The following is a 62138-nucleotide window of genomic DNA, read 5'->3' as shown; positions in this document are numbered from 1 at the left end:
TGGCAGCTGGTGAAAGGTGCGAACCACTCCCCCACGTATGCTGCTCTTCTCGGGAACATCTTTCGCCTTTCAATGTTCCTGGAGCCAGTGGCGTAGCAACAGGGGGGGCCGGGGGGCCGTGGGACCCGGGTGCAGGGGCCAGAGGGAGGGGGGGGGGTGTCATAAGCCTGAAGACACCCCTCTTTACGCCGGCTTGACTGGGCGAAAATGGCAAAGAATGCTCCGGTATCCAGTAGCCCGAGCTCATGTACCCGATGCGTTGCGCCGCAGAATTGTCGGCTGCAGCTCTATCAGCACCCCATGAAATAATTGCACGATTGTGCGGGCTAAGAAATTTAATTCCCAAAATGGTCGCTAAACTATTCGCCTTAGCGGAATGTTTCATGTGGGGTGTGGCGTGCGTTCATGCTGGGAGCAGGAGTCGCTAAACATACAGTAAGGCGTTGAGGCTCTTGGGTCGCTCTTCCGTTCAGAACGTACAGCGAAGACGAACAAAGACAGCAGTAAGAGGGCGTTCAACGAGCGCGCCCGGCACTCTCGTTTACGGCGAAGCGTTCTTTCTGTTCGGCAAGTCGGTGCGAAACCTGCCGTTATGTTTCGCGCTTTCCTTCTTACCCTCGAAAGTTTCAGAAAACTGTTGTTATTGTGTGACTTCATGTCAAGTACAGTGTCTGTGTCAGCTGCACAGAATTAAAAAAAAAATTGATCCCTCAACCCTCTCCATTGCGAGTGCAGACCAACAGGTTTCGCTGGCGCGGGCTTCATCAAGGTCCTTTTTAGAGCGCAGCTCTTTGGCGTCCGTTCCTGGGTTTCGCGTCGTCGTCTTCGTCGGCGTTGTCGTCGTCGTCGGCGTTGTCGTCGGCCTCGTAACCAGCTCGCCGACGAATCTGCTGCTCCGCCGCCGCGCATGCGCGCTGTCGGCTCTCCGGGCGAGGGAGGATGATGGAAGGGAGGAGGAGAGACTGTGGAGGAGGGCTGGCTACACAAATGGCTCTATGGCGTCCGTTCCTGGATTTCGCGTCGTCGTCGGCGTCGTCGTCGGCGTTGTCGTCGGCCTCGTAACCAGCTCGCCGACGAATCTGCTCCGCCGCCGCGCATGCGAGCTGTCGGATGATAGATAGTGATCTAGGGAAAGGAAGGACGCTTGGTTCTGCAACCCGTCAGGGAGCACGGCGAAGCGTCATCAGGGGAGAGGGAATGGGTAGTGAAAGATGATAGAGAAAGAGGGAGGGTGTGGCCTAATAGACTCCACTATACGCGGCAGGTAGCTGTCGGCTCTCCGGGCGAGGGAGGATGATGGAAGGGAGGAGGAGAGACTGTGGAGGAGGGCTGGCTACACAAATGGCTCTTTGGCGTCCGTTCCTGGGTTTCGCGTCGTCGTCGGCGTTATCGTCGGCCTCGTAACCAGCTCCGCCCCCCTTTCATCCCCCCAGCGCTAGCAGCGACCGACTGATACCGCTTTCGTGAGTCCGCTACCGCACTCACGAAAGACGTCGTGCACTTCCTGCAACTCGCATTAACCGTCCATCGATCCACACCGATGTTAGTAGTGGGGGACTTTAATGTTGACATAAAGACAAACAGCAATTTCCTAAGACTTATGCGGGAGAACATCCCGTTCCTCTCGCTCGTAACGCGTCCCACGGCTGTGACAACCTCGCGAGGCACTTGTATAGATCTCGTCTTTGAGAATCAAGCATTGGTGTACCAAGTCGAATATATATCAGTCTATTTCTCCGACCACAAAGCTTCCTTCATGACTGTCAAGAACTGGTAGTGGAGTCTTTGTTAAAGGAATACGTGCGAAAAATAAAAAAAAAATTCTGTGATAGCGCATACATGTGTTGCTCGATTTCTTTGCCTCAATCTATCGAAAACGTGAAACAGCTTATTTGCTGCGCTCAAATTTCGCATTAGGAAGTAACGTAATCGTCGGTAATTTTTTTTTTTTTTATGGTGACGCCAAGAATCGACGCGAAGCGTGTTCTATTCTGGTCCCAATCTTTTGGTGGTACCGCAGCTAGGATAATCACGTTTGTCCGTATAGCAGCAAATAAAAACAAGGCTTTATTGATCACAATAAAGAGAAGTCGTAATTGTCATAAAATTGGCGCCCGCGCAGCAGGGAGGCAGGTGGCGTTTTCCGTTTTTCTAATATGGTGGGGAGATCAGCGTCACTGAGACATAATTTAATTTTCGTTTTCATTCAGGGCTGCCCACAGCCAAAATACTGCGGGCCATAGTACCTACGACGATTTTTGTGAAGTTGTTGTTGGGCAAGATATGAATGTCGGCCTTCAATTTTGCAAATTACAATGTTGCCGCTGAAATTGGTAATTAAAACTTTATAATTTTTTTTTAACTTCTGACGTGAGCCGTATTTGCCACGATTCCGCATTTGGATTGGTTGCCAAGCCTTACAGTCTGACAGAAGATGTGCACATGCGCTTATCACAAGTTATCAGTGCAGCACACTGTGTTATTCTGCGCAGAAAAAAACAGCGTGTATGGGCTTCGAGCTCCACTGTGGTATAACTCTACCACTGGAAAAGCTGGTGCCACCGTAGGCGTGGCGTGCTATTAGGGATCACGTGGACATAGCGGCCGCGTCGGCTGCTTCGGGAGCGCCGAAGCGAGCTGAAAAGGAAAGTTTAAGTTCCCTCGTACGCTGCGGTCCTCATTTATTGGCGGGATTTTCCCGCTTCGAGTGTCTCCTTTACAACGATTGAAAACACTACAATAGGTAGTGGCTGCCTTTGAAGGTGCGCAACATGGTAGGCTGCTGCTCAGTGCTGCAGTGCCGAACGTACGCAACGGAGCCCGGTGTCAGCCTTATTCATACGTAGCCGCAGGACAAGAAGCTGCTTGAAGCTTGGCTCGCGAAACATAAAACCAGCAAACAGTCATCGGCTACAACTCGGGCATGCAGCAAGTACAGACGCGAGGAAGATTTCTGCTTCGGCGCCGGGTCTGCTATATTCGAAAAACGCGAACTGAGACGCTCGCCCGAGTCCGCTGCCCGACTAATGTCATGACGGTTTGGTCTGTGAACATTGTCGATGCTATAGATATTGGCAAGTTGAGTGGAGTGGAAAGGAAGCGGTAAGAAACAAATTTTAAAAAAGCATGGCATATGGTCATGTTTGTATTATGAAATAATGCACTGAATTACAAAAAAAGGAGCAGTGGGAAATTGCACGCTGAGAAAACCGATAAGCATACAGTGTGACGCAACTCGAGAAATAATATTGAAACCTCCAAGAATTTAGAAAAAAAATGGCTGTGGCTTAGCTAAGGTTAAGCCCAGGATGCGAAGCATACTAGCCTTTATTTTATTTGTTGAACCACTGTTTAGCCTGGTGAACTGCTGTTCCTTGGCTATATTTGGTTCGGCTAGACGAAGAAACAACTCATGCGTTACCCTGCTTCGCCTTCAAGAGTGGAACGCGACAGCGTTCCCGTCGATCCGCCAGCCACTACGCGCCCCGCATTGGACGCGGTGAGCGTCGAGCAACGCAGCGTTCGGCGCGGCAACGAAATGTGCGCCTGAGCAAGCGTCGCACGCCTGAGCCTTAGAAACAGCTCGTTTCTAAGGCAACACCGCATTCACTAGAGGCGCTTTTGTACCGCTTTGAAGCATCGTACTCGTGGCTCAGTGGTAGCGTCTCCGTCCCACACTCCGGAGACCCTGGTTCGATTCCCACCCAGCCCGTCTTGCAAGAGTTGAGCCAAAGCCACTTCTCCTCTGTCGTGACGTCACGGTGTCACGTGATTTCATGGTCACCGCCGCGCCTGAGGAGCTGGGTTGAGCCCTCGTAATATGCTTCGCATAAAAAGGAGATTGAATCGTCGCGACGTCCGGCACATCAGTCCCCGTAGGTGTCGAAGTCTCTACAATGAAATTATTTTTGAACAGCTCTGATAGCGCCCACGAAACATTGGTTGCTTGTATACTGTCAAATGCTCACATTCTGCCGCTCGTGGCACGGTGCGAAAACGGCGAAAGCGAAACGCTGCGCGGACAAGCATGCAGACGCGCACAGTCGGGCTCTGCGAAGTTGTGCGATCGCTGCATTGAGGCTTCATTCTATTACGCTCCATTTAGATGTACAAACACTATAAGACCATATTTCACATAGTTTGGTCTCGGCGTTTGTCTACCTTTCACGCAAGAAGCCGGCTCGGGAGACTAAATCGCGGCGACCGCGCACAGTGGCGTTCACTGTACGTATTCGGTAAAGAGATAGCGTCTGTAAACGATTCTGTGCTTTCAGTTTGCCCAAGATTATTATTTAGACAGTAAAAAACTTCTCTCGTTTCGAAAGTACTTACAAAAATTTCCGGGAGAGCTCCCGCGTAGTGTTTTCAGTGAGCGCTGACAGCAAAACCTATGAGGAGTGCCCTGCGTGATCCCTCATGCTAAGCCAACGAGGCGCTTCCTATAGATGGTGACTCCATAACTCCTCGCCGCGAATACCTGCTGCATTCGCGATCTCTGGGAAAGAAAGCGAAGGAGAGGGGGACCCGGGGGACGTGCGCGGTGTCCAAGGCGGCTGTACTGGTGCTGAAACTCGGAAATTGTCGATATCCTCGCCTTCCTCGAGTACACCCGGGGGGGGGGGGGGTGACAGAAGACCTGTGGGCCCCGGGTGCCAGACGACCTAGCTACGCCACTGCCTGGAGCGGTCCCTTTCGTCGTCGTTTCCGCTTGGTTCCTGGTGTACTCGTGGTATCCCTCTGCCATCCTCCTTGCTAGCTACGGTGCTCCGGTTCTGGTGGCTGGCGCTCCGGCCACGTTGCTTTTCTGGGCTATGCTGAGTCTTTCGAAGCGGTTTGTTGTTGGGAGATCAGGCCATTTGATTCTACTGCGGCAGCGGTGCTTGTTCTATGGGTTCCTCGATTGCTTGGCGTACTCGTGCTCTTCCTGCTCTTTCATAGCGTCTAAGTAGCGTTTCTTGCGGCCTCCTGCAGCTTCTCTCCTTGCTTCGTCCGCCTCTTGACATACTAGACAATCGGGGTAATAGCTAGCTGCCCTCCGCAATTTCGGCAGCTAGCTCGCACTCATGAGGAGTGTCTTCATTGGATCCTGAAGGTAACGTAGTTCCGCATTTCATGCAGGCCACAAATTTGTTCCTGTGGGGACAGAAGTCCGCGCCGTGTTCAATGTGAAGGCATGAATCGCACAGCATACTGCGGGGTCTATACTGGTACATTCGGACAACCAGTCGACAGTAGAGAGCATATCGTGGTAAATATGTTCCCCTCGAGAGTTAATTATCAAGATTGTTTGCGATGAACCTATGCGTTTTACTTGCAAGATTTTAGCTCCTTGCACTTCTACCTCCCTTTCAAGTTCGTCTATCACAGGACGCTGTATATCACGAATTACACCTTTGACTGTGTCCGTGCCATTCACCCGGTATATGTGAGGGTGTGAGGAGCGGGTGCTGTGTTCCCATTATCGAAACTTGCCATATGAGAAAACGTTTCTGTATTGCTGTTGGGCGGTAGCTGTCAACTGCTGTTTGGTTTTGGACAGTCCTCACCTTCACGTAGGTGTCTTTATTTTCCGCATATAGTTGCCAAGCCGGCTACGTGCACATGCAACAGTGGGTCCACCAGGGTCTTGCGGGTGGTTCCTATAATGCGGTACCGTCGGTGACTCGACGTTACGGTGACGAGCTCGTCAAGACGCTGACTAGTGTCTCTAACGGTTTGCCAGCCTTGGTCGGGGCTTGCTTCGGTCTTTTGCGTTTCCATCATGCTGGGCGCGTGCCAGCGGCGCTCTAGGCGGGTAGCGCACGTGCACGAGCGCTCGGTCTCGTGCAGCTAGGGTTAGCATGGCAAGGCCAAAGGCTAAGGCACAAAACACTTCAGCGTTCCATGGTAACGGAGAGTGAAAGTCACTTTTCACGTTCCACTCAATCTGAAGATGTGGATTGACTTCTGGTACGAAGATGACGACATTCCGGTGCTGGAAACTGTGAAATTGCTGGACGTTCTCGGGAGCTTGAAGTGAGCACGTCCCGAGGAATCGAGAGCTTCAGTAGACGAACTAAAGTTTAGATAAATAACAAAACCTACAAACGGAATGTCTGCGTGACTTTGTTTTACTACGTACCGTAGCAAGAGAGATGTACTTCCGGCTTCGTCTGCTTGTTCCAATGCCGTGCAGTCGCGCGATCGCATAGAGCGAAACTATGTCATATTCTACCGCGTTCCAGCACGCGATCATGCTCTGCGATCCGCTTGCGTCTGCCTCAGTGTTCGTGCATAGCACTGACTGACACCGCTAGTCAGGTGCCCCCGTGTACAGCGCGCAAAATCGTACGCTGCGCGAAACGAGACAAACGCAACAGCTCGCGCGAGAGGCCATCAGCAAAAGTGCGCCACGCAGCAAAAAAAAAAGCGAGAGAAAAAAAAGAGAAGGCGGGGCCCGCAACGTATGCGTCACGCGAGCCTCCAGTTCCGGTAGGAAATAATGCAGGGAAGGAATTTCGCTAGCGGAGGCAAGATGGGGGGGGGGGGGGGGCAAGTGGAGAAAGTGCTGAAACCCCTTAAACTTCGTAAAGTAGCGACACTCTCCTCCTCTGCCTTCACTCCTCCTCGTTGTTCCCCTCTTTCACGCTCTCTCAGTTTCTTTCTCTATGCTCCCTCCATCCCCTCGCACGTCGGAGTCGCGGGCAACGAGACGGCGGACCAGCTGGCCAGGCGCGCACGCGACTCGTCGACAGCGCTGACAGACCGGGTGAGCTCGCTGGATACAGCGCGACTCCATGACTCCACTTCAGACGGGAGCTCGCACTCCGCCATCCCGACGACCGAGGTGCGCAGGGTAGGGTGCCTCGATGCACGCTAGCGCAGGGTAAGCCCCTCAATCTCCCAAAGTAGCGCCATTCACTTCTCTCCTCCTCCGCTCGGCGCGGCCTCGACGGTGGCGCCGCCGGCAGTGGGCCTGCCGTAGCAGACGACGGCTAACACGCTACGGGAGGAAATCCGCGGAAAAGTTCGTTCGAGTCCTGCGGAGCAGTTTTTTCAATCTAGATCTTGCTTTGTCAGTCGGTAACTGGCCTTAAGAATGTCGTGTCGGATTTGCGGAAGAAATAGAGAAAAGCACCATTATTCAAGGCGTATTTAAGGCGTAAAGCGCGCGCACGTTGAAAGTTCGTGTTGCTGAAACACGACACAAGCACGCGGTGTGCTCAGACACGCGAGTAATTACTAGAGTTTCAGGTTTTGACAGCGCGAAAGTATGTGCACGTGGTTTCGTAGGTTAATTTACGTACCTGCAGGATGCTTTTGTTCGGCCGGCGCGTGAGAGATTCCGACTGTCTGCGGTCAGCAATGCCTGGCAGCAGGGCCGTTTCTGTTCCGCGCCTTTTACAGATGTACGTAGCTCATGCACAGGTTGTGGTGGCCATGAGCAACGTTTTCACACATAGGCGGTATAGATAATTTTAACAACTTACCAGCATATGAAATCGTTATTTATTTATTACAGTGCAAATGGTTAGAATTTGATAGAAAAGAAAGAAGGAACTTGATGGGACAACTGGAAAGAGGTTCAGAAAATAATTATCCCCCTCCCTCATTGGCACCAGCAACACTTTTGTTGAAGTGCTAATTTTATCTCTGTATACTACGTGCGTCTGTATTCTTTTGCGTTGTAAGTTTTCACAAGGAAGCAGTGTTGCGTTAACTGGAACAGTCAAGGCACACAAGACAGAAGAAAAGTTGATTCTTGGGTTTTACATCCCAACACCACGATCTCATAAGGCACGCCATAATGGGGGCTCTGGATTAATTTTTTTTGCAGCTGGGGTTCTTTAACGCACCCCCAATGCACTGGACACGGGCCCGTTTTGACACGGGCGTCAAAAGAAGAGGTTGGAGGAGCCGTGTCACTTAACAAAGCCGCGCGTTCTTTGCCACTTGCTCGAAGTCAGCCCGCCCGATCTTGTGAATCCACACTTTTCTTCGTTTTGCGTTGCGCCCGGCGGATGGTAAAACAAAAAGCTTTTTGCCGTCACTGGGTCTGTTGTGGCAACCGTAGGCGCAGCAGCACGGCATCGCAATTAAGCACTCGGCCCTAACACATTGTATAAAACTACCGCGCTCCTTCAAACCGCCTGCCGTACTTCGTCGCGGAGGCCCAAAAATGGGGGTCGCAGGCCCAAGATTGGGGGTCGCAGCGCGCTGGAAAGAAAAGATATACAAAAGCGCGGCGCCTGCTCTGCGCCGGAAAGAAAAAAATATACAAAAGCGCGGGGCCCGCTTTCACGTGACACAGATTGGCCAATGGGGGAGCGGAGGAGGCTGGGGCGACAGGAGGAGTGGAGGAGGAAGCGCCTGGGTGAGCGGGGTGGCGGAAAGATCTAAGAATGGCGCTACTTTTGGAAAATTGAGGGGCTTTAGCGCAGGGGCGCCCATCGCGCCATCTCCCGCAGACCGGATTCAATAGGCGCGAGCGCGCCTTCCTCCTCGCCCTTCGGACCGGTTCTGTGTGGCTCGCCGAGCGGCGGCATAGACTGCGTGGAGCCCCGTCTCCCCTTTGCGGCGACTGCGGCGCGATCGAGACACTCCAGCACCTGCTATGTGAGTGCCCCAACTTCTCGCTCGCGCGCGCGTCCCTTGCCCGTGTTTACCGTGGGCACGGCCTGCCGTGCGACACCGTGACTGAACTCCTGCACCGTTCGCGCTGCCCTTCACGACACAGGACACTACTACGTGCGCTCCTGACATTCGCCGAGGCTGTCGGCCTCACCGACCGCCTTCAGCTCCATCACATTTCCGCGGCGTGCTGCTGTTCCTGGTGCTCTTTCTCTCCCTCTACTTTTATTCCCTACCCCCTGTGCAGCGCGGTTGAGGTGTCCTCTGCTGAGAGACAGTTACTGCGCTGCACTTTACCCTAAAGCCCCTCAATTTTCCAAAAGTAGCGCCATTCTTAGATCTTTCCGCCACCCCGCTCACCCAGGCGCTTCCTCCTCCACTCCTCCTGTCACCCCAGCCTCCTCCGCTCCCCCATTGGCCAATCTGTGTCACGTGAAAGCGGGCCCCGCGCTTTTGTATATTTTTTTCTTTCCGGCGCAGAGCAGGCGCCGCGCTTTTGTATATCTTTTCTTTCCAGCGCGCTGCGACCCCCAATCTTGGGCCTGCGACCCCCATTGTTGGGCCTGCGCGTCGAAGTACGGCAGGCGGTTTGAAGGAGCGCGGTAGTTTTATACAATGTGTTAGGGCCGAGTGCTTAATTGCGATGCCGTGCTGCTGCGCCTACGGTTGCCACAACAGACCCAGTGACGGCAAAAAGCTTTTTGTTTTACCATCCGCCGGGCGCAACGCAAAACGAAGAAAAGTGTGGATTCACAAGATCGGGCGGGCTGACTTCGAGCAAGTGGCAAAGAACGCGCGGCTTTGTGAAGTGACACGGCTCCTCCAACCTCTTCTTTTGACGCCCGTGTCAAAACGGGCCCGTGTCCAGTGCATTGGGGGTGCGTTAAAGAACCCCAGCTGCAAAAAAAAATTAATCCAGAGCCCCCATTATGGCGTGCCTTATGAGATCGTGGTGTTGGGATGTAAAACCCAAGAATCAACTTTTCTTCTGTCTTGTGTGCCTTGACTGTTCCAGTTAACGCAACACTGCTTCCTTGTGAAAACTTACAACGCAAAAGAATACAGACGCACGTAGTATACAGAGATAAAATTAGCACTTCAACAAAAGTGTTGCTGGTGCCAATGAGTGAGGGGGATAATTATTTTCTGAACCTCTTTCCAGTTGTCCCATCAAGTTCCTTCTTTCTTTTCTATCAAATTCTAACCATTTGCACTGTAATAAATAAATAACGATTTCATATGCTGGTACGTTGTTAAAATTATCTATACCGCCTATGTGTGAAAACGTTGCTCATGGCCACCACAACCTGTGCATGAGCTACGTACATCTGTAAAAGGCGCGGAACAGAAACGGCCCTGCTGCCAGGCATTGCTGACCGCAGACAGTCGGAATCTCTCACGCGCCGGCCGAACAAAAGCATCCTGCAGGTACGTAAATTAACCTACGAAACCACGTGCACATACTTTCGCGCTGTCAAAACCTGAAACTCTGGTAATTACTCGCGTGTCTGAGCACACCGCGTGCTTGTGTCGTGTTTCAGCAACACGAACTTTCAACGTGCGCGCGCTTTACGCCTTAAATACGCCTTGAATAATGGTGCTTTTCTCTATTTCTTCCGCAAATCCGACACGACATTCTTAAGGCCAGTTACCGACTGACAAAGCAAGATCTAGATTGAAAAAACTGCTCCGCAGGACTCGAAAGAACTTTTCCGCGGATTTCCTCCCGTAGCGTGTTAGCCGTCGTCTGCTACGGCAGGCCCACCACCAGCGGCGCCACCGTCGAGGCCGCGCCGAGCGGAGGAGGAGGGAAGTGAATGGCGCTACTTTGGGAGATTGAGGGGTTTTACTTTACCCCACCCAACCTTTCCTACCCATCATCAAGAATCTGCTTCTCTCGACCGTGGCGCCGCCTACACTGTTAGGCGCCAACAACGGCGCCAACATGCGCTCCTCGCTCCTAGCAACGGTGCCAACATGCGCTCCTCGCCACTTCGTAGACGTTTTTTGAGCAAAAATGGCGATGATGCACGGCGCGAGGGCCCACGTGATGCTATTAGGCCAATAGCGACGCGGCGTCGGCCTCAGCCAGGGCGCGCAAGGAGGAGGCGGAATTCTTCAACGCGTGGCACTACTGTACGAAGTTTAAGGGGTTTTAGAAAGTGCCAGTGTTGGCGGTGACGCTCGCCTCCTGAAATCATGGGTTAGCGGCACTGAAACATTCCTATCTCGGCTATTAATGAACCAATTTGGCGAAATTCTTGCGGTAGAACGCTCCCTAGAGGGCACGTAACAATTTCCAGCGTATAATGAACATTTGCTATGTGGCCTGGTGAGGGGCCCTTTAAAAAAAGTTCCTGTGGAATCGGTGCGTGCCACTGGGTAGATGTCCCAGTATACAAGCAGAACAAGATGCAGTAATGAAGAAGTCGGCTGGAGGAACGTGAAGAAGTAGTCATCAAAAGCAGCCAAGCGCGAATAAGCAAGTAAATGGAACAAAATAGGAACGGGGGTGGGGGGAGGGGAGCGTGCATTGAGGGAGGATGATGACGGTGATGTCTATGGCACATACCCACTCACACGGATTGCCCAAGAGTCAGGCAGATTGAGCGAGCAGCATTGAACTACACACAAGTGAAGAAGTGACTAGATTTCTGTAAACATAAAAAAGACAGAAAAAAATATGTGCCCTTCCATTCTGTGAAGAGGGATTAACCAGCGAAGCTGTCTATGTGGACCCCTTCATGACGAACTGCACGTCCGCCGCGGGTCGGCCCGGCATTGCACTACCTTTGGGATCGGCTCACGTATGGAAAGTGTTTAACGCATGCTTCACCTCCGCCGCGGGTCGGCCCGGCATTGCACTATCTTCGGGATTTTTTTTTTCTACACGCGGACACTATAGTGGGGACAGTAACCCTTGACACCTTCGCTGTAAAAAAAGAAGCATGGCCTATAACCGATTTCCAAATATGCATGGCATCTGCCGGTTATTATTTCTTTGAGTGACGACAGCCCGGATGGTATTAGCATTCTTTTAATAGCACCACACGCAGTGGTCTTTTTTTCTATTCCTACTGCCATACGCTATATTCTTTGTCACTGTATTAATTTGGATTTGTTTATGTCTTCTTATTCTTTATTTCCTCTTTCCTTGCTGCCTTCTATTTCTACTTTACGTCGTCCGCTTCCTGAAGCCCACAAAGAAGCGAACGTAGGCAGGCGCTGTGTCCCTTCTGGTGGCTGTTGCCCGCCTGCTCCTTGCTTTAGTTTTCTATATTTTGTATCCATGTTGGAAAATTAAATTACATTAATAAGCATACTAATCTTTTCTTCGTCTGTTCTTCTTCCTGTTTGTTTGTCTTTCTCTTCTTTGACCCGGTGCTCTCTCGTGCGATCGTCTGCTTCAAAGGGTGGCGCCTGCATCACCACCGCTACGATCAACATCATCACCATCGCCACCATAATTGCCACGCGCCTAGAAGACTTCTGTGCCTGGAACACTTCGAATCAACAGCAACGACACTTTAGGCGCCCGTTTAGCAGGCACGTCGTCAATCGACCGCGCCGCTATGTCAGACAGCGACGAGGAGCCGGAGTACGTGGAGCCCAAGCGGCAAGTCCTGTCGCCCGGCGACATGAAGCGCTGGACCGAGAGCGAAGCGTACGGCGAGTACGTCGGCTTCGTTCTCGCCCTCAACGAGCGCGTCAAGGGCAAGAAGCTCACCGACGCCTTCCACGTCTCCGAGGTCACCTCGGCCCTGCTGTCCGTGCTGGACACGCTGGACAGCTGGGTGCGGGAGACGCCGCCCGTCAGCCAGCCGCAGCGGTTCGGCAACACGGCCTTCCGGACGTGGCTGGGCAAGGTGAACGACGAGAGTCGACGGCTGCTGGGCGACGCGCTGCCGGCCAGGTGCCGGCCGGCCCTGGTGGAGCTCGTGCCTTACTTCGACGACAGCTTCGGCAACTCGACGCGCATCGACTACGGCACGGGCCACGAGATGAGCTTCGCCATGTTCCTGTGCTGCCTGTTCAAGATCGGGGCCTGGGTGGAAGAGGATTCTGACGCCGTAGTCCTGGCCGTATTCCAAAGGTTGGTGTAACTGCCTTACGTGTGTGTGTGTAAGGGGGGGGGAGGTGACTTCCAACGTTCCTCATGATTCAGCATACGAAAAATGAGTTTCATAAGTACCAGTGTGCAGATTTGGGTTTCATAAGTACTGTCGCGTGGTTAGGGCACGAGCACGCAGGGACGGACCGAAACGTGCGGCCACTTGCTTGGACGAAAAGGGAATGCCCCCCCGAACACACACACACACACACACACACACACACACACACACACACACACACACACACACACACACACACACACACACACACACACACACACACACACACACACACACACACACACACACACACACACACACACACACACACACACACACACACACACACACACACACACACACACACACACACACACACACACACACACACACACACACACACACACACACACACACACACACACACACACACACGTCACAGGGGGCGCCACAATTTGGTGGCAGCCTAACAAATGGGGCTGAACTGTGGCGACCTCTACAAGTACCAGTGCGCAGTTTTCGGTAATTAGTCTTGAGGCCCCTTAAATTATGGGCACCGTGTTGCAGATCTTATTGCACGCGACTGGCATGCAATTTTTTTTTAATATTATCGCCATACCGGAGAGCCGATCAGCGCCGATGACAGAACGCATCGGCGAAAGAGTCGAGTTTACGCACGTGCGCCCCAAGTGCCAGTGTCCTCGGCTAGGCTGTTCCGCTAGGCGGAATCGCTCCTTGCGCTTTGTGTCGCGTTATCTGTTCCTCTTTTCCTAATTTTCTTAGGAACTATTGACAGGACGCTGACGTGTTCAGAGATGACACCGCCGATGTAGCGGCGCTGTAAACGCCTATAGACCGTTTTTTTTTGTAGGCGCCGCCATATTGTGAGTGCAGTGGCGCCGCCTATGAGCAGCGCCATACTGGCTTGGGTGAAAGAGGTTTTTTGCATGGCAGGTATACGCTCGGCGGCAGGTTCTGGCGTTTGTTTTCGCCGTCGTGCGGCCTGTTTAGTATGACGTGCGTCTTCTACGTGGTAAACTGTTCTGTGAGACGTGCTGAAGTGGTTTAAGGCGTCATGGCCGGAATTTCTGCAGGCGTTGAGGTGGACGGAAGACGCACCGCGATGTGTGCGCGCATATTCGAGTTTACAATCAGCCTCGGAGATGAATTGTGTATTTCTGAATGTCCCAGTCACTAATGTGACCTTATTGCAGTATCATCCTCTATTTCTAAGCTGCGGTTTAGGAGCCATGAAACATACGCGACGATCGTAACAGCGTGAGCGTGGGTACCGTTCTGCTACGATAGGAGCTGTGATGTTATACTTTGACAAGCGTTCAAACTGTTTGCTGCAGGTTACATTGCGTGACTACTTGGTTCGATGGGTGAGGTTTCCAACCCTGAATAAAATAGTTTTGACAAGTGATAGCAGCATACCTTACAGTCTGAATTACGCTTGTCCAGCAAAGGGACTGTTTACAAACTGCGCGAGCGTCCTAAGCAGTGGTAGGTGCTGGATTACATATATCTTTGTTCTATATACCGCTTGGCCCAAGCATACCGCATCAGCGGTTATATATTTATAAACGTTGTACGGCGTGACTATGCGAGGCCCTGTTGCGGTGTTAGCCCGTTTTCTCTTGCGTTTTCTAGAAAGAGGATGATAACCGAATTTCTTTTTCGGTTGTGTTCGTTCCGTTCTCTATACGACGCACTCACACGTATTACGGAACTTTTGTCCTCAAAAATAGGCATCGCATTCTTTTTATGCGATCCCTCATATATTATGGCTGTATGCATGGCCAAAAAGGCAATGCCGAAGCGCACAGCTTACATATGTACCGTGCTGGATCACCAACCGCAGTGATCGCTGTGTTGAGCAGCGCCATCGGCCTCATGCAGGAAGGCTAGCGTAGACATATGGTAATTTCAAGCCTACTAGACTTGAAATGCGCGAGAACGATGCCGGTGCATCACAAATATTTGATTGCGCCTGCCGCTTAGATGTTTCGTGCTTGCCTTAGGTTGGCCGTGCACATGCGCTCTTATGCTTTATGTTTTACTCCCTACGCCAAGCGATCAGACATTGAGCAGATTTACCATTTCATGCTGCTAATTAAAAGACACCGGTTTTCTTTGCTGAGTTAAAACCGATATAAGCAAAATAGTTCACAACACATACACACACCGCGACTGATAATGTGCGTACACCCCGGCTGATAAAACGCGTCACATTTTCGCGCCCCCAAAAGATATTTCCGCCTATTGTAGTTACCGATGCACCGAAAGGCTTCCCTGACGATCCTATATGAACGGACACGGCGTAAATTTCACAGAGTACGATCTAAAACATCAAGAAATCGTTCCGCAGCACGCGACAGCAATACTTTCAAGCTGCGCCGCGCCGGATCGCCCAAGCCAGAGAGGAGGAAAGACTCTCCGTGCGCCCTATCCTCCTCGCCCGATGAAACGGTCTATAGCGGTCGTGAGGACAATGGTGTGCCAGCCTCGCAAAGTAATAGTAATTGGGTGCTCCGTGGTAGTGGTCTTGTGAAAGTGTCGCGGTGTCGCCTGTGGCAGTCTACTGTTGTCGTAACACGTACTAGATGGTTTCAGAGCAAATATGTATTACAGGTATGCGTTTTATTTCTTTCGGGGGAGCAGATGGGGGAGAGAAGTCAACGTCTTCTTTGGCTAAGTCAGATCCATTCGGGGTTCGTGGGATCTGGGTATCTAACCGCTTTCGTCTGATAAATCAGCCGGTTTGAGGCTTTCTAGTGCACTTTGGACAAGAGGGCGTCAAAACGACGCTTGGAACGAAAAAAAGACACACCAAGGTTAGCATAGAGCTTTGTACAGATCATAATGCATAATCAGCGAAAAAAGAAATGTCCGAAACGAATTCAAAGTTCAAATTGCGCGCTCCTGAAACCGGAACCGGAAGCGTGGTTTTACTCAAGGAAAAGCGTGGGCCGATCACGAAGATAGTGAATTAAGTCTACAAATGCGAGCCGATTCCGAAGGTGCATTCTAAAGAGAATGTAAAGTAACGGATAAGTAAAAGGCTCTGCGTAAGAGTATAGATGGCACTAAAGCAGGATAAAGTGGCGTAGGTGAAGTATAGGATGACTCAACAGCGGTTGCTATCGAATGAAAGAAAAGACAGGTGTTCTGGGAGAGCGTCTCTTCCTCCCCGAACAACAAACGTGGAACGACAAACCGCATGCACACACCAATGCGCCCCGAAAGACATTCTCCGTCTTCGATGCGTCAACCGCCCTTGAGTCGCCTCTTGGAATTACGTTTTCGCCCAGGTACCTGGAGTTGGTGCGTCACCTCCAGCTGGAGTACCGCATGGAGCCCGCCGGCAGCCACGGCGCCTGGAGCCTCGACGACTACCAGTTCCTGCCGTTCATCTGGGGCAGCGCTCAGCTGGTCGGCCAGCACGCGATACAGCCCAAGTCCTTCCCGACACCAGGGTTCGCGCAGAGCTGCTCGCGCGACTACATGTTCATGGGCTGCATCGAGTTCATCTGCAAGATGAAGAGCGGCCCCTTCCACGAGCACTCCAACCAGCTGTGGAACATCAGCGCCATCCCCAGCTGGGCCAAGATCAACGCGGGCCTCATCAAGATGTACAAGGCCGAGGTCCTGGGCAAGTTTCCGGTGGTCCAGCACGCGGTGTTCGGAAGACTGCTTCCGTTCTGCCCCCACCGGAAGCTGGACCCGACGAAATAAGAGACTGTCCTCTTGATTATCGCGCGATATCGTATTTATTAAAGCAGTATGCTCATACATACATTCGTTGTAAAAGCGCTTACGACACGATTTTTGGAACGTTAAAAGGATCGCAGTTCGCGATTATTAAATGTTGTGAAGCAAACTGTTTTAACTTTGTAATAACGTCGTCTCGGAACGGCGGACTTTGTAGCATCGACATTATTGTGACCCCATGACACGAATCAAAATTTGTTGACGTCGTGCAGTGAGCACGCTAGGCATGGCCCCGGGTGCCAGACGACCTAGCTACGCCACTGCGTATGTCCCTACGATGTCCACAAAATGCGGCCAAACGGTCGTGTGAGGGACGTCTACAGGACGTATTCGACACATTCCTAGGATATTGCCGCGTGCGTTTATGTCTGCTTTGCCCGGTAAGTCACGTTGGCACAGGCCGTTTCTGAGGCACGTTAGCGAGGCTCCAACAGATTCTTTCGAGGTATCTTAGAAAGTGAAACGGGCTTGCCGTACGTGCCGTACGACCAGGAAGAAAGGGAAAATTCAACAACGATTACGATGCTCCCCAATGCGAAAGTTGAGCGCAGCTCTATACGTGTTTTTGATTTCGCGATATATCGAGGCAAATAATTTGAGAGAGACGTGTAGCAGAGTCGGCAATCGTCGAAAATCCGACCTGCTGGTCAGGCTCGCCGTCTTTTATACATGACTCGTTGAAGGTTCCAGTGCAATCGCTGGTGCCACTTACTTGGCTTCCAGAAAGTACTACACGATTCGCGTCGCGCATACAAGCCGTTGACGAAAGAATCGCAAGCGATGGAAATCGAAACAAGTCGAACGAGACCAAACCAAGCAAAACAAAATAACCGCGAGCGAGAGCTGACGCGAGCAGACGATACTACGGAACTAGCGGTCCGGCTGATACCATATACGAATACGCATCGAGCGGTCGGGTATGTCCGCATGAAATCAGCCTCACGCGTGCACGTCATTGAAGGCGCCGCTCTCACTGGTCTCCGCCGTTTGCGGTTCGCGTCTTTCATCTGCCGCTCCGCGTTCGGTCTTTCATCTTTTGCTGTTGTGCTCGTTCGCTGGGTTACGCCGCCGACGACGATGCTCGCTGCAAAAAAAGAGGTACGCTCTAAAAAATGAGTGACGTTTCACCGATTCACTTGGTGAACGTGGGTGACGCGCAAGCGCATGGTTGCTTAGAGGGACCTTATGGGTGCTATTAGCCCCGTGAACCAACTACAGGGGCGCTGCGAGCGCCGCTCGCGTAACGTCAGGGTACGGACTCGCGCCTGTCGTCTGCTGCAGTTCGGGCGGTGTCCGGGCGCCTTCTGCAGTGTTTTCGTTTGTTCGCTCTCGTTCCCTCTGCCTGTATACTTATGGCGGTCGTCTGAAATATACTTTTACGACGTCTCCGTTCGCGAAAATTTATTCAAGGAGCTTATTTCTTAGACGGCAATACAGTTCTCAAAGGCAACGCCACAGCGCCAGCCGAAGGAGTGCCGACCAGCACACTGCAGGTTTTTCATGCGCGGATCGAAAACCGCAAAAACATAGCATATAAGAATCCAGTCATGATAACATACCTGCAGTGGTGCAACAAGTATGTCACAAACACCAGCTATATATGACTTCTACAATAATTACCGCGATTTTAATCCGCTAAATCAGGTTTGCTCACGACGAGTATCGTTCATGGTATACAGAATTGTTGCATTTCTTCACCGAAACGCTCGGCAGTAACATGAGTAACTCAGTAACATGAGCGCTCTGTGGTGTGTGTCTCTTCTGTGTGTATCGTCAAACTGTTGCGCATTCCAACCTCGAATTACTCGTCGGTCTGGCGCATTAATGTGACGCGATTTCCTAGCGCATTAGGCCCGTTTACATGGATGCGATGCGCTAGAAAGTTGATGTGATGCGATGCGATGCGCCAGTTGTCGTATTCATGTAAACGCGGCTTATTATGACTCGTATTTCAGGATTTGTTCGTATCCATTGACAGAAAGACCGACAGAGAGACGCACTATCTGTTGGGCCACAGGCCCCGATGGTGGATAAAGCCTCCCGGAGTATAGCCCATACTTTCATTCTCTCCCAGGAAAAAAAAAAGAAATCGAAAAACGAGCCTGCCAGTATTGTCGGCGAGCTTGTCTCTACAGTGTGTCTCGTCAAAATGTTGCGCAATCCAACCTCTAACATGCTATACCAACACGCCCAGTCATCAAACATGACAAGTTTCATTCCATGCTTTCATACTCGCCCAGGAAAAAAAAAGGGGGGGAAACCGAAATGCGAGCCTGCCAGGATTCGAACCTGGAATCTTCTGATCCGTAGTCAGACGCGTTATCCGTTGCGCCACAGGCCCGAATGGGGAATGCACGCTCGCGGAGTACATCCCATGCTTTCATACACGCCCAGGAAAAAAAAAGGGAAACCGAAATACGAGCCTGCCAGGATTCGAACCTGGAATCTTCTGATCCGTAGTCAGACGCGTTATCCGTTGCGCCACAGGCCCGATTTTTTTTTCTTTATTGCCGTTTTTGGACGCATAACACAAAGTAACATGATAAAACACTTCAGCCACACTTGGACTGACGCGAGTGGTGCTAAAAACTTTTCATTTGTGACAAATCATCAAACAGTGATATCCACTCTGGTGGATCAGTCTGAGCCCTGAAACATTCGCGAAGATAAACAACACTTTCGATGAAGTTTTCACGTGTGGATCTTGTATTTATGTCTGCATGTCGCACCTGCATTCGCGTTTTCCACAAACTGTGGAGGCCAAGAAGCATAATTAAATCGTAGGGTACTTCTTCACTTTCAACTGATAAGTACCGGATGCCGTAAGGACTTAAAGGTAGTTCCTTTTTAATCGTCCTCTGAAGGACATCCCAATAAAAAATTGGATCCCAACATTCTAGGAAAACATGTTCCACTGTCTCGGGCTTCCTGCATAACAAGCAGTTTGTTGTCCATGGCACGAAAAGACCCTTATCATGCAGCCAGGTTTTAACAGGCAGCGTACCGGAATGCAGTTTAAAAAAAAAAGTTTTGACCACAGGTCTAACGGGCATGTTCTTAACTCTTTTTAAAATATCTTGCCCTGGGCCTCCAAAGTAAGGTGTCCGATAAATGGGTACCGGCAACATCACGTCAACCAACGCTTTGTACAGCTTTTTCTTATTGACATTACATAGGTATTCAGGGCTGAAACGTACTTCCAACATCTTGCACGAAAGTACAACCTCGCGCAAGTATCCTGTCACAGCACCACACATGTTATCACAGGCGACTATCCTTCCAGGGAGCAGTCTCTGTAGGCGCACTTGCATAACAGATCTTAGAAAGGGATCACTTTGATCACGCAAAAACATAAATCGCGAGACCACTTGACGCAAAAAAAGATGCGCCAGGCCAAGGCCTCCGCTTTTAACGGAAACAAACAGGTTAGTTCGGCTGGTTCTTTCCCAGTTAGACGCCCAAATAAAAACAGCAAAAACACGATGCATTTTTTGAATAGCTGTTCGGGTCGCACACAGCACATTCATGACATACCAGAGCTTCGAAATTAAAAAGACATTACAGATAGAGGCACGGGAAAACATTGATAGCTGTCTTCCTTGCCACGCGACCGCTTTCTCTTTTATTCTCGAAGTTTCTTCTTTCCAGTACGAGCTGGGATCCCGATAACAATCCAGAGGTACTCCTAGATACCGCGTTGGCAAGGTGGACCATCGAAGCCGAGAAAAACAACCCGATGTTACGTCCCATTCGCCATGCCAAAAACCGGAGCTTTTTCCCCAATTGATCTGACTTCCAGTCTGAGCGCAGAATTTTTCAATCACAATTGTCGCTTCACAGATGCTCTGTCTATCAGCGCAAAACATCGCTATATCGTCAGCATACGCGAGTACTTTCACGTGTGATGACTGCAGTCTGTAACCTGAAATTCGGTCAGAGTTGATAATTGCCAGGCATAGTGGCTCTAAATACACTGCGAAAAGCAAGGGGGAAAGCGGGCATCCCTGTCTTACTGAAGAACGTACAGCAAGTTTGTCAGTGAGATCGCCATTAACTATAATGCGGGTCGTACAGTTCTTGTAGGCCATTTTTACGCCCTCTACTATAATGTCCCCTAGTTTGGAGTGTTCCAGGATGGAAAAAAGGATTTCATGGGAGACGCGGTCAAAGGCTTTCGCCAAATAGAGCTGCATCATTGCTATCTGACCGCCAACTGCATCGACACACTCTAATACGTTGCGTGCGACATGTATATTTGTAGCGATGCTACGGCCTTTAATTCCACACGTCTGGTGAGACCCTACCAATTTCGTGATCACAGACTGCAGTCTTTTTGCTAGAACCTTCATAAATACTTTGTAGTCGACGTTGGTGAGACTAATCGGTCGATATGACCCCACCAACAGTCGTTCTTCCGGATCGTCAGTCTTGGGAATTAGAACGATGTGGGACGTATTGAAAGACAATGGAACCCGTTTGCGCTCATGAGCCTCAGTTATCACATGGAGCATGCACTGTGCAACAGGAAGCCGAAAGGTTTTATAAAAGGCCGCACTTAGCCCATCTGGCCCAGGAACTTTCCCAGATGTTAGGTCGTCTATTGCTTTTTCTATCTCCTGTAAAGTTATAGGCAGTTCAAGACGTTCCTTAATTTCATCATCTAGTCTTGGCACCAGCCTCAAGAAGTCTACATGGAAGCCTTCTATGGTCTCGAGCTTATTGCTAAGAAGTTCTGTGAAATGTTCGGCTATAGCACACTGAATGTCTCTCGCATCTTCCGAAGTGCGGCCTTCAAATCGGATGCTCCTAATTTCTTTCTGGCAAGCGTATCTTTTCTCGTCTGATAGCGCTCGTTTTGTCGGCGTTTCGCCAGCCCACAATTTTTCAGACCTTGCGCGTATGACGGCGGCCCTATACCTGTCGGCGTCGATTCTTTCGAGCTGGCATTTCACTTCCCGTATTTCTTTCGTGAAAGTTCCCGGCGCGCTATTTTCCATGCTCAGCATCCATTCAAGTTGCCCGTTCATTTCTTTTTCTTTTTCTTTCTCTTTATAGCGAGCCACGCTGCTCTTTTCTATTGCTTTCATTTTTACCCACTCTTTGAACCCTTCCCATTCAGTTGCAAAACTAGCTGGCTGCGCGTCTAGCAGTTTGTCTAGCTTGGTCTTTACTTGCATAATGAACCCTTCATCCTCCAAAAGCCTTGTGTTTAATTTCCATAAGTGCCAGTTAAAGCGCGATTTCCTGCCCTTCATTCCTAAAGTCATGCTCACGAGGCAATGATCACTGAAAGGCACAGGTTTAACGTCATAACTTGAGCATAGCGGCATAAGATCGACAGATACATACATTCTATCTAGTCTCGCATGGCTCTCCCGCTGAAAGTGCGTGTATTCTGGGTGGGTCCCAGTGGAAAACACATCGCCAACATCCTCGGGACCATACTCATGCACAAAAGTATTCAAAACTTCAGAGCTCTTGTCTCTCAGTGGCCTAAACTTCACTCTGTCAGCTGCGGCGCACACACAGTTGAAGTCTCCCAGTACAAGCAAAAACTTGTCGCCATTCAACCATGGCTCAAGGGATTCAAAGAAAATTTTACGCTCGCTTTCTACATTAGGAGCATATACACAAACAATTCGCCAACAAAAATTCGAAAATGTGAAATCAGCAATCAAAAGGCGACCACTTGGGCATGCAAATACAGCCTCTACGTTCACTCTTAACGTCTTACGTATGAATACAAGGCACCCACCCGACGTCCCAACAGAATGACAAACGCAAACATGAAAGTTTGCTTGAAAGGAAGACACCATGCGGTCAGTGTGCTCTTGGCTCTCTATTTTCGACTCTTGTAAAGCAATTATATCAATATCGTTATCCAGAAGAAGGCGATTAAGCTGGTATTGTCGCCTTCTTGCTCCCAGACCTCTGACGTTCAAGGTCGCAACTCGAAGTGGAGCAACAAGATTAAAAGCCATGTCTTAGAAGAAGAAACGCCTCTATCCGCATGGTGCCTACCTTCATGGTTGACGTAGCCTTCCTCACAACTGCCAGGACCTCTTGACACCGGTCAACCAACACAACCGGCGCTGACACCGACCAGGACACTGTGTTACTACGGAGGCGGTTTCCCCGCCTTCCGCGTGTCGGCCGGAATGTTCGGCCGCGGTTTTAAAGACGAGCGTCTCAGTCCCCCTGCCTTCGGCGGAGGCTCATCGCCGCTACCGCCAGGCTGCAGCTTGACGTCTCCGCTTTCTTCATGCGGACGTTTTCCAGCAATGGTGCTCGCCGCTTCCTGGTTCGTCTCCATGGTATCAATGCCGGGGGTCTCCACGCTGCTTTCTTTAGCGTCCGCGGCTTTCGCCGCCTCCTTTGCCTTGTCGTCGTCGTCCTGTTCAGGCTTATGCTGCGCCTGTACACTACCATCTGTTGCGCCGGACGGCCCCGCCTTCTGCTTCACCAGAGTCGTGAATGATGGCCAAGTCTGGCGCTGTGGTTGTCCACCCACACGGGCTGCTTCCTCAGCATCCGCCTCGTCCATCAGCATCTCGGACGAGTCCTCGCTGGTTCCCGGGCCTGTAATGCTCGCGTAAGTGCGCGTACACTGGTCGTCTTCGTGCCCGAAGCGTCGGCAGATTCCGCAACGCGGGACTCGACATTCCTTGCGGATGTGGCCCGTACCGCGACACCGAAGGCACAGCGGGGGTCTGCCTGGTACCACGACAAGCGCCAACTCACCGCCAACGCTCAGCTGGTGGGGCAAGTCATCCAACTTCACGCCCGCTTTCAACTTGAGGGTGACAAGCCGGGTGGTTGATCCCTTCTCTGTCATACCTTGCACACGCCAGCGCTCCCGGCCTACTTCGGTAACTTTCCCATAGGGCGCAAAGGCGACACGCACGTCCTCATCAGGCACATTGTGTAGAAGCCAGTGGAGCTTCAGTCGAACGTCCTGGTTCGCCGGGTCAATCACCAGGCAGCGCCGGTTTTTTACACGCAGCTCCCCGATGCTCGAGATCTTCTTCACCGCGTCCGCGTCCTTGAAAGTGATAGCCCAGACATGGCTCATGCGATACGCCCCCAGGGCGATAACATCCGGAAGAAGCGAATGCGGTGCCAATGCGTCACGGAAATCTTCAATCCGGTACGGTCGCGCCGTAATATCAGCGTGCAAAAAAACTGTATTTAAAACATAACGACCTGTTGGCAGACCTGGCAGAACAACTTGGTAGGTGCCCTCCTGTTCCATCGTCCTGTTTCCGCGGCTAGAAAAGGCCGCTGAAGCCGCTCCAACGGAGCCCGTCATCATGCGTCCGTCACGCTCGGTGGCCGGAAGCAGAATCTTGCGCCACAGGCCCGAATGGGGAATGCACGCTCGCGGAGTACATCCCATGCTTTCATACTCGCCCAGGAAAAAAAAAGGGGGGAAACCGAAATGCGAGCCTGCCAGGATTCGAACCTGGAATCTTCTGATCCGTAGTCAGACGCGTTATCCGTTGCGCCACAGGCCCGAATGGGGAATGCACGCTCGCGGAGTACATCCCATGCTTTCATACTCGCCCAGGAAAAAAAAAGGGAAACCGAAATACGAGCCTGCCAGGATTCGAACCTGGAATCTTCTGATCCGTAGTCAGACGCGTTATCCGTTGCGCCACAGCCCCGAATGGGGAATGCACGCTCGCGGAGTACATCCGATGCTTTCATACTCGCCCAGGAAAAAAAAAAGGGAAACCGAAATACGAGCCTGCCAGGATTCAAACCTGGAATCTTCTGATCCGTAGTCAGACGCGTTATCCGTTGCGCCACAGCCCCGAATGGGGAATGCACGCTCGCGGAGTACATCCTATGCTTTCATACTCGCCCAGGAAAAAAAAGGGAAACCGAAATACGAGCCTGCCAGGATTCGAACCTGGAATCTTCTGATCCGTAGTCAGACGCGTTATCCGTTGCGCCACAGCCCCGAATGGGGAATGCACGCTCGCGGAGTACATCCTATGCTTTCATACTCGCCCAGGAAAAAAAAAAAGGGAAACCGAAATGCGAGCCTGCCAGGATTCGAACCTGGAATCTTCTGATCCGTAGTCAGACGCGTTATCCGTTGCGCCACAGGCCCGAATGGGGAATGCACGCTCGCGGAGTACATCCCATGCTTTCATACTCGCCCAGGAAAAAAAAAGGGAAACCGAAATATGAGCCTGCCAGGATTCGAACCTGGAATCTTCTGATCCGTAGTCAGACACTTTTTTTTTATTTATTGCCGGTCTTCGACATTACTCAGACGGTACAGTTAGCACACACTTATATATCACAAATTCCAAACATTGAAGGAAAAGAAAACAACAAGGGAATGTGCGTAAGGAAAGAAACCGCACAATAGAGCCGTCTGTCCATATTGGACTGGCTTTGTCAAACTAAAATTCCTTCATGGCTGTCAGGGGTTCTAGCCTCGACAGCCAATCCGGTACACATTCTTCCATTTTCTGCATTTCAATAAATCGCGACATAGATTCTTTGAAGTAAACACGAGCTGGCCTAGCGTCAGGATCGCAATAGTACCCTGCCATACGAGCCCGCCATATACAGTGCAGAGCATTCAACATAACAAAGTCATAGGGAACCCCGTCATCATCTTTAATGGCCAGATACCTAATGCCTTGGGGGTCCACCGGTAGCTCTTTCTTCAGGGTACGCTTTAAGACGTCCCAGAAGAAAACTGCCGCCCAGCAATGTAGGAAAATGTGATCTATATTTTCGGGCTTCTTGCATATCAAGCAGTGCGACCCCCAAGGTACGAGACAACCCCTTTCCTCCAGAAACGTCTTCACGGAGAGCGTTCCTGTGTGTAGCTTAAAGAAGAAGGTCTTTACACCTGGTGCCACCTGCATGCGTTTTACTCGTTTAAGTACGTCTTGTCCTGGCCCTCCACTGTATATGGCTCTGTATAAGGGTACTGGGAACACGATGTCGCATACATCTTTATACAATGCTTTTCTTTTCACTTCACAAAGGTAATCATTTGTAAAACGAACAGAAAGGAAGCGTACACTGTCGACCACTTCCTTGAAATATCCACGCAGCGTTCCCGTCATGCTTGTCGTGCTAACAACATGTGCCGGCAAAGCGTTACTCAACCTTAGCTGGCATACGGTGCGCAGAAATGGATCGCGCACATCGCGAAAAAACAAAAATCGGTTTACAACTTGACGAACAAAAAGGTGCGCCAGGCCCACACCCCCATCCTTCACTCTTTTGAACAAATTTGTTCGGCTGCACCGTTCCCATGTTGATCCCCAGATGAAAACCGCAAACACTCTGTGCAGCCTTTGCACATTTACTCTAGAACAATACAGTGTTTGCAAGACGTAATATAACTTAGTAATAAAAAAACATGTTACAAACTGTCGCTCTTGCAAACATGGACAGGTTATTACCTTTCCATTTATCTACTTTTTCTTTCAGTTCTTTGGTTTGATTCCTCCAGTATTCGTCGCTGCTATTGTACCTGTCAAGGGGAACACCCAGATACCTTGTCGGAGTTTTCACCCAGTGCACGTTCGCGAAATAGTCGGGTGCAGAAAACCAGTCCCCGTGCCACAGCCCTAGCGATTTGCCCCAGTTTATTCTGCTACCCGTTACGGCACAGAAATGCTTAACTACAGATATTGTTTCCATTACACTCGGTTTGTCAGTGCAGCACACTGCGATGTCATCTGCATATGCAAGCAACTTCACTTCTGTCGCTGCCAATCTGAAACCCCGTATTCCGTCATTTTCATTAATTGCTGCACACATTGCTTCTACGTAGATAGCAAATAACAGTGGGCTGAGGGGGCAGCCTTGGCGCACTGAACGCATGATGTTAATGGGGGCCCCCAGAGACTTGTTAACAATTAATCTTGTTGTACAGTTCTGGTACGCCAAGGCCACGCCCTCAGTGATGATGCAACCGACATTAACATGATCCAAGATGGCAAACAAAATAACGTGAGCGACACAATCGAACGCTTTCTCTAGGTCGAGCTGAAGTACTGCAACACCGCCGCCCGTGACGTCACAGCACTCGAGCACACATCGCATCTTATGGATGTTTGAAAAAATCGATCGCCCTTTGATGCCACAAGTTTGATGGTCTGCGACTATTTCCTTGATGACGCCTTGAAGCCTGCTTGATAAAACCTTCATAAATATTTTATAATCGATGTTTGTTAGTGAAATCGGTCTGTAGGATGACACGAATCTGAGTTTGTCTATTTGGTCGCTCTTCGGGATTAAAATGGTGTGCGTTTTTCCAAAGGAAGGTGGTAATGATTTTTTTTCGTATGCGTCATTAAATACATGCGCAAGCAAAGGCGCCAGCTCTCTTTTAAAAGCTTTGTATAGACCCGCGCTGAGTCCATCAGGTCCCGGCGATTTACCCAAGTTCAAATCGTCTATTGCTTTTTCAACTTCTCTCTCCATTATTTCTTCCTCTAATCGCTTTTTTACGTCATCGCTCAAACGTGGCATGCGATGCAGAAAACCTGCTTTAAAACCCGCAACATTCGCTTCCTGAAATGCGAAGAGCGACTGATAGTACTCAAAGAAGGCGCGCTGAATGCTATCACTGTCTTCAACGACATTCCCATTCACTAAAATCTGGTCGACATGGTTTCGTCGTCCATACGCCTTCTCTAAACCGAGCGCCCTTTTCGTGGGCGTCTCCCCTGACGCTAGTGCATCTGCTCGTGCCCGCACGATGGCTCCTTGATAGCGTTCCTTGTCAAATAGTTCAAGTTTTTCTTTGACGTTTCGCACATCGTCTTTGTACGCACCAGGCTCTTTGCACTCAAGAGTTAGCAGCTGCCCAAGCAGTGTTCTTAAACCCTTTTCTTTCATTTCCTTCTCGAATTTTATACAACTGGATCTTTCTATCGCTTTCATTTTAATCTTTTGCTTAAAACATTCCCACTTCTCGACGATTGTTCCCGCAGCATCACATTGAACTTCATTAACCGCATCCCGTACTACCTGTAAAAAGGGCTGGTCATTTAGTAACAAGGCATTCATTTTTCACATATCCCAGTTAAATACATGTCTCCTTTTCATTACACCTACGTTACATTTCACCAGGCAGTGATCTGAAAACGACACTGGTACTACACAGTAACCATGGCATCTTGGGATTGTATCCAATGAAATGTACATTCGGTCCAAACGCGCATGGCTGCTGCCCTGAAAACGTGTAAAAGTAACTTGACGCCCCCCTTCCAGACATTCATAAACATCATCGAGTTCATTTTCATTAATTAAATTTGATAACACTTCACTGCTTCGGTCACGCACACCTGCATTATTGACTCTGTCTCCAGCACTCAACACACAATTAAAGTCACCTAACAGGAACACGCGCATATTACAACATACATATTGTGTAAGGTTCGAGAAAAAACGGACACGCTCATCTACTAAATTCGGCGCATATACGCATATGACGCGGAGCTCAGCATCACACATAACGATATCACAGAGAACAATCCTTCCTGACTGACACGAAAAAATACTTTGAATCTGCAGTCCAGGCAGCTTTTTCACAAGAAGAACGCACCCTCCAGCCGTGCCTACGGCATGGCTAACCACCACAAAATACCTAGGCGTGAAACGTCGCACCATGCTCCCGGTCTGCTCTTCTCCTTCAACCTTAGTTTCCTGGACGGCTAGTACGTCTATGTCGTGGTCAGTGACCAACCGTAGGACCTGACTTTGCCTACGACTAGCCGCCAGCCCTCTCACGTTTAATGTGGCAATCCTAAGGGACGGTATTTGAGCCATCTTGATCTAAAAGAAAAGTAGGCCCGGAGCATGGTGCTTACCGCTCACGACTAGCCATCGGCTAGCCGCCTCCGGGACCTCCCGGCTTGTTGGTGTCCTTAGGCGTGGGCGCTTTGTCGACAGGCTTCTTTTCAGGCGGTATGTTGGGCTTTGGCTTGAATCCCATCCGCCTCCCATGAGGCGTCTTCGTCGGCGGTCCCTCACTGGTGCTGGTTGCCCGATCCTCACGGTCCTTCGACTGGTCGTGGGTGCGCTTGACGGAGGCAGCAAGAGCACCAGTACGGTCGTCGTCGGTGACGCCCTCGTCCTGCTGCATTGCGGTCGCGTCGTCAGGTGCGTCTTCACTGACGCTTCCCGTCTCTTGCCCCTCAGTCGTGGCGACCTGCTCAGCCCTACTCGGTTTCTGGGTAGCCTCAGCCGCCTTTTCGTCTACCTCCAGAGTCGCCGTCCCACTAGTTGTGGCTGTCGACACCATGTCACCGGTTCCTTTAGCCGCGTCCTCCGCCTCGGCCACGTCCATCACGTGCTCTGCCGCCACGTCAATGGCTGGTGGGCCTGTCACAGCGGCATAAGACTTGACGCAATCAGCGTCGACGTGGCCGAAACGTCTGCACCGGGAACAGCGGGGGACTCTGCACTCTCGGCGGACGTGTCCCGTGCCGTGACAGCGAAGGCACTGCATCGGTCGACCAGGAACGACGACCAAGGCCAACTCACCGCCGACGCGGATCTGATGAGGAAGGTCCTCAACCTTCACGTTGCCCTTCAGTTTGAGAAGGACGGTCCTGGTCGTTGAGGTCTTGCTCCCCATGCCTTCCACGCGCCACCGCTCACGGCTCACCTCCTCCACCTTGCCGAAAGCCGCGAACGCCGTCCGGACGTCCTCGTCGGCAACGCCGTACAGCAACCAGTGAAGTCTAATCTTCACCTGCTGGTCCTGCGGGTCAACGATGAGGCACCGTCGTCCCTTTACTTGCAGTTCCTTGAGGGCAAGCAGCCTTTTCGTTGCAGTCGCATCGCAGAGGGTCACTGCCCAGACGTGGTTGATTTGGTACGCCCCTATGCATACCACGTCCGGAAGCAGTCCCGTCGGAAGAAGGGCGTCCCTGAAATCTTCCACCTTGTACGGTCTCGCACGTACATCACCGTGCAAAAACACGGTGTTAATCACCACTTGTCCTTTAGGCAGTTGCGGCAAAATAAACGCATAATCCTTATCATCGGCGAGCCTGTTTCTGCGGCCAAAAGTGCCCGCTGTCGCTGCTCCACTGGAGCCCATGATTCTGCTGACCGCTCAGCTCGGCTGCCGGAAGCAGAATGAGACGCGTTATCCGTTGCGCCACAGGCCCGAATGGGGAACGAACGCTCGCGGAGTACATCCCATGCTTTCATACTCGCCCAGGAAAAAAAAAGGGGGAAACCGAAATGCGAGCCTGCCAGGATTCGACCCTGGAATCTTCTGATCCGTAGTCAGACGCGTTATCCGTTGCGCCACAGGCCCGAATGGGGAATGCACGCTCGCGGAGTACATCCCATGCTTTCATACTCGCCCAGGAAAAAAAAGGGAAACCGAAATGCGAGCCTGCCAGGATTCGACCCTGGAATCTTCTGATCCGTAGTCAGACGCGTTATCCGTTGCACCACAGGCCCGAATGGGGAATGCACGCTCGCGGAGTACATCCCATGCTTTCATACTCGCCCAGGAAAAAAAAGGGAAACCGAAATACGAGCCTGCCAGGATTCGAACCTGGAATCTTCTGATCCGTAGTCAGACGCGTTATCCGTTGCACCACAGGCCCGAATGGGGAATGCACGCTCGCGGAGTACATCCCATGCTTTCATACTCGCCCAGGAAAAAAAAGGGAAACCGAAATACGAGCCTGCCAGGATTCGAACCTGGAATCTTCTGATCCGTAGTCAGACGCGTTATCCGTTGCACCACAGGCCCGAATGGGGAATGCACGCTCGCGGAGTACATCCCATGCTTTCATACTCGCCCAGGAAAAAAAAGGGAAACCGAAATGCGAGCCTGCCGGGATTCGAACCTGGAATCTTCTGATCCGTAGTCAGACGCGTTATCCGTTGCACCACAGGCCCGAATGGGGAATGCACGCTCGCGGAGTACATCCCATGCTTTCATACTCGCCCAGGAAAAAAAAGGGAAACCGAAATACGAGCCTGCCAGGATTCGAACCTGGAATCTTCTGATCCGTAGTCAGACGCGTTATCCGTTGCACCACAGGCCCGAATGGGGAATGCACGCTCGCGGAGTACATCCCATGCTTTCATACTCGCCCAGGAAAAAAAGGGAAACCGAAATGCGAGCCTGCCAGGATTCGACCCTGGAATCTTCTGATCCGTAGTCAGACGCGTTATCCGTTGCACCACAGGCCCGAATGGGGAATGCACGCTCGCGGAGTACATCCCATGCTTTCATACTCGCCCAGGAAAAAAAAGGGAAACCGAAATACGAGCCTGCCAGGATTCGAACCTGGAATCTTCTGATCCGTAGTCAGACGCGTTATCCGTTGCACCACAGGACCGAATGGGGAATGCACGCTCGCGGAGTACATCCCATGCTTTCATACTCGCCCAGGAAAAAAAAGGGAAACCGAAATACGAGCCTGCCAGGATTCGAACCTGGAATCTTCTGATCCGTAGTCAGACGCGTTATCCGTTGCGCCACAGGCCCGAATGGGGAATGCACGCTCGCGGAGTACATCCCATGCTTTCATACACGCCCAGGAAAAAAAAGGGAAACCGAAATACGAGCCTGCCAGGATTCGAACCTGGAATCTTCTGATCCGTAGTCAGACGCGTTATCCGTTGCACCACAGGCCCGAATGGGGAATGCACGCTCGCGGAGTACATCCCATGCTTTCATACTCGCCCAGGAAAAAAAAGGGAAACCGAAATACGAGCCTGCCAGGATTCGAACCTGGAATCTTCTGATCCGTAGTCAGACGCGTTATCCGTTGCACCACAGGCCCGAATGGGGAATGCACGCTCGCGGAGTACATCCCATGCTTTCATACACGCCCAGGAAAAAAAAAGGGAAACCGAAATACGAGCCTGCCAGGATTCGAACCTGGAATCTTCTGATCCGTAGTCAGACGCGTTATCCGTTGCACCACAGGCCCGAATGGGGAATGCACGCTCGCGGAGTACATCCCATGCTTTCATACTCGCCCAGGAAAAAAAAGGGAAACCGAAATGCGAGCCTGCCAGGATTCGACCCTGGAATCTTCTGATCCGTAGTCAGACGCGTTATCCGTTGCACCACAGGCCCGAATGGGGAATGCACGCTCGCGGAGTACATCCCATGCTTTCATACTCGCCCAGGAAAAAAAAGGGAAACCGAAATGCGAGCCTGCCAGGATTCGACCCTGGAATCTTCTGATCCGTAGTCAGACGCGTTATCCGTTGCACCACAGGCCCGAATGGGGAATGCACGCTCGCGGAGTACATCCCATGCTTTCATACTCGCCCAGGAAAAAAAAGGGAAACCGAAATACGAGCCTGCCAGGATTCGAACCTGGAATCTTCTGATCCGTAGTCAGACGCGTTATCCGTTGCGCCACAGGCCCGAATGGGGAATGCACGCTCGCGGAGTACATCCCATGCTTTCATACACGCCCAGGAAAAAAAAGGGAAACCGAAATACGAGCCTGCCAGGATTCGAACCTGGAATCTTCTGATCCGTAGTCAGACGCGTTATCCGTTGCGCCACAGGCCTTTTTTTTTCTTTATTTCCAATGTGACAACACAAAACAGAGAAACCAACACAAAAATGTTAAAAGCGCCAACCAGTAGCTTGTTGACGCGACATTGCTAAAAACGTTTTAATGACACTAGGTCATTAAGTACAGGATACCATGTTGGCTGTTCGTCCTGGGACTGGTACACATCTCGGATATAGGCAATGCTTTCAATGAAGTTTTCTCTTACCGATCTTACAATAGGATCTGCATGTCTGACAGCCATTCTTGTTTTCCACATGCTATGCATGCTTAATACCATGAACATGTCATAGGGCACACCCCCGTCATTGTTAACCGCAAGAAATTTAATTCCATATGGTGTGAGGGGCAAATCTTTTTTCAGCGTTCTCTGGAGGACGTCCCAATGAAAAATTGAATCTAAACAGTCTAGGAATATATGTGTTACTGTTTCTGGCTTGCGGCATAAACTGCAATCAACTGACCAGGGGAGAAAAAAGCCCTTTTCCTGCAGCCAGGGTTTAACTGGGAGCGTGCCACTATGGAGTTGAAAAAAGAAAGTTTTCACAGACGACCGAACTGGCATTTTTTTAACTCTCTTTAAAACATCCTTACCCGGACCGACAGAAAAAATGGCTCGATATAAAGGTACTGGAAGCATCACGTCACGGAGATCTTTGTACAATTGTTTCTTTGATACTATAATGAGATAATCAAAAGAGAAACGTACTCGAAGAATCTTGAAGGCACTTACAACTTCGCGTAGATACCCGCACAAGCCGCTTCCAGTAACGCCACACGATGACACAATAAACTCGGGGAGAGCATTCTGCAGTCTTACTTGAAGCACTGCTCGCAAAAATGGGTCATGCTGGTCCCGCAAGAAAATAAACCTTGAGACAATCTGCCTCAGAAAAAGATGAGCTAAGCCGAGCCCTCCTGCTTTCAGTGAGTGAAATAAGTTCAGACGACTTGTGCGTTCCCATGTTGAATTCCATACAAACGTTGCAAGAATTCTATGCAATTTCTGCGCACTAGTTCGTGACATAGCGAGCACCTGCAACACATACCAAATTCGCGCAACAAGGAACGTATTGCAAATAGTTGACCTGGTAAATATGGATAAATTTTTGCCTCCCCATTTCGTAGTTTTCTGGCGCATTCTCTCAGCTTCTTCGCTCCAGTATTCTGCAGGCTCATCATACCAGTTTAAAGGTGCTCCTAGATATTTTGTAGGAGAGACTGTCCACTGTAAATTTTCAAAGACATCGGGCTTCTCATCCCAGCTGCCATGCCAAAAACCGGCGCACTTCTCCCAGTTAACAGCGCTTCCAGACATATTGCAATACGTTCGAGCTTGTTTAACAGTTTCACGGACACTTTCTTTATCCCCACAAAAGACGGCTACATCATCCGCATACGAGAGAATTTTGACTTCACTGCCCATTAAACGGAAACCGCGTATTTTCTCATTGTGTATAACTTTTAAGCAAAAAGGCTCCAAGTAAATTGCGAAGAGAAGTGACGAAGCTGGGCATCCTTGTTTTATGCTTCTACATAAGTTAATATTACCAGAGAGTTGTTTATTCACTAATAAGTTAGTGCTACACCCTTCGTAAGACAGTTTTAAGCCTTCTAATATAATGTTTCCAACATTCACGTGCTCTAGAATAGAAAAGAGCACACTGTGCACAACACGGTCGAAGGCCTTCTCCATGTCTAGTTGCATCATAGCAACTCTTCCTTCCCAGGCATCGCAACACTCCAGAATACTTTTTGCCACATGCATGTTATTAAGTATCGAGCGGCCTCTTATGCCACAAGTTTGGTGTGGGCCTACTATTGATGTCATCACTGATTGCAACCTTCTTGCTAACACTTTCATGAATATCTTACAGGCACGTACCCAGGATTTTTTTTCGGGGGGGGGGGGGGGGCCCACTACCTCCATCATCATCATCATCATCATGTTTTATGTCCACTGCAGGACGAAGGCCTCTCCCTGCGATCTCCAATTACCCGTGTCCTGCCGCCAACCGATTCCAACTAGCACCCGCGAATTTCCTAATTTCATCGCACCATCTATAGTTTTCTGCCGTCTTCTATTGCGCTTCCCTTCTCTTGGTACCCATTCTGTAACCCTAATGGTCCAACGGTTATCTTACCGGCGCATTACATGACCTGCCCAGCTACATTTCTTCCTCTTGATGTCAATTAGAATATCGTCTATACCCGTTCGCTCTCTGATCCAAACCGCTCTCTTTCTCTCTCTTAACGTTATGCCTAGCAATCTTCGTTCGATCGCTCTTTGCGCGGTTCTTAACTTGATCTCAAGTCTCTGCCCCATATGTCAGCACTGGCAAAATGCGCTGAGTGCACACCTTACTTTTCAATAACAATGGTAAGCTTCCAGTAAGGAGCTGGCAATGTCTGCCGTATGCGATCCAACTTATTTTTATTCTTCTGTGAATTTCCTTCTCATGATCAGGGTTCCCTGTGATTAATTGACCTAGGTAAACGAACTCCTTCACAGTCTCTAGTGGCCAACTGGCGATCCTGATGTCTTGTTCCTTTGCCCGACTATTTATCATTATCTTCGCCTTCTGCATATTAATATTCAACCCCACTCTTACACTCTCTCAGTTAAGGTCTCCAATCATTTGTTGTAACTCGTCTGCATTGTTGTTGAATAGAACAATGTCATCGGCAAACCGAAGGTTGCTGAGATATTTGCCGTCGATCTTTACCCCTAAGCCTTCCCAGTTTAATAGCTTGAATACTTCTAAGCACGCATTGAATAGCATTGACTCCCTGTCTGACCCCTTTCTCTATAGGTATCTCCTTGCTTTTCTTGTGTAGAATTAAGGTAGCTGTAGAACCTCTGTAGATATTCTTACGCGAAGGACGAGTCAGTAAGACGAGAAACTATTTACAGATTATATTTAGAACAGCGGTTGCAGCGCTGACCGGTTAGATTCACATGTAGCGTGAGCCTAGTTCGCTCTTCCTCCTCTTTTCTGAAGTGATGGCGCCCACGCACCTCGTTCAAACAAACAAATACCACACGCATGTAGCAATATTTTTCAAGCTTTTTACGTGAGCGTTCTGTACTCTTTGATTACGTAGTGCCTCTATGACTGCTGGTATCTCTACTGAATCAAATGCCTTTTCGTAATCTATATAAGCCACGTAAAGAGGCTTATTGTACTCAGCGGATTTCGCAATAACCTGAGTGATGACATGGATGTGATCAATTGTAAAGTATCTCTTCCTGAAGCTAGCCTCTTCCCTTGGTTGACAAAATCCAGTGTTGCCCTTATTCTATTGGAGATTATTTTGGTAAATATTTTATATAATACTGGGAGCAAGCTAATGGTCCTATAATTTTTCAATTCGTTAACGTCTATTTTTTTGTGGATTAGTATAATATCTGCATTCTTCCAGTTTTCTGGGACCCTTGCAGTCGATAGACACTTCGTATAAAGAGCCGCCAGTTTTCCAAGCATTATGTTTCCTCCATCTTTGATTAAATCGACTGTTATTCCACATTCTCTTCCCGCTCTTCATCGTTTCATTTCTTGCAGGGCCCTTCTGACCTCATCGCTAGTTATAGGAGAGTTTCTGTATCCTGTTCATTACTGTTTCTAAGTGAGGTATCGTGTCTCCTCTGAGTACTGTATACAGGTCAGCTTAGAATTTTTCCGCTGTTTTTACTATACCTTCGAGATTGCTGATGATATTATATTTTAGTGTATACGTCATGGTTTGTCCCAAACCAGGTTTCTTTTTTACTGATTTCAGGCTGCGTTCATTTTTTACAAATTCTTCAGTCTTTCTCGTGTTATAGTTTCGAATATCAGTTATTTTCGCCTTGTTGATCAGTTTTGACAGTTCCGCCAATAGCGTAACGCTGTGCGGCCGCCAGTCGCACACAACCGCGTAGAGCGCAGGACTCTGCGATTCTAGATGTACTGCGCTCACCGCGAAAGGTTAGATGAACACCCACATAAGCACAGCAGAGAAGTGGCTACGTGAGGCGGTTCGACCGATAACTGTAGAAGCGTCATTCAAAGCAAGTAATTATTCTCCACTTCCGGCAGCGTTTTCTCTACTTCCTCTTTAAATAAAAAGATGTTGATCCATAAATATTCTCATAAATAACGGTTAACATCTTTATTATTCGATTTTCCTTGCAGCTTGGTTGTCGCCCTGGCTCTCTCCATGAGTAGATCGCTTATTTCTCATCTCCTTGCGATTTTTGTTTCCAGTTGCCAGTTTTGCACGAAATGTGCTATACAATTAGGGAAAAACAGACGAGGTAACGGGCGACAGCCATCTTGCTTATGGGTTTAAGGGTTATTGCAGGGTTTCATGATGGACGCACTTTCACATTATTTTATTTCCCATCTTATCTAACCCATATCACGTGTATATGGTTGCGGGCATCTGTCAGCCTCGCGGTGAGCCGTAACTCAAGGAAATAATGAAGCAAAGGGATAAGTTAAACGCAATTGGCGTTTACTCCGGCCGCAACCCGTTCCACGAGAGTACAGACCAGCTCAGTAACAGCCGCATCCCTTTCCTGGTCCCAGGATCAGCCTAAACAAAGAAGGTTGAGCTAACAAAAGCAACAGCTATGCGCGTGACGGTTGAATAGATGGTGACAACTGAACGCATATCGAGTTAATCGCATGGGTGCGGAATCTATGAGAAAACTGTCCTTCACATTACAAGAGATGCCGAGAACTACCGATATCTAAAAGGAGTGAAAAAGGCAGCATAATGCTGACCGATTAGTAGCTGCCAAGTCTCAACATTGATCTGGCGGCGCTTCAGGAATGTGTGAGGAGTGGTGGCGTGAGTGGGGAGGGGGGGGGGGGGGGTATGCCACTTAATTTCGGGGGGGGCCCGGGCCCCCCCGGGGCCCCCCCCTGGGTACGTGCCTGATATCTTATAATCTACATTGGATAAAGTTATGGGGCGATACGAACGTACTGAGAGCAGCTTTACAGGGTCATCGCATTTCGGGATCAGCACTGTATGGGTTTTCCGGAAAGAAGGCAGCATGTATTTTACTTTATAAGCCTCGGCTAGAATACGGTGTAAAATGACTGCTAGTTCATGCTTAAATGCCTTGTAGAAAGCTGCGCCTATGCCATCAGGTCCTGGCGCCTTTCCAGGTTTGAGTTCATCAATTGCGGTTTCGATCTCATTCAACGTAATCGGTTCCTCGAGGACTGTCTTGACGTCATCATCTAGCCTCGGCATTAAAGGCAAGTATTCGCTATCAAAGCCAGCTTCTACCGCTCCTTTGCAGCTTAACAACTCTCTGTAGTGTTCGAAGAAGGCACGCTGTATTGTATTACTATCGCTACTACGCACGTTGCCGTATTCAATTTCTTTTATTTCATTTTGCGATGCGTATCTTTTCTCTTCGCCCAAAGCGCGCCTTGTGGGCGTTTCCCCGAGCAACAAATGCTCTGAGCGCGCACGTATCACTGACCCCCTATATCTCTTGACATCAATGATTTCAAGCTCATTTTTTATATTCCTTATCTCTGTTGACAACTCTTCTGGCTGTGGGCATTTTATCGACAACAATACGTTAAGCTTATTTCGCAATTCATTTTCTTTTCTTTTTTCATTGTAGCGTAACACAGAGGCTCTTTCAATGGCTGTTATTTTAAATTCCTGTTTAAACTCTTCCCACATCGCTATAAACCCCGCGGATTCACTAGCAAGCATCTCTCGTATATGTTCTTTTATAAACGCGAGAAAGGTTGCGTCGTCCAGAAGTTTGACGTTGAATTTCCATAAGCACCAATTAAAAGGGCGGTTTTCTTTTCTCTTGCCGAGCAAGAACATTACAAGACTGTGGTCGCTGAAGGATACGTGCCTCACGTCATAGCTTCTACACAACGGAACCAGTCTCGCTGATATATAAGCTCGATCTAATCTCGCGTGACTGCCCCGTTGGAAATGCGTCAACACAGTCTGCTTTCCACTGCAAAACACCGTACCAACATCTTCTAATTCACGCTCTCGGGTTGCTGCGAGCAAGAAACCTGCACTTTGATCGCGTACAAGCAAGTTGTTATTCCGGTCGTCAGAAAAACAAACACAATTGAAGTCTCCCAGCAAGATAATATAGCGCTCAGATTTCAAATAGACATCAAGTTTTCCAAAAAAGTCACGGCGTTCTCTTTCATTATTTGGGGCGTATATGCAAATTGCCCGCCATTCCAAATCCCAGAGCGAAAAGTCACACACAATCATTCGACCTTCATCACAAACAAATACAGATTGCGGTACAATTTCTAAAGATTTCCGCAACAACAAAACACACCCACCGGAACTGCCGACAGCATGTGAAACGCACGCACTGTACCGCGCTCTAAATGTTTGAACCATTCGGTCGGTGCGCTCTTCACTTTCAATTTTTGTTTCCTGTAGAGCGACTATATCTAAATCATTTTCTTGCAGTAACCGGCTGACCTGGTACTGCCGCCTTTTGGCGCCCAGGCCTCGGACATTGAGCGTACCAATGCGTAGCGCTATTAGAGATTTTGAAGCCATTTCCTTTTTTTTTTTATGAGAAGAAAAACAAGCATACTAGTTCAAGTGAACCCGTACATCCTGCCATTTCTCAGAACGCGCACAATTCTTTCCTAGGCAAAAGCGACCGAACTTTACAATTGCACTCTGCAGTCCGTCCCTCACCTCGCATACAGGCATTGCTGGGCGACGCCCTCGTTATTACGGGGGCGCCTTCGGTACCGTCGGAATGGAATCCGGCGGAATGTGAGGCTTTGGCTTGAAAGAAGGACGGCGGTACGAACTTTCTTTCCTGGGCGGCTCCTGTGCCTTCCCGCTGCCCCCTTCGTCACCTTCGGAAACTTGCGTGTGTGGGCGTTTCGCAGACGAGCTGCTCGCGACGTCCATGTCTTCTTGGTCGCTACTCGGCGAGGCTTGAGTGGTATCGGAGACGTCTTTGACGGAGCACGTTGGCGTAGCGGCAACCTGTCGTTCAGGTGCCACGTCACTGTGGTCGCTTCCAACACTTTTCGCAAGTTCCTTCTCGGACGTTTCAACAGCTGCCGACGTAGGTTGTCTGTCCTTGATTCCCGCAGCCTCCGCCGCGTCCGCCTCGTCCATGATGTGCTCGGTGGGGTCCTCCCGGCTCCTTTGGCTTGCTACGCTTGCGTAGGTTTTAGCGCACTGGCTATCGTCATGTCCGAACCGACGACAGAGCTTACACCGTGGGACGCGGCAGTCTCGGCGAATGTGCCCTGTTCGCTGACACCGCAGGCAAAGCGGCGGTCTCCCCGGCACCACCACAAGGGCCGTAATGCCACACACTCGCAGCTGGTGTGGCAGGTCATCCAAAGTCACGCCACCCTTGAGCTGCAGATTAACCGTCCGTGTCGAGGAGCCCTTATCGCCGAGTCCTGGTACTCGCCATTGCTCTCTGCAAACGTCCGTCACTTTTCCGTACGGTGCAAGAGCAGCGCGCACGTCTTCATCTTGTATGTGGTAAAGCAGCCAATAGAGCCTTAGGCGGACAGTATGGGTGCTCGGATCTATCACGAGGCAGCGGTGATTCTTCACAGTCACATCAGTGACGGCGAGCAACTTCTTCATTCCTTCCGCAGTCTTGAAGGTGACCGCCCACACGTGATTCATCTGAAACGCCCCCAAGGCAACTACCTCGGGGAGCAGTTCCAGACGATCCAATGTATCTCGGAAGTCCTCAGCTCGAAACGGCCTGGCTTTAACGCTTCCGTGAAGAAAAACAGTATTTAAAACAGACGAACCTGATGGCAGTTGTGGCAAAATAACGTCATATTCCGTAGAATCCTGTGCATCTGTCCTGTTACCGCGGCCCTGCTGGGCCGCATTCGCCGCTCCAAGGGAGCTCGACATTACACGACCGTACACTACGGTGGCCGGAAGTGGAATTGCGCCACAGGCCCGAATGGGGAAAGCACGCTCGCGGAGTACATCCCATGCTTTCATACTCGCCCAGGAAAAAAATAAAGGGAAACCGAAATACGAGCCTGCCAGGATTCGAACCTGGAATCTTCTGATCCGTAGTCAGACGCGTTATCCGTTGCGCCACAGGCCCGAATGGGGAAAGCACGCTCGCGGAGTACATCCCATGCTTTCATACTCGCCCAGGAAAAAAATAAAGGGAAACCGAAATACGAGCCTGCCAGGATTCGAACCTGGAATCTTCTGATCCGTAGTCAGACGCGTTATCCGTTGCGCCACAGGCCCGAATGGGGAAAGCACGCTCGCGGAGTACATCCCATGCTTTCATACTCGCCCAGGAAAAATAAAGGGAAACCGAAATACGAGCCTGCCAGGATTCGAACCCGGAATCTTCTGATCCGTAGTCAGACGCGTTATCCGTTGCGCCACAGGCCCGAATGGGTAACGCACGCTCGCGGAGTACATCCCATGCTTTCATACTCGCCCAGGAAAAATAAAGGGAAACCGAAATACGAGCCTGCCAGGATTCGAACCTGGAATCTTCTGATCCGTAGTCAGACGCGTTATCCGTTGCGCCACAGGCCCGATTTTTTATTTATTTATTGCCGGTCTTCGACATTGTACAAAGCCCATAATACAAAACACAATTAAATACACAATTAACAAATACAAAACATTTTGAAAGGATATACATGCCATCAGTCCTATAAGGACTGGCGTTGTCGAATTAAAATTCTTTCAATGCTGTCAGAGGTTCTATCCTAGACAGCCATTCGGGTACACATTCTTGTATTTTCTTTATTTCAATGAAACGAGACATGCTTTCGCGGTAATACGTACGCGCAGGCCTAGCGTCCGGGTCGCAGTAGTACCCAGACATCCTTGCACGCCATAAACTATGGAGGCCCTTGAGCATTATGAGGTCGAAGGGAACCCCGTCGTCATTCGTTACCGCTAAGTACCTGATGCCATGCGGATTTAACGGTAACTCCTTCATTGTTATTTGTAGGACATCCCAGAAGAACACTCCGGCCCAGCAATCCAAAAAGACATGGTCTATTGTTTCCGGTTGCTTGCAAATCAAGCAGTGCGAGCCCCAGGGTACAAGAAAGCCACGTTCTTCCATGAATGTCTTCACTGAGAGTGTTCCTGTGTGTAATTTAAAAAAGAATGTCTTTACCCCAGTAGGCACCTCCATATTTTTCACTCGCTTAAGGACATCCAGTCCTGATCTTCCACTGTATAGAGCTCTGTACAATGGCACTGGAAATACAATATCGCAAATATCTTTATACAATGTTTTCTTTTTTACGTTACATAAATACTCAAAAGAAAAACGCACAGAAAGAAAGCGCACACTGTCTGCAACTTCTTTAATATAGCCACGAAGCGTTCCGGGCATACTATCTGTACTAACAATAAGTGCCGGCAAAGCGCCTCTCAACCTGAGTTGGCATACAGTGCGCAGAAACGGATCACGCACATCCCGAAAAAACAAAAACCTGTTCACAAGCTGACGTACAAAGAGATGCGCCAAGCCCAGCCCCCCTTTCTTCACGTGCCGGAACAGATTGGTTCGGCTACTCCTTTCCCAGGTAGAGCCCCAGATAAAAACCGCGAACACTCTGTGCAACCTTTGCACGTTTACCCTCGAACAGTACAACGTTTGCATGACGTACCACAACTTCGTGATAAAAAACATGTTACACACAGTTGCTTTTGCGAAAATCGACAGGTTGATGCCTTTCCACCTGTCTGCTTTTTCTCTTGTTTCTTTTGCTTGGTTCGTCCAGTATTCGTCGCTATTTTTGTAACTGCCCATGGGGACACCTAAGTACTTGGTCGGGGTTTTTATCCAGCTAACATTTGCAAAAAAGGCCGGGGCTGAAGACCACTCCCCGTGCCACAAACCGAGGGACTTTCCCCAGTTCACTCTACTGCCCGTCACATCACAAAAATTTTTCACTACCCTTATTGTTTCCGTCACACTTTCTTTGCTTGTACAACACACCGCGATGTCATCTGCATATGCCAAGAGCTTGATTTGTGTGGCTGCCAAGCTATACCCGCGTATTTGCTCATTCTCAGTTATTGCCAAACACATAGTTTCTATGTAAATGTCAAACAAAAGAGGACTGAGAGGGCAGCCCTGACGCACAGAACGCATGACGTTAATGGGGGCCCCCAATGATTTATTCACAATTAAGCGTGTTGTGCAGTTCTGGTACGCCAACGCCACTCCCTCAGTGATGATGGAACCAACATTAACGTAATCCAAAATGGCAAACAAAATATCATGAGAGACACAATCAAACGCTTTCTCGAGGTCCAGCTGGAGCACCGCGACTCCACCCGAGGTGGCGTCACAGCACTCCAGCACGCACCGCATCGTGTGAATATTCGAAAAAATGGACCTTCCCTTAATACCACACGTTTGGTGATCTGCCACTATGTCATTTATGACGCTTTGAAGTCTGGCAGCCAGAACTTTCATAAAAACCTTATAATCAACATTGGTTAAAGATATTGGCCTGTAAGATGTTACTAGCCTAAGTTTCTCAACTTGGTCACTCTTAGGGATGAGTATAGTATGAGCTTTTCCAAAAGAAGGCGGCAAAGTTTTGTTATCATACGCATCATTAAATAGCTCTGTTAGTAACGGCGACAGTTCTTTCTTAAACGCTTTATATAAACACGCGCCCAGACCGGCCGGTCCAGGTGATTTGCCTTGGTTCAAATCATCAATCGCTTTTTCAACTTCACGTTCTGTTATTTTCCATTCCAATCGTTGTTTTGTATCGTCACTCAACCGCGGCATGCGAGATAGGAAGGCCCTTCTGAATTCGTCTATATTCACTTCTTGAAACGCAAAGATTGACTGATAATACTCTCGAAACGCTTGGCCTATGCTCTTGCTATCGCCGGCAACTGTGCCGTTCCATAAAATTCTGTCGACATGATTCCGTCGAGCTTGCGCTTTTTCGAGTCCCAGCGCCCGTTTAGTGGGCGTCTCTCCAGCTACTAATGCATTTGCTCTTGCTCGCACCATCGCACCTTGATACCGTTCCTTGTCAAGCTGCTCGATTTTTTCTTTAATGGCTCCTACATCTTGCTTATACGTCCCAGGCTCTTCGCATTCCAGCGCTATCAGATGCTTAAGTGTCTTTCGTAAGCCCCTTTCTTTCATTTCCTTCTCAAATCGTAAGCAGCTCGATCTTTCTAAAGCTTTCATTTTTACGTTTTGTTTGAAGTATTCCCATTTCTCTGCTATTGTTTCACTGTTTTCTTCACTTACTTTCCTGACTGCCTCACGTACTGCCTCTACAAATGGCTCGTCTTTTAGTAGTAAGGCATTCATTTTCCATAGTTCCCAATTAAAATCTTGTTTCTTCCTCTCCGTGCCTATATGACATTTCACAATGCGGTGATCTGAAAACGATACTGGTGCCACCGAATAACTATGGCACTTTGGAATTATGTCTTGCGATACGTATATGCGGTCTAACCGCGCATGACTACTACCTTGGAATCGTGTGTACATGACTTCCCGCTCCCCCTCCAGGCACTCACAGACATCGTCCAGTTCATTATCACTAATTAGCTTAGTCAGCACACTACTGCTTTTATCGCGAATACCAGCATTATTGACTCTATCCCGAGCCCTCAAAACACAATTGAAATCACCCAACAAAACCATGCACTTATCGCTGCAAATATACTGAAAAAGGTTCGCGAAAAAAGAAGCGCGTTCTTCCACAGCATTCGGTGCATATATGCACATGACTCTGAATTCCAATTCACGAAAAACAAAATCACAAAAAACGATCCTTCCGGTTTGACATGAAAATACATTTTTAACAACAAGGCCAGGCAGCTTCTCAACAAACAGTACACAACCGGCGGACGTCCCTACCGCATGGCTCACGACCGCATAATATCTAGTCGTGAAACGCCACACCATGCTCCCGGTCTCCTCCTCTCCGTCAACCTTTGTCTCCTGGACAGCTAGAACGTCTAGGTCTTGGTCAGTGGCCAACCGTAGGACTTGGCTTTGCCTACGCTTGGCCGCCAACCCTCTCACGTTTAGTGTGGCAATAGTGAGCGACGGATTAGGAGCCATTATGAACTAAAGTATGAGATAGACCCGGAGCATGGCGCTTACCTCTCACGACCAGCCCTCGGCTAGCCGCCTCCGGGCCCGCCCGTCTTCCCGGCGTTATTCTTTTGCTGTGCTTTGTCACCAGGCTTTCTCTCGGGCGGAACATTTGGCTTCGGCTTGAAGACCGACCGCCTCCCAAGAGGCGTCTTCGCTGGTGGCCCGTCACTTGTGCTGGATGCCGCGCTGTCCTTGTCTCCGCCCTCGTCACGGGGGCGCTTGGAGGTGGCACCGAGACTAGCCGCCCGGTCCCCGTCGTTTGCATCCTCGCCCTGTTGCATCGCTGACTCAGTCTCCTCGCGTTCGCCTTCATTAGCACTTGCCTTCACAGGGTCTTCGTCCCTCTCGACACGTGCAGGCCCAGTCACCTGCTCATCACCCTCGACTACCTTGGCTTGAGCGACCTCCGGTACCGTCGTGGCATTTGTCGTCAATGAAGGCACTTGCACACCGGCTCCCTTAGCAGCTTCTTCTGTCTCGACTGCGTCCATGACGTGCTCTGCAGCAACATCACTCGCTGCTGGTCCTGTCACGGCCGCGTAAGATTTAACGCAGTCAGCGTCGACGTGGCCGAACCGTCTGCATCTCGAACAACGGGGGACTTTGCAATCACGGCGTACGTGTCCTGTCCCTTGGCAGCGCAGGCACTGCATGGGCCGCCCAGGTACGACCACCAATGCCAGCTCTCCGCCGACGCGGACCTGGTGAGGCAGGTCTTCCACTTTAATGCCGCTTCTCAGCTTCAGTAGCACGGTCCGGGTGGTCGAGGTCTTGTCTCCCATGCCTTGGACGCGCCAACGCTCCCTGCTCACCTCTTCTACCTTGCCGAAGGTTGTGAATGCCGCCCGGACGTCCTCGTCGGAAACGCCGTACAGCAGCCAGTGAAGCCGGAGTTTCACCTGCTGGTCCTGCGGGTCGACGATGACACATCGACGCCCTTTCACCTGAAGCTCCTTCAGGGCCAACAGGCGTTTTGTTGCAGCTGCGTCACTGAGGGTCACGGCCCAGACGTGGTTGACCTGGTAGGCCCCGAGGCACACAACTTCCGGCAGCAGGCTTGTGGGCGTAAGCGCATCCCGAAAATCCTCGACCTTGTACGGCCTCGCTCTTACATCACCGTGTAAAAAGACGGTGTTGAGAACAATTCGTCCTTTTGGCAGTTGGGGCAAAATAAACTGGTAGTCCCTTTCGTCGTCGTTGCTGAACCTGTTTCCGCGGCCCAAAGTGACCGCTGTCGCCGCCCCGCTTGAGGCCATGATTCAACGATCCGATCAGCTCGGCTGTCGGAAGCAGAATGCGCCACAGGCCCGAATGGGGAAAGCACGCTCGCGGAGTACATCCCGTGCTTTCATACTCGCCCAGGAAAAAAAAAAGTTAAACCGAAATACGAGCCTGCCAGGATTCGAACCTGGAATCTTCTGATCCGTAGTCAGACGCGTTATCCGTTGCGCCACAGGCCCGAATGGAGGATAGGCTCTCCCGTAGTACAGATCATACTTAAATTCTCGCCCAAAAAAATAATGAAATAGAAAAACGAGCCTGCCAGGATTCGAACCTGGAATCTCCTGAACAGAAGATGAACTGAAAGAAGAAAGAACTGAAATGAGGCAACCAGCTCATTTGTAAATCCCTTGACTCTTTTATTCAATTCGCTCACGCTAAGCAGAATAAAATCTGGAAACACACTTTTTAGTCGTACTCGCATCATTGAACCTAAGTAAAGGGTTCTCCTGATCCCTCAAGAACATGAAACGAGAAACAAGTTGACGAACAAACAAGTGTGCGAGTCCAATACAAGCTTGTCGATCCGACCGAAACAAATTGATCCGACTGACCCTCTCCCAGATGCAACCTCAGATGTACACCGCGAACACCCTTTGCATTTTCTGCAGGTTTACATGGGACATGCAGCAAAATTGCAGAACGTACCATGCGTTAGCAACTAAAAATATTTTACAGACAGTAAGTAGCCTTAGCAAATATTGATAGGTTTCGCGCCGGCCACCCTGTCGCTTCCTCCCTCACCCTTGGCGTAACTTCGTCCCAATATTCTGCGCTCATGTAATGCTCAAGATGCACGCCTAGGTACTTAGAAGGAATCGCTGTCCACTGCGGATTAGCGAAGTGGGGTGGCGTAATATTCCAGTGCCCATGCCAAAATCCGACACTTATTTCCCAGTTGATTTGCCCCCTGTTCGCTGACAAAAAGTTATTGCAGTAGTTGTGGCTTCTTGAGCACTTTCCAGATCGCTGCAGGACATCGCAATGTCGTCTGCGTATAGCCAGAACTTTCACGTGAGATGTCTTAAGCTTAAAAGCATTGATTCGTTCATTTTTGACGAGTTTTAAGCAAAAGGGGCTCAAGATAAATTACAAAAATCCGAGACAAAAGTGGACACCCATGCCTTATGGATTAGAGAACTGGGACAGCTTCACTTAGTTTCTTATTCACTGTGATGCGTACCGAGGAATTGCTTCAAACCGTTTTTAAAACGTCTATTATCACGTTACCTATACTGGTCTGCTGGAGGACCGAAAAGAGTACATTATGTGAAACGCGGTCAAATCCCTTTGCAAGGCCTCATTGCATCATTGCGATTCAGTCATCGAATGCATCACAGCAGTCCAGAATGCTGCGTACGATATGCACATTCGTAGTAATTGAACGACCTTTCACCCCGCACGTTTGATTCCATCCTACCAGTTCTCTAATAACACTCTCTATTCGCTTAGCTAAAAGCTTCGTATATATTGTCACGAGAGGAAAAGCCACTCAGTCAGTTCAAAGCGAATGCCCGTTTACAGTTCGTTTTTGCAGCAGCTACCACGCACACTTCTTCTTCCTCGACTTCCAGCGTAACTAGTGCGTGCCATTACCTCTCGCTCAAAAATAAATAAATAAATAAATAAATAAATAAATAAATAAATAAATAAAGTTGGGGAGATGTTAAATGCCACAAGGAGAAAATAAAAGAAATTAGAAAGACAACGGACGAATTTGTAGTCAGTGTTCGTAAGCGTTATCGGGCGATACGCCTCCACAGAAAGCAATTTCTCTCAGTAGTCAGTTTTAGGAATAAGCACCATATAAGCAGTACGAAAAGAATCTGGCATATATATACTTTTTTTGCATTGGCCTCTCTGATCATGGCAAGCAAAAGAGGTGCGAGTTCATCTTTAAAGGCTTTATAAAAAGCAGCTTTCAAGCCGTCAAGTCCTGGTGCGTTACCCAACAAGTCATCAATTGCGCTACTCACTTCCTCCATGCTGAGAGGCCCTGCAAGGCCTTCCCGAGTGCTGTCACCTAACCTTGGCATGAAGTGTAGTAATTCGTCACCGAGCTCACTTTTCAGTTTTCTTTCATTCAAGGTCAACAAGAACCTGTTGAATTTTCTTGCCGTTATTTCATTTTGATACCGGAGTTGGCGCGTGTCGTTTTGTGCTGCGTATCGCCTTTGGTCACTCAAAGCGCGTTTATTTGGTGATTCACCCGTCCACAGTTTTTCTGTTCGCGCTCTTATCAGCGCGGCTCTGTACTTTGGTGTTTACAATGCTTCTTGGTGTATTGTTACTTCGCGTATGTCGTTTGCACATGACCCAGGTTTCGCAGCTTCCATGCAAGTAAATAAATCAAGTTGACACTGCAGTTCAGTAACCTTCTTTTCTGTTGTAACTGAGCACCGTTCTCCTTTCTATCGCGATCATCTTGATCGCGTGCTTAAGATTTTCCCACTTATTTCTGCTACTCGACGAATTATTGATGGTCATTTTGGTGACTTATTTTCTAATTTCATCTGCAAATGCGATGTCTTCTAAGAGCTTTACGTTGAATGTGCAAAGATCCCGGTTAAATCGCGTTCTACTTTGCTTACTCCAAAGTGTGATCATAACTAGGCTATGGTCACTAAAAGAGACATGTTTAACCTAATTAGAACCGCATACTGCCACAACCTCTAAACTATAGCATATATTCTGCCCAGCCTCGCACCACTACCGCGCTGGAGGTGGGTAAAGATAGGACTAGATCCTCGCGACAACCCGCCAAGATCCTCTAAGTGGAAATCCTCAATTAACCCATCTAAATATCTCGCACCCTTACCCCGAACACAAAGCTTTGTTGGTCTATGTCTCTCTCGCCATGCATACACACCTGAAGTCGCCTAATAAAAGAGAACGCCTATCACACTTTAGGTAGCCATGAACCTTTCCAGAGAAGGCAACACGCTCATTTTCCTTATTGGGAGCATAAATACAAAACACACACACACACACAAAGAAAAAATATCAACCACAACCAGCCTTCCCTCTTCAGATGCGATAGCGTTAACTTCATCAATGCCTAATTTACTGCGTAAAAGTAAAGCACACCCGCCAGAAGTGCCGCAGTTCTTGTCCCCAGCACAATGGCTACGCAACCGGCCACCATCCATGACGTCCTGAGTTTCCGAAGAGCGCGGGTAACCCGCGCCTACTTCGGTGCCGTCTCCATCCTCTTGTCAGGTGGTACCGTTGGCTTCGGCCTAAACGGCCATCGACGCGTCGGGGTCGCTTTCGGAGGCGGCCTTTCAGCAATCGCGCCTTCCGAAACATGGTTATCTTCGGTTGTCTCGGCATGCGTCCACGTCGTGGCGGTCGCTGACGCATCAGCCATGACAGCCTATTTGGTCCCAAGTATTTCGCATTGTTGCAATGTAGGGCCACTCACACCCGCGTTGTCTGCTGTCAGGTTAGCGTCTTTAATTGTCTCAGAAGCCGGTTCGTGTTGTGTTTCCTGCACGCTTGTCGTATTTTGCAGTTCCTGCTTGGCCTTCGAACTTTCTGGAGGCGTTCGCATCGGATTTGTGGTGTCGGGCATACAGCTTGAAAGCTGTGTGCCAATCCCTTCCACTATGAAAATAGCCATGGCTAACGTTAGCTTGGACACCTTGTATATGTAAAGACTTGGTCATACATAAAGTGTTCTCCACTGCACGCAATTTAGTTGCTCTGAAAAGCCAGCAGCATTTCCGCCGGCCATTCGCTGCATAAAAAAAACAGCAGTCGATGTATCGGAAAAGGAAAACCGAAACTGTGGTGCTCATTGTCCACATCGTAAGGCTGTCCACAACGAATTGTCCACAGCGAATACGCTGCGGCTGTTGCGTTCTTTGTGCTCTTTATGCTTGCAGTCTGAACAAAGCTTTTGGAGAAATATCCGCGCGCTGAGTGGGGGGCGTAATCTGGCCGTATATAATTACTCGTACTTCCTTAGATCTCAGCTTGTGAGACACCTCTAAGGATGCCCCTACATGCATCCAAAAAGCATCCCGCTTCTCAGGCTTCTCCGCATAAAGACGTTTAGTGAGGGGAAGCTAACCTACCTGGCAGCCCTTGTTTCACAGTGCTCAACCCACATATTGGTAACATTTATGTACGCGTTTGAGCAAGGACGCCCCCACACCTAAAGCCCGAGTTGCGCTGTCAGGCGATAAAAATAAAAAAAAAAGCGAGCAAGAAGCGTTCGTAAATGCGTAGATGGCAGAAATTGGTAGCGTTTCCTTATTCGAGAGGGCTATACCTGGCAATTACACGTATGTGTATGCGAACGAAAATCACCGAGCATTATTCCCCCTATTCCTCGAGTCGCACTGTTAACACTGAGTGTTATCGCATATTGTAATGTAAAACAATCGGTCAAAACGACGGGAGATATTTTGTCAGCTCCGTTTCCGAGCCTGTGACCACCAGGGTGCGGTCAAAGCGGCTGCGGTGGCATCGTGCGACGCCGGGACGCGGCGGACAGGGCGCATGGCTTGCATATCACGACTCCATAACGACAGCTAATCGAAAGGCGTTACTATCACGCACGACTGGGACTTCTCTAAGGGGGTGACCTGCGCACGACGCGCAAGCCATGTTTTTTGATGCCTCCCCCCTTACCCCATGGGAGGGGTGGGGGGGCTCGGTCGGCTCGGCATATGCAGAGTCGTTGGAAAGACATACGGTGTTCAGTTGGACTCGTCGCACAAACCTGCCTAACGCCTATGCCTCAACGGTGAGATGCAGCAGGTTGCAATAACGCAAGTCATAATTCTGTAGCTACGAGGATTTTCTCATTGTCTGCTTCATTTCCTGCACGTCGCGAGAAAAAAAACGAGTCCTTGAATGGTTCACCGCGGGAGCCGACAGCCAACTAACGCGAGTGTAGTGATCAGTGGCTCAAAGTTTAGTATTTTCAATATTTTTTTAGTAGCGGAGCCGTCAATTAATAGGATCTAGAAAACACCAAGGGTATATATACGTGCCACCGCTACTTAATCGCACAAAACGTGCAAACAAGATCTGTGTCATCTGCCGCCTTGAGAGGCCAAACAAGAAAGAAAAAGAACGCAGGTACACTGTCACATTACCAGCTCGTTATCACAGCTCTTTCAAACATATTTCTTTTCGACATCATGGAATATTCTTGAATTTAGGGAATGAACGCTCGTTGTTTCAGCTGAACGGCAAAAGTTGCGATCGGGTCGAAGGCACGTTATAAGCGTTATGTTTTGCAAGCAAGCATCCTCAAATGCTCTTGCTCAGCCATCAAGACATCAGGCAGGGCTAACGCGTCTTCATTTGCCTCTGCGTGGATAGTGCGAAACGCTAACAAAATACGCCTTACGTGGTTTCTACGCTATATTTCGCGCCCTGTCTATGTAGAGATCGTCACGGAGAGATTTTGTCACATATATTTCCGCTCTATAACTTAAATTACTTCTAATATAGTCGCCCTCTATTGGACGGCCCAGGCGCCCTCCCTGAGTGAGTTATCACGTGTGCTCTGGCATCGCCTTCCCCCTCTAGAGCGAACCAAAACCGGGGCCATATTTTTCTAACGATCTACTATCTTTTTAATTCTCTTTGTCCTTCATTTTTGGACAAGTACTAAGTTATCGTTTTCAGTCCCTGGGCGCTAACCGTGATAATAAAATATGAATAGAATAAAATATGAATATGAATATTGCACTAACAATATTAATTTCGATCCTTACTTTCAGATCAATCCGTTATAATCCTTCTTTCATTCCTTCCTTCCTTCTTTCCATCCTTCCTTCCCTCCTTTCTTCTACGTACTCTTTATTCCCTTCCTTCTATCATTCCGCCGTTGATTTTTTCTTTTCTCTTTCGCGCCCATCAAAAGCGGCCCGCAGTTGTCGGAAACGCGCATAGCGACTCGGAAGAGGGCTCATGAAAGAAAGATTGACGGGAGACAGCTCGACGCGGGCGCGTTGGCCTGGCATGTCAACTTACTTTGTGCCCCCGCCTTCCTTTCTTTTCTTCTTCCTTTCATTCTTTCTTTCTTACTTTCTTTCTCTATCTTCATTTCTTTCCCGAGCCGCCATCGCGAGACGCTCGGCTACGCGCCAGCCGTCAACCGTGGCCACTCTATCCGACGCGTTTTTCTTCGCCGCGGTTCCGACGCAAAGACGCACCGCCGCGCAGAACGAAGAATGCGAAACACAAAACGCAAACTATAGAAAACCTCGCGCACTGTACCACGCAGCGCTTGTGCGCGCGCGCACGCGCGCGCTTCGAACTGAAAAAAAAAAGAAAATTAAATGCAGAGGTTATTTTTCGCTCGGGTCACCGCGTCACTGCCGTGCGCGGCGGAGCGGCGCTAATAAGAGCCCGCGTGCACCTGACGCGGGTCGTCATTGGACGCCGACGGGTGTGGCTATAGGCGGGGTCTAGCGAGGCTCCGCCCCTTCGCGTTATTGAGAGGTTTGTTCGCGGAGGCGTGACCAGGCTGAAGCTTACGTCAGAGGCCGACACCAATTTTGTCGTCATGCCGGTGGTTTCTGCGACTGGCGTCTTTCGATGAGCAAGCGATCGGAGCAATGAGCTAGCTGAACTTGGAAGTTGGCATGAAGTCGGCGACGTTACGAAACGGTTTCTCCTTTCGGAGCTCCAGGAATAGCGTGTTCCTATGAGAAGGAGCGAAATACGACGTTTCGATGAAGGATGAACTTCACATTGGCCTAGTTGGTGTTTACTGCATATCATATCGACCGCAAATAAAGACGGGGACAGAGGGAGAAACTTACTGGGTAAGAAAATTCGACGTATTCGCGGCAAATATTTCTTTATTCTTTAGTGAATCTATTACGATGTGTGATGTATACAGCTGCAGATAATTTGCGATCTCCAATCACCCCTGTCCTGCGCCAACCTATTTTAACTAGCGGCTGCGAATATCCTTATTCCATCGCCCCACCTAGTCTTCTGCCGTCCTCGACTGCGCTTCCCATCTCTTGGCCCCCATTCTGTAACCATAATGGTCCATCGGTTATCTAACCTGAGCATTACATGACCTGCCCAGCTCCATTTCTTCCTCTTAATGTCGACTGGAATATCGGCTATCCCGTTTGCTCTCTGATCCACACCGCTCTCTTCCTGTCTCTTAACGTTACGCCTAACATTCTTCGTTCCATCGCTCTTTGCGCAGTCCTTAACTTTTCAGTCTCTAAATTTCTGCCCCATGTGTTAGCACCGGTAAATTGCACTGATTGTACACCTTTCTTTTCAATGATAATGTTAAGCTTCCAGTCGGGATCTGACAATGTCTGCCGTATGCGATACAACCCATTTTTATTCTTCTGTAAATTTCCCTTTGATGATCAGGGCTCCCTGTGAGTAATTGACCTAGGTAAGCGTATTCCTTCGCAGACTCTATAGGTTGACTGGCGATCATGAACTATTGTTCCCTTGCCAGGATATTGATCATTATCTTTGTCTTGAACCCCACTCTTAGACTTTCTCTGTTAAGGTCCTCAATCATTTGTTGTAACTCGATCGTCCCCCAGTGTTGCTGAACTGGACAATGTCGTCTGCAAACCGAAGCTTGCTGAGATATTCGCCATTGATCCTCAGTTCTAAGCGTTCCCAGTTTAATAGCTTCAATACTTCTTCCAAGCACGCCGTGAACAGCATTGGAGAGATCGTGTCTCCTTGCCTGACCTTTTCTTGATAGATAACTTTCCGCCTTTGTTGTGAAAAAACCAAGGTAGCTGTGGAATCTTTATATTTCCCAACTTATTCGCGTATTCCTCCTGTATACTCCTTGATTACGTAAGGCCACTATGACTGCTAGTATCCCTAGTAAATCAAATGCATTTTCGTAATCTATATGAAAAGTCATACAGAAAGGCTGATATTACTCTGCGGATTTCTCGATTACCGGATTGATGACATGGATGTGAGCCATTGTATAGAGTATCCCTTCCTGAAGCCTGCCTGTTCCCTTTGTTGACTGAAGACCAGTGTTTCACTTATTCTATTGGAAATCATCTTGGTGAATATCTTATATAATACTGGAAGTAAGCTAATGGGCCGATAATTTTTCAATTCTCTAACGTCTCCCTTTTTGTGGACTAGTATAATGGCATTCTTCCAGTTCTCTAGGACCCTTTAAGTCGACAAACTCTTCGTATAAACAGCCGCCAATTTTTCAGTCATTATGTCTCCTCCATCTTTGAGATTAGATCGACTGTTATTCCATCTTCTCCTGCCGCTTTTCCCCGTTTCATGTCTTGCAAGATCCTTCTAACTTCACTGCTAGTTATATAAGGAGCCTCTATAACCTGTTAATTACTACTTCGAATGGAGGTATCGTGGCTTCTCTCGGCACTGTATACAGGCAGTATAAAATTCTTCCACTACTTTTACTATATCTTCGAAATTGCTGATGATACTACCTTGCTATCTTTCAGTGCATACATCTTGCTTTGTCCTATGCCAAGATTCCTTCTCACTGATTTCATACTGTGTCCATTTTTTACTTCTTCCTCAGTCTTTCTCACGTTATAATTTCGAATAGAAATACACAATAAATAAAAAACAAAACAAAGCTGTGCTCTTTAGACCTAAAAATAAGCCAGTGAATTCAAATATTAACATTATGTACGGGGAAAGAACGATAGAAATGGTTACTATAGTATGAGAACTCTCGGCGTAACGTTTTCGAGTAATATGCTTTGGGACGAACACATTGACGCAGTCACAATCCAGTTATCTAGGGTCATTGGCATGACGTGGAAATGTAAATCACTATTGCCGTTTAAAGCTAAACTTCTCATTTATAACTCGCTTTTTTATTCGTACCTCTATTATTGCTTATTGGTGTGGGGTACAACTACTTTTGTTAATTTGCATAAACTGCTCGTCTTGCAAAAGAAGGTTGTTCGGCTGCTCTTTGATGTCCCCTACAACTCCCATACTATGAACTTGTTTCAGGAAGCCAACATAATTTCTGTGTTAAAGTTATACCAGTACAAGTTAACAACTGCATTTAGGCGGGAAGTAAAACTGAACTGCTCCTTTCTACGACAACTTTGTAACCTTGAACTCAATGACAAATTTTATGTTACCCGTCATAATGAGATATGGCGGGTGGTCGCACCCAGAACAAATTTAAGGGAAAAGCTGTCATACACAATACCAATGCTTCTAAAGAAATATAATAATCTAGGCGCTGATGTCACGAAAATAACGGGCCAACAACTGAGAGACTTGTATGTGCAAGATTTTTAAATTACTGGTTAGGTGTACATCCTCTCGGCTGGTATGTATATAAAGTGTGCGTATATATGCCTCTGTATATGTGTATATATATATGCATGAGAGTGTGTATGCATATACGGGTATATGAATGCATGTGTGTATATATATATATGTGTGTGTATATAATGTTCCACGGCGTCTTGTTTCATTTGTATTCACCACGAGAACCTCACAAGCTACCCTAATTTTTTGATGTATTCACCACTGGCTCTGTATGGATATGGATGTGCATATGCATATGCGAGTATGTGGGTTCATGAGAGTATATATATATATATATATATATATATGTGTGTGTGTGTGTGTGTGTGTGTGTGTGTGTGTGTGTGTGTGTGTGTGTGTGTGTGTGTGTGTGTGTGTGTGTGTGTGTGTGTGTGTGTGTGTTTGCATGTATGCTGTTGCCGAATATTCTGTACGGGGGGCTGCGGGCCTCGTCAAGCTGCCTCTACTGGAGCAGCTTTTACTTGCAGCCTCCTCCATCAAGTAGATGGAAATAAAGTTATTCTATTCTAATATCCCTTATTTTCTCCTTGTTGACCGATTGCGTCACTTCCACGAATTCTGTCTGATATCTTGAGTTGGACACTTTCATTCTTTGTGGTATCTTTATTAGATCCTTTGTTGTTTGGGAGAACTTGGTGCCTTACCTCCCACTCCAATTGCTGCTTCTGAAGCCAGCCTAGTTACGGTTTCATTCATTACATCTATGTCATCTTCATCTCTCTGTTCTAAGTCTGCATATTTATTTGCAAGTACCAGCCTGAATTGGCCTGCGTTTACTCTTACTGCGTCTAGTTTGGCCTGTTTCTTCCTGACCAATTTTACTCTTTCTCTATTCGTATTGAAGTGAATCCTAACCCTCAATAACCTATATGATCACTGCACTTTACCTTACCTAACACTTTTACATCGTCCACTATGCTGGGAACGGCAGAAATATAAAATCTATTTAATTTCTTGTTTCACCATTATGGCTTTTCCAGGTCCACTTCCTGTTGCTACGCTTCCTGAATAAGGTGTTGATTATTCGCAGCTTCTTCTTCTTCTTTCTTTATTAGAACACAAAACACACAATCAAATATTTTGTTAGCCCACAAAAGCAATGATGCTTTTTAGCAGGACTGGGCAGTGTTATGGCCCGAATGACAGAGTCTTGTGCTCTAAGAACAGAGGAAACAATAGGAAGAGCTAAAATTAAGAATAAAAAGTACAATAGGAAATATAAATTTCTTATATGTGGCACAAACAGTAACCGGTAGTCCTCGAAAGCATCGATGCTTTTACGCGGACCACTGTGCATTTGCCTTCAACAAGGCATAATACAAGTACAAAATTTCCCTCCCTCTTCCCTGCCATTCACTCTCTCTATTACTCCATCGCTCGGCTAATTTCTAGTATTTATTCCTACACGAGCAATAGTTTAAGTAAAGGCATAATACAGCAGCAAAATGTATGTACAGCACAACCCTCGATTTCATCATATACAGTTTACAGGTATAAATGTTTTGGAAGAGTAGCAGTCACCAATCATTCGAAAGTAAAAAGAGCACAACACTCTAGTCTGTTTTATAAAGTCGTTAGCGAAAGTTCATCAGAAGAAGTCCTGTCACATGGCTTTCTTCTATTATTCCCAGCCACTTGTCAGAACCATGCGACGCACAAAATCTTTTATTTTACTGAATGACGTATACTTTGTGAGCTTCTTGTATTTTATTAAAGTAGAACGGTACATAAAATGATCTCGTTCCCTTACCATAGTTCGTGAACGCTTTAGCCTGAACGTCTTGTGCAGATGACGAGTTTCTACGTCTCTTGTTTTAAAGGATTCATCAATGTAATGCTTCATGAATACCACCGAAATAAAAAGTTGTTTAACATCAAATACACCATGTTCTGCCATCAGCTCACTGTGGCTGATGGAATTGCTGTTTGTTCCGTATGCGATGTTATTCCTTATTTTTTGTATTTTTCTATTTAACACGTTTAGTCTATATGGCGAAGCAAGCCTGTAGATCGTAATGCCATACGGCAATACGGTTTCACCTAGAGCCTTACATGTGAATTTTCTTAACCTAACGTCACATACTGATCTGACTTTGTACATGGCTACACATACTGCTCGGAGTCTTTTAGCTACATGCTGTATGTGATGGACAAATGAGAAATATTCATCGAAAATACTTTATTTTTGTGGCCTACTGCATACTTTGGCAAGAGCACTCAATGCATCGTTCACTATACAAGTATAGATGTTCAGTTAGCTGCACTTTTTTGTACGGGCTGTGAAAGCAGATTAACTGTGTTTTTGCTTTGTTCACAAATATGTGGTTGTTCTCAAACCATGCCATTATTTTGTATATATCTTCCTGCAACAAAGTAATGTATTCATTAAACTTTTCATGAGGTAGTATTAAAGCAGTATCGTCAGCAAATTGGTATAACTTTGAGTGCAGCGCTAGAAGGGCTAAACCGTTCACATACAAACTAAAAAGCGGTGGGCCTAGTACAGATCCTTGTGGGAATTCATGCTTTATGTGTATTGCCTCACTCTCTATATTTTGAGTTCGAACGACCTGATATCGATTTTTGAAGTAGTCTTTAAAAACCTCTATGAAAAGCCCGCGGAATCCTATTTAAGCTCATTTTCCAAGGAGTATTTCATGATCTAACGTGTCGAACGCTTCCTTCAGATCTAAAAAAGTCCAATTACTATATTATTTTTATCTATTTCACTGCTAACTACATCTGCAAATTCTTCTAGTAGTGTGATTGTACTTCTCTTGCAACGAAACCCTTGCTGTGAATTAGACAACAGATGAAACTTTTCGCAAAATGATTGCTATAGGTCTTATAGTTTTCGCACTGTTGGCTTTTACCGTTTTTGTAGATACGTCTAATTAAAGTTATTTTCATTGCGTTAGAAATCTGACCCGTCCTAAATACTTCTGAGCATTCCTTTCTGCGAATGCTACCAATATGTCTCCTGTAGCATTCCTAGAATCGACGCCGTAATTGCCTGTTGCTTGTTCACCAGCCTGCTTTTTTCCCACTTTTGCATTGAAGTCGCTCGTGTCTACAGTATACTGAGTTCGCACGTTTCTCATGACTAATTCAGCATCTTCATAAAACTGATCTATTGCATCATCATCGTAATGGGAGGTTGGAGCGTAGGCTTGTACTACCTTTATTCTATACCTCTTACTTATTAAGTTTTATTACGACTACTGCAACCCTCTCATTTATGCTGTAGAATTCGTCAATGTTGCCCGCTATGTCCTTATGGATTGGGAATCCTACCCCATATTGCTTCTTATCTGGGTCACCTATATAGCAGAAGACGTGGCCGTTAGCACTGTATAAGCCTCGCCAGTTCTTCTAATCTAAGGTCAATGATATTCCAAACAATGCCTGACAGTTCCTCAAAGAGTCCTGCTAAGCTAGTTTCACTCGAGAGAGTTCGGGTGTTAAACGTTGCGAGTGTCAGTTTCCATTGGCGAACTGTCCGGATCCAGATATTCTTATCACCCCATGCTGCGTTACAGGTCTGACCGCCACCTTGGTCAGGTGCTCCGCAGCTGCTGGGGACTGAGGGTCATTGGTTGATCGAATGAGTCGTTTGGGAGGGAGTGGCCTAATACTGCACCAGGGAGGCCAATTCCTGTTCTGGTGAGGGAGTGTCTTTTGTTGAAGCTTAGTAGGTATTCCTAATTTGGTCGTACCTGGATTAGTATAGCTCCACTCGCTCTCGGCATCTTTTGCCGGTATCAGGCTCCACTCCAAGCCTGGAGACATAGTGTACTGGAGGAGGTGAATTTGAGCTTATCACCTTTAGATTTATATTAAAGAAAATGAAGATTTGAACTTCTGGCTTTGGCAACAGAGCAACCGAGATATCTCAGTCAGATAATCATGTAGACGGCCAGGCCACCTTATATCGGAGAAGTCGTTGTGTATAGACAATAGCAATCAAGTATTAGGAACGCAAGTGTCCATGCAAGGCTTCCTAGGTTGTTTCCAGGCACCTTATGTACTATGGTCAGCGCTGAAAATAATGGGAACCGAGGGTCTAGATTTTTTTTAAGTTACACACTATACGAAGCAAACGAACAATTAAAATACTGTCAATACTGTCGAACAAGTACTCATGCATACACGTATACAGTCGGTCACAAAAATTCACGGCACGCCAATTCCGTGGTAGAATTTCTGCTGTGTTGAAGTGATGACGCTTCTACATAACTTAATGGATCACGTGAAAGTCGCAAAGGCTGTTACACCCAGAAACAGTTAATTCAAATCCATGTACCCAGAACCTGCGGAAGTTCAGATTTTTCGCAAATTACGTGTCCCATTCACACACCTGTGGCGGACGGTATATATACGTACGGAGTCACAAACATACTGCGCTATACTATTGTCGCGCACATACATACACACAACATACATACATACATACATACATACATACATACATACATACATGCATACATACATACATACATACATACACATACATACATACATACATACATACATACATACATACATACATACATACATACATACATACATACATACATGCATGCATGCATGCATGCATGCATGCATGCATGCATACATACATACATACATGCATACATACATACATACATACATACATACATACATACATACATACATACATACATACATACATACATACATACATACATACATACATACATACATACATACATACATACATACATACATACATACATACATACATACATACATACATACATACATACATACATATGGACCGACGAAGCTGCGCTGATACTGTTTTGACATTCGCCATCAGACACAAAACGAAAGAAGGCTGAAATTCCTCTTCCTTTTTCCTGTCCTACACTTGCCATCCTACACAAAAACAAGCAAGTCGGCAGAAGGGTGAATGGGACAAAATCTCGATGCATACAGAACGGGCCCGTACGTCGAAAGTCGTCACGCCCATCCTCACCTACAGGGCGCATCCCGAGAGGCACCCACGCACGCACAGCCTAGCCTTCCTCCTGTGGCACCAAAACAGCTGCAGAGCGCTCCGGAACAGCAGGAGCGGAAGAGATGCGCCTTCGACGAGATGGCGCGCGCGCTCCGTGGTGACGTAGGCCAAACCTATCGGGCTCGGAAATCAGCGGAGCGCGATGCCGTTTCGGCCGAGAGGCACGCCCCCCCCCCCCCTTTTTTTTTAACGGAACTTGACGTTAGACGCTTTTCACCCTTCGGCCGGTGGCTTTATTTCCCTCTTTCGTTCTTTCTTTAATGCGATAGCGTTCTATAGGCAGACTTCGCCCACTTTTGAGGTGATCAGCATATAAACGAAAGTGTGCGCCGATCCCGAAGGCAGTGCAGTGCGGCGTCTCAGTAAACAGCGCTATACAGTTGTCCCGAGGGAAGACGAATGTGCGAGGAATTGGCACGTGGCGCACGCGCCGGCCGTTTCAAAGAGTGACTCTGGCACGAGTCATGCGCGGCCTTCCTCGTGGCACGAACACTCAGCTGCACCTTCTGTAAAAAATAAATAAATAATAATAAAATATCGGGAACAATAGAACACGCATTCATAGATTGATAGAGAGAGAGAGAGAAGTTTAATGATATATACGAAATGCAGGGAGGTCGGCCTGAGGTATATTCCTCTAGCCAGCTACTCGGCGTTGGGGGAAGGGGAAGAGGGAACGAAAGAGGGAAGAAAGAGGCGCATGATGGGTGATAGATTGCTAGCTTGCAATAATTGATTGGGACGTACATCAGCGCAGACGTGAAATAGAACTTCCCATAACATCACACGGAATTGGAGTCATTACTATACATAGACAACAAGGGCGGTGTCTTCTACGGCGCTTTCACGGTCGCTGGCCTTCACAGCCTTTATGAAAAGGGGAAAAAAAAAGAAGGATGCAAATACGCGGTGCCCAGGTTAAATGGTCTGACAACCAATTTTCATGATACCAATATTTTTTTTTATGCAATGGAAAGCTTACCGGTCAGAGTGTCTGATCACGAAGTGGTAACGCGGGAAACACCGTGAAAAATTTCTTCATCAAATTTTTTCAATCTGTAGTGAGAATGTAGTCGTTCACTGGAAGCATGCTGAAAACGGTGATAGGTGAGCGCGATAGCGATTATACGGCGGCATTAGTTGGAGACAGACGACAAGTGCGGCCGTAACTGCGAGAAAGTATTATTTTAGTCAAGAGTTCGACGAAAGTTCGTCTGGTCAGGTAACATGATGATGAAGAAATTACGGCCACTGACCAAGTCAAGGTGAAAAAACACACAGAGACGTTTCGGGACCCGTACGGGTTCCTTGATCACACTAAAACTTTTAGTGTGATCAAGGAACCCGTACGGGTCCCGAAACGTCTCTGTGTGTTTTTTCACCTTGACTTGGTCAGTGGCCGTAATTTCTTCATCAAAGTATTATTTTGTTTATCAAGTCGACGTTCCTGCGATTCATGTTTTCCCAAGTGTTAAAGTACTTCTGCGATAATGGCTACGTGTTTTCGTAGTTTCCTGTCTAACTTCTCGGCATTTAACCAGTCAAAACGAAACCATTCGGAACGAAAACGACGCTTTTACACTTCATGCGGAGTTCAGCCTGCTGCCGTAGCCATGCGCTCGCTCTTTTGATTTGCGAAGCATATAGGATGAAGCGCAAGTGTCTAAAAATATAGCAACTGTAACTTTAAGCAATAATTATGTTGTACTTAATAACAGCCCACCTACGTAATCTGATAGACTACATCCGAAGTCCCAAGATTTCACCACCAGGCCTCGCCACTTACTGTTTTTTTTAGACTTTCTTTTCCAAATTAAAATTATAATTCCCACTTAAATCGCGCACAGCGTGCCACATTCTATCACTATAAATCATGGTAATTTTATTTCCATCAACGTCTCACAACACATTCTGGCTACTTGTGAGTCCCTTTAAAGGGACACTAAAGCGAAACAATAAATCAGCTTAGACTAATGAAGCATTGTTTGAGAACCCTGCAGGCAGTCATTTCAAAAAAATAGTTTGATTATTAGATGAGAAAATGAAGGCCCAAGTATCAGTACTTAAATTTCGCGCCAAAACCCCAGCGCCTACGTCAGCGTGAAGTCAGGGATTCCAAAGTATGTTTTCGCATTTGGGCCGCGTTGGCTAAGTAAAGGTTCCCGAAAACTTGCCGTGTTTAATATTTGGTTCCTTTAGAACACGATGTAGTCAATCTGTACGCTATATATAATTAGTAGGCCCTAGAAGATGCCATCAAAATCCGAGACGTCACAGCCCCCAGGTGCGGGAACTTAAGTAGGCGTCGGCACCCGTATTTCGTTCTTGCGCTTTTT

At 48.4% G+C, this 62138-nt stretch overlaps 1 protein-coding gene and 23 non-coding genes across 24 annotated transcripts; 1 reads left to right on the top strand and 23 right to left on the bottom strand.

The window, feature by feature from the left end:
• The first annotated feature begins 8463 nt into the window (after positions 1 to 8463).
• Positions 8464 to 16523, top strand: LOC135904350 (serine/threonine-protein phosphatase 2A activator-like). Its single transcript, XM_065434995.2, has 3 exons — positions 8464 to 8595; positions 12023 to 12703; positions 16037 to 16523. Exons 2-3 carry the CDS (start codon positions 12183 to 12185, stop codon positions 16458 to 16460), a joined length of 945 nt encoding a protein of 314 aa, XP_065291067.1. The 5' UTR covers positions 8464 to 8595; positions 12023 to 12182; the 3' UTR covers positions 16461 to 16523.
• Positions 16524 to 18764: 2241 nt separating this feature from the next.
• On the bottom strand, positions 18765 to 18837 carry TRNAR-ACG (transfer RNA arginine (anticodon ACG)). Its single transcript has one exon. It is a non-coding gene; the product is annotated as a tRNA-Arg (tRNA).
• Positions 18838 to 18914: 77 nt separating this feature from the next.
• TRNAR-ACG (transfer RNA arginine (anticodon ACG)) lies at positions 18915 to 18987 on the bottom strand. Its single transcript has one exon. It is a non-coding gene; the product is annotated as a tRNA-Arg (tRNA).
• A 4950-nt stretch (positions 18988 to 23937) lies between these two features.
• On the bottom strand, positions 23938 to 24010 carry TRNAR-ACG (transfer RNA arginine (anticodon ACG)). Its single transcript has one exon. It is a non-coding gene; the product is annotated as a tRNA-Arg (tRNA).
• Positions 24011 to 24087: 77 nt separating this feature from the next.
• Positions 24088 to 24160, bottom strand: TRNAR-ACG (transfer RNA arginine (anticodon ACG)). The gene has a single exon. It is a non-coding gene; the product is annotated as a tRNA-Arg (tRNA).
• Positions 24161 to 24238: 78 nt separating this feature from the next.
• Positions 24239 to 24311, bottom strand: TRNAR-ACG (transfer RNA arginine (anticodon ACG)). The gene has a single exon. It is a non-coding gene; the product is annotated as a tRNA-Arg (tRNA).
• A 76-nt stretch (positions 24312 to 24387) lies between these two features.
• TRNAR-ACG (transfer RNA arginine (anticodon ACG)) lies at positions 24388 to 24460 on the bottom strand. The gene has a single exon. It is a non-coding gene; the product is annotated as a tRNA-Arg (tRNA).
• Positions 24461 to 24539: 79 nt separating this feature from the next.
• TRNAR-ACG (transfer RNA arginine (anticodon ACG)) lies at positions 24540 to 24612 on the bottom strand. The gene has a single exon. It is a non-coding gene; the product is annotated as a tRNA-Arg (tRNA).
• Positions 24613 to 29735: 5123 nt separating this feature from the next.
• TRNAR-ACG (transfer RNA arginine (anticodon ACG)) lies at positions 29736 to 29808 on the bottom strand. The gene has a single exon. It is a non-coding gene; the product is annotated as a tRNA-Arg (tRNA).
• A 225-nt stretch (positions 29809 to 30033) lies between these two features.
• TRNAR-ACG (transfer RNA arginine (anticodon ACG)) lies at positions 30034 to 30106 on the bottom strand. Its single transcript has one exon. It is a non-coding gene; the product is annotated as a tRNA-Arg (tRNA).
• A 76-nt stretch (positions 30107 to 30182) lies between these two features.
• Positions 30183 to 30255, bottom strand: TRNAR-ACG (transfer RNA arginine (anticodon ACG)). Its single transcript has one exon. It is a non-coding gene; the product is annotated as a tRNA-Arg (tRNA).
• A 76-nt stretch (positions 30256 to 30331) lies between these two features.
• Positions 30332 to 30404, bottom strand: TRNAR-ACG (transfer RNA arginine (anticodon ACG)). The gene has a single exon. It is a non-coding gene; the product is annotated as a tRNA-Arg (tRNA).
• A 76-nt stretch (positions 30405 to 30480) lies between these two features.
• TRNAR-ACG (transfer RNA arginine (anticodon ACG)) lies at positions 30481 to 30553 on the bottom strand. Its single transcript has one exon. It is a non-coding gene; the product is annotated as a tRNA-Arg (tRNA).
• Positions 30554 to 30926: 373 nt separating this feature from the next.
• TRNAR-ACG (transfer RNA arginine (anticodon ACG)) lies at positions 30927 to 30999 on the bottom strand. Its single transcript has one exon. It is a non-coding gene; the product is annotated as a tRNA-Arg (tRNA).
• Positions 31000 to 31075: 76 nt separating this feature from the next.
• Positions 31076 to 31148, bottom strand: TRNAR-ACG (transfer RNA arginine (anticodon ACG)). The gene has a single exon. It is a non-coding gene; the product is annotated as a tRNA-Arg (tRNA).
• Positions 31149 to 31224: 76 nt separating this feature from the next.
• On the bottom strand, positions 31225 to 31297 carry TRNAR-ACG (transfer RNA arginine (anticodon ACG)). Its single transcript has one exon. It is a non-coding gene; the product is annotated as a tRNA-Arg (tRNA).
• Positions 31298 to 31374: 77 nt separating this feature from the next.
• Positions 31375 to 31447, bottom strand: TRNAR-ACG (transfer RNA arginine (anticodon ACG)). Its single transcript has one exon. It is a non-coding gene; the product is annotated as a tRNA-Arg (tRNA).
• A 374-nt stretch (positions 31448 to 31821) lies between these two features.
• TRNAR-ACG (transfer RNA arginine (anticodon ACG)) lies at positions 31822 to 31894 on the bottom strand. The gene has a single exon. It is a non-coding gene; the product is annotated as a tRNA-Arg (tRNA).
• A 76-nt stretch (positions 31895 to 31970) lies between these two features.
• Positions 31971 to 32043, bottom strand: TRNAR-ACG (transfer RNA arginine (anticodon ACG)). Its single transcript has one exon. It is a non-coding gene; the product is annotated as a tRNA-Arg (tRNA).
• An 8035-nt stretch (positions 32044 to 40078) lies between these two features.
• TRNAR-ACG (transfer RNA arginine (anticodon ACG)) lies at positions 40079 to 40151 on the bottom strand. Its single transcript has one exon. It is a non-coding gene; the product is annotated as a tRNA-Arg (tRNA).
• Positions 40152 to 40230: 79 nt separating this feature from the next.
• On the bottom strand, positions 40231 to 40303 carry TRNAR-ACG (transfer RNA arginine (anticodon ACG)). Its single transcript has one exon. It is a non-coding gene; the product is annotated as a tRNA-Arg (tRNA).
• A 77-nt stretch (positions 40304 to 40380) lies between these two features.
• On the bottom strand, positions 40381 to 40453 carry TRNAR-ACG (transfer RNA arginine (anticodon ACG)). Its single transcript has one exon. It is a non-coding gene; the product is annotated as a tRNA-Arg (tRNA).
• Positions 40454 to 40530: 77 nt separating this feature from the next.
• On the bottom strand, positions 40531 to 40603 carry TRNAR-ACG (transfer RNA arginine (anticodon ACG)). The gene has a single exon. It is a non-coding gene; the product is annotated as a tRNA-Arg (tRNA).
• A 4958-nt stretch (positions 40604 to 45561) lies between these two features.
• On the bottom strand, positions 45562 to 45634 carry TRNAR-ACG (transfer RNA arginine (anticodon ACG)). Its single transcript has one exon. It is a non-coding gene; the product is annotated as a tRNA-Arg (tRNA).
• Positions 45635 to 62138: the final 16504 nt, after the last annotated feature.

Source organism: Dermacentor albipictus, chromosome 7 (assembly GCF_038994185.2).
Source record: "Dermacentor albipictus isolate Rhodes 1998 colony chromosome 7, USDA_Dalb.pri_finalv2, whole genome shotgun sequence".
NCBI lineage: Eukaryota > Metazoa > Arthropoda > Arachnida > Ixodida > Ixodidae > Dermacentor > Dermacentor albipictus.
Note: the sequence above shows the minus strand (reverse complement) of the source record. Positions and strands in the feature narration are given on the sequence as shown.

What these genes read in the sequence shown, in the direction of transcription:
- LOC135904350 (XM_065434995.2), top strand. Translation starts at nt 12,183, where the DNA reads ATGTCAGACAGCGACGAGGAGCCGGAGTACGTGGAGCCCAAGCGGCAA. An exon ending in GTCCTGGCCGTATTCCAAAG is followed by an intron (nt 12,704 to 16,036) that starts GTTGGTGTAACT and finishes GTTTTCGCCCAG; the next exon opens with GTACCTGGAGTTGGTGCGTC.